The sequence below is a fragment of the Mesoplodon densirostris genome, chromosome 10 (genome assembly GCF_025265405.1).
Source record: "Mesoplodon densirostris isolate mMesDen1 chromosome 10, mMesDen1 primary haplotype, whole genome shotgun sequence".
NCBI classification, from domain to species: Eukaryota; Metazoa; Chordata; class Mammalia; order Artiodactyla; family Ziphiidae; genus Mesoplodon; species Mesoplodon densirostris.
This window is the reverse complement of record NC_082670.1, coordinates 110,504,615-110,576,133: the sequence shown is the minus strand read 5'-3', so window position 1 is coordinate 110,576,133 and position 71,519 is coordinate 110,504,615. Positions and strand designations below refer to the sequence as shown.

At 51.8% G+C, this 71,519-nt stretch overlaps 1 protein-coding gene across 1 annotated transcript; it reads right to left on the bottom strand.

Annotated features, from left to right (window-relative positions):
• Positions 1-36,317: 36,317 nt before the first annotated feature.
• Positions 36,318-56,613, bottom strand: CFAP100 (cilia and flagella associated protein 100). Its single transcript, XM_060111518.1, has 15 exons — positions 56,583-56,613; positions 55,238-55,338; positions 53,013-53,199; positions 51,369-51,436; positions 51,133-51,296; positions 50,825-50,905; positions 50,256-50,437; positions 49,996-50,028; positions 49,793-49,919; positions 47,779-47,827; positions 47,550-47,701; positions 39,604-39,739; positions 38,276-38,481; positions 37,246-37,339; positions 36,318-36,530 (listed from the first exon to the last, which is right to left on the bottom strand). The coding sequence occupies exons 1-15, from the start codon at positions 56,611-56,613 to the stop codon at positions 36,417-36,419; spliced, it is 1,725 nt and encodes a 574-aa protein (XP_059967501.1). The 3' UTR covers positions 36,318-36,416.
• Positions 56,614-71,519: the final 14,906 nt, after the last annotated feature.

Here is a 71,519-nt window from a genome sequence, read left to right as displayed (position 1 = left end):
GGGCTAGGGCTGGGGCTGCGGCTAGGGCTGCGTCTAGGGATGGGGCAGGGACTGGGGCTAGGATTGGGCTGGGGCTAGGGCTGCGGCTAGTGCTGGGGCTGGGGCTTGGGCTGGGACTGGGGCTACGGCTAGGGCTGGGGCTTGGCCTCGGGCTTGGCCTGGGGCTAGGGCTAGGGTTAGGGCTAGGGCTTGGGCTGGGGCTGGGGCTAGGTTTAGGGCTAGGGGCTTAGTTAGGAATAGGGTCAAGGCCTTACTTAAGGACTGTGACAGGGCAAGGCCTAAGAGGAGCATAAGGGCCTCTGTAGGATCAGCATCAGGGGATGGGGTTCGGCCTGGGGCTGGGTCTGGGGCTGGGGCTAGGGCTGGGGCTCCGGCTGGGCCTGGGGGTGGGCCTAGGGGTGGGACTGGGGCTAGGGCTAGGGCTGCGGCTAGGGCTGGGGCTCGGGCTGGGGCTGGGGCTGGGACTGGGGCAGAAGAAAACAGAATAAACAGAGACGAAAGGATAGGGCCGGGACCTGCACCAGTGGGAGGGAGCCGTGAAGGAGAAACCGTTTCCACACACTAGGAGCCCCTTCGCGGGCGGAGACTGCAGGTGGCGGAGGGGGAAACCTTCGGAGCCACGGAGGAGAGCGCAGCCACAGGGGTACGGAGGGCAAAGCAGAGAGATTCCCACACAGAGGACCGGTGCCGACCGCCACTCACCAGCCCGAGAGGCTTGTCTCCTCACCGACCGGGGCGGGCGGGGCTGGGAGCTGAGGCTCGGGCTTCAGTCAGAGCGCGCTGGCGGCGTGAACACAGCCTGAAGGGGGTTAGTGCGCCACGGCCGGCCGGGAGGGAGTCCGGGGAAAAGTCTGGAGCTGCCGAAGAGGCAAGAGACTTTTCCTTCCCTCTTTGTTTCCTGGTGCGTGAGGAGAGGGGATTCAGAGCGCTGCTGAAAGGAGGAGCTCCAGAGACGGGCGCGAGGCGCGCCTGAAAGCGCGGACCCCAGAGGCGGGCGTGGGACGCTGGGGCGGCTGCTGCCGCCACCAAGAAGCCCGTGTGCGAGCGCAGGTCACTCTCCACACCTCCCCTCCCGGGAGCCTGTGCTGCCCGCCACCGCCACGGTCCCCGGCTCCACAGACCACATCCCCGGGAGAACGCACGGGCGCGCCTCGTGCTGGCGCAACGTCACGCCGGCCTCCGCCGACGCACGCTCGCCCCGCCTCCGTGCCCCTCCCTCCCCCGCGGCCTGAGGGAGCCAGAGCGCCCGAATCAGCGGCTCCTTTAACCCCGTCCTGTCTGAGCGAAGAACAGACGTCCTCCGGCGACCTACATGCAGAGGCGGGGCCGAGTCCAAAGCTGAGCCCCGGGAGCTGTGCGAACAAAGAAGACAAAGGGGAATCTCTCCCAGCAGCCTCAGGAGCAGCGGATTAAAGCTCCGCAATCAACTTGATGTACCCTGCGTCTGTGGAATACCTGAATAGACAACGAATCATCCCAAATTGAGGAGGTGGACTTTGAGAGCAAGATTTATGATTTTTTTCCCCTTTTCCTCTTTTTGTGAGTGTGTACGTGTATGCTTCTGTGTGAGATTTTGTCTGTATACCTTTGCTTTCACCATTTGTCCTAGGGTTCTATCCGTCCGTTTTTTGGGGGGTTTGTTTTTCTTACTTAAAAAATTTTTTTCTTAATAATTCTTTATTTTAATAACTTTATTTGACCTTACTTTATTTTCTTTTATCCTCTTTCTTTCTTTCTTTCTACTTTTCCTCCCTTTTATTCTGAGCCGTGTGGATGAAAGGCTCTTGGTGCTGCAGCCAGGAGTCAGTGCTGTGCCTCTGAGGTGGGAGAGCCAACTTCAGGACGCGGGTCCAAAAGAGACCTCCGAGCTCCACGTAATATCCAACGGCGAAAACCTCCCAGAGATCTCCATCTCAACACCAACACCCAGCTTATCTCAATGACCAGCAAGCTACAGTGCTGGACTCCCTGTGCCAAACAACTAGCAAGACAGGAACACAACCCCACCCATTAGCAGAGAGGCTGCCTAAAATCATAATAAGTCCAAGACACCCCAAAACACACCACCAGACGTGGACCTGCCCACCAGAAAGACAAGATCCAGCCTCATCCACCGGAACACAGGCACCCTCCACCAGGAAGCCTACACAACCCACTGAACCAACTTTAGCCACTGGGGACAGACACCAAAAACGACGGGAACTACGAACCTGCAGCCTGCAAAAAGGAGACCCCCAAACACAGTAAGAGAAGCAAAATGAGAAGACAGAAAAACACACAGCAGATGAAGGAGCAAGATGAAAACCCACCAGACCTAACAAATGAAGAGGAAATAGGCAGTCTCCCTGAAAAAGAATTCAGAATAATGATAGTAAAGATGATCCAAAATCTTGGAAATAGAATAGAGAAAATGCAAGAAACATTTAACAAGGACCTAGAAGAACTAAAGATGAAACAAGCAACGATGAACACCACAATGAATGAAATTAAAAATACTCTAGAAGGGATCAATAGCTGAATAACTGAGGCAGAAGAACGGATAAGTGACCTGGAAGATAAAATAGTGGAAATAACTACTGCAGAGCAGAATAGAGAAAAAAGAATGAAAAGAACCGAGGACAGTCTCAGAGACCTCTGGGACAACATTAAACGCACCAACATTTGAATTATAGGTGTTCCAGAAGAAGAAGAGAAAAAGAAAGGGACTGAGAAAATATCTGAAGAGATTATAGTTGAAAACTTCCCTAATATGGGAAAGGAAATAGTTCATCAAGTCCAGGAAGCACAGAGAGTACCATACAGGATAAATCCAAGGAGAAAGATGCCAAGACACATATTAATCAAACTGTCAAAAATTAAATGCAAAGAAAACATATTAAAAGCAGCCAGGGAAAAACAACACATAACACACAAGGGAATCCCCATAAGGTTAACAGCTGATCTTTCAGCAGAAACTCTGCAAGCCAGAAGGGACTGGCAGGACATATTTAAAGTGATGAAGGAGAACAACCTACAGCCAAGATTACTCTACCCAGCAAGGATCTCATTCAGATTGGATGGAGAAATTAAAACCTTCACAGACAAGCAAAAGCTGAGAGAGTTCAGCACCACCAAACCAGCTTTACAACAAATGCTAAAGGATCTTCTCTAGGCAAGAAACACAAGAGAAGGAAAAGACCTATAATAACAGACCCACGCACATATGGTCATCTTATCTTTGATAAAGTGGCAGGAATGTACAGTGGAGAAAGGACAGCCTCTTCAATAAGTGGTGCTGGGAAAACTGGACAGGTACGTGTAAAAGTAGGAGATTAGATCACTCCCTAACACCATACACAAAAATAAGCTCAAAATGGACTAAAGACCTAAATGTAAGGCCAGACACTATCAAACTCTTAGGGGAAAAACATAGGCAGAACACTCTATGACATAAATCACATCAAGATCCTTTCTGACCCACCGCCTAGAGAAATGGAAATAAAAACAAAAACAAACAAATGGGACCTAATGAAACTTCAAAGCTTTTGCACAGCAAAGGAAACCATAAACAAGATGAAAAGACAACCCTCAGAATGGGAGGAAATATTTGCAAATGAAGCAACTGTCAAAGGATTAATCTCCAAAATTTACAAGCAGCTCATGCAGCTCAATAACAAAAAAACAAACAACCCAATCCAATAATGGGCAGAAGACCTAGACATTTCACCAAAGAAGATATACAGACTGCCAACAAACACATGAAAGAATGCTCAACATCATTAATCATTAGAGAAATGCAAATCAAAACTAGAATGAGATATCACCTCACGCCAGTCAGAATGGCCATCATCAAAAAATCTAGAAGCAATAAATGTTGGAGAGGATGTGGAGAAAAATGAACACTCTTGCACTGCTGGTGGGAATGTGAATTGGTACAGCCACTGTGGCGAGCAGTATGGAGGTTCCTTAAATAACTACAAATAGAACTACCATATGACCCAGCAATCCAACTACTGGGCATATACCCTGAGAAAACCATAATTCAAAAAGAGTCATGTACCAAAATGTTCACTGCAGCTCTATTTACAATAGCCCGGAGATGGAATCAACCTAAGTGTCCATCATCGGATGAATGGATAAAGAAGATGTGGCACATATATACAATGGAATATTACTCAGCCACAGAAAGAAACGAAATTGAGCTATTTGTAATGAGGTGGATGGAGCTAGAGTCTGTCATACAGAGTGAAGTCAGTCAGAAAGAGAAAGACAAATACTGTATGCTGACACATATATATGGAATTTAAGGGAAAAAATGTCATGAAGAACCTAGGGGTAAGACAGGAATAAAGACACAGACCTACTAGAGAATGGACTTGAGGATATGGGGAGGGGGAAGGGTAAGCTGTGACAAAGTGAGAGAGTGGCTTGGACATATATACACTACCAAGCGTAAAATAGATAGCTAGTGGGAAGCAGCCGCGTAGCACAGGGAGATCAGCTTGGTGCTTTGTGACCACCTAGAGGGGTGGGATAGGGAGGGTGGGAGGGAGGGAGACGCAAGAGGGAAGAGATATGGGGACATATGTATATGTATAACTGATTCACTTTGTTATAACGCAGAAACTAACACACCATTGTAAAGCAATTAGACTCCAATAAAGATGTTAAAAAAAATGATTCTTTGGCAAAATCCTGCACCTTGTTGCTACTTGTTCATTCCTCATTGCTTTCAATTCCTAGAAAGCATCTTTGCAAGGCAACACGGACATTCACACCTGGATGACGCTGTTTCTACAGAAGGCCCTGACACTGCCCCTAAATAACAGCCTGACACTGGTCCCAAGTATGGACCTGGTCCTGTCCATAACTAAGGCCCTGAAGATGTCCCTCATGAAGTCTCTGACACTGCCCTTAATAAGCCCCTGACACTGTCCCTAGCTCATGGCCTAAGCTACAACTTACAAAGTCCCTAACACTATCCCCAGGACGCTGACACCCTCCCTGAGGCTTTGATGCTGTCCTTTAGTGCCTAAGCGGTGACAAAATAACACCCTGATTCTATTACTAAGGCCCTGAATATATCCCCAAGAAAGTCTCTGAAGTGTCCCTAACTAACGGCCTGAACTGTCTCTTACGAAGGCCCTCAAGTGATCTCTGAGGGCCTCACAACACTGTCCCTAACTAAGGCCCCGTTGCTGGCCCTAATGAACGTCCTGATGCTGAAGCTAACTGAGGCCCTGATGCCCATTCTACCTGAGGCCCTACAACTGTAACTAATGACCTGACTCTTTTCCTAACTAACACCCTCATTTTGTCCCTCATTAATGCCCTGACACTGGTCGACACCACAGCCCTGATGCTGGCCCAATCTAAGGCCTGGACGATGTCCCTAATAGTCTTAGATGTCCCTCACCGTTGTCCTGACCCTGTCCCTCACCGAGGCCCTGACCCTCTTCCTAACTTAGGCCCTGATGCTGTCCCCTATAGTCTCAGCTGTCACTAAATAATGCCCCGATCCTGTCCACAACTAAGGCCCTGAATATGTCCCTAAGTGCATCTCTGAAGACGTCCTTAACAGCCTGAACTCTCTTCAGGTTATCTCTGAGGCTCTGACTCTGGCCCTTCCTAAGGCCTCACCCCGGCGTTGTCCCAGGCTGCTGGGCAGTTCTCTCTTGTCCGCATCTCTGGCCAGCGGCCTGCCATTGGCCACTCTAAGGTTCTGCGATGCAGTGGTCCCACGTGGGATGTGCCTGTGTAGGCTCACCTGTGGGAGGAGAGTCATGGCCACTCCGCCCTCCAGGGGACGGCGGCTCAGGGTAGGAATCTCTCAGCCAGTGTCTGGAGAACGGGTTCTGTGTCCTTGTTTGTTGTAAATCCCTTGGAGTTACCTCTAACATGTTTTAAATGGATATCCCCCTCAGGATAATTTGATAATAATTTGATCATATCAAGAATCAAATTACTGATAAATAATATAAATTACTTACCACATAAAAATTCAGGAATGACATTGTTAGAATGAGCAGGAAAACACTGGATGCCCCCCACCCCCAATGATCTATTACTTGCAGGATTTAAAATTCTAATGAGAAAACACTCACTCTCCTCACCCTCTTGGGTGTCAGCACAAGGCGGGAATCAGCTGCATCCTTTATTTATCCCTCTGATTTTCCAGAACCTTTCCTTCAAGGAGAAATCTCTGGGCTCTGCGGGAGCTGTGAGTGGTGACCATCAGGTAAATCTGAGACTGGAAAGCAAGAGGAAAAGAGATAGAGGAGGAGATGAGAATCGGTGATGGGGAGAAGCAGGGGCATCCCCGTTCAATCGCAGGCCGAGGGTCTGGGTTAATCTCCAACGAAGCTAAGGGCCACCAGGATCTGGCCCCACTGGCCTTGTCACCTGGTGTGGGGACTGGGGACAGCCAAACCACCATGGCCACTCTCAGAGAAATAAAGAAGGTGGGAGGGCACCCCGAGAGCCAGATTGAAAATGGTCCTGCTGTGAGATAGTAAGATGCCCTTTTCAGAAAAGTGAAGACTGTTCTCTTGGCTCTCAAAGACTTGCAAATACTCTGTGTCCTTCTGGAGGCATGCTGAAGGCTTCAGCCTTTGAGGGCAGTAATGGGAGTGCATCGGGGCTCAACACCATCCAGCACTCACTCACTCCTTGAGGGTGCCGAGGATGACCAGTGACCACCCCTCGGGTGCCGTGGGGCCTGAAATTCCCTGATCACCGAGGACGGGAGGGGCCGCACAGACACTCCACTGGACCACCGGGGGCTTGGCCGGTGGGCTACATACAGTCCTTCATCAGATACATGGTTTGCAAACATCCTGTGCCATTTTGGATGGTGGATTATGTTATTCCTTGCTCCTTTTACACACAACTCCTTTTCATTTTGAGGAAGTCTAATTCATCTATTTTGTCTTTTGTTGCTCGTGCTCTCGGTAGATCTAAGATATCATGACCAAATCCAAGGTCGTGAAGATTTACTCTCATGTTTTCTTCTACGAGTTTTATAATTTTGGCTCTTGCACCTAGGCCTTTGGTCCATTTTGTGTTGATTTTGTATATGGGGTGGGGGGAGGTAAGGGTCCAACTTTACTCTTCTGCATGTGGGTATCCAGTTGTTCCAGTACCTGTGCTAACTGTTTGGGAGAAAATACCTGCAAATGATGCGACCAACAAGGTCTTAATTCTAAAATATACAAACGGCTCATACAGCTCAAAAAAGAAAAAAAAATCAAAAAATAAGCAGAAGGTCTAAACAGACATTGCTCCAAAGACATACAGATAGCCAATAGGCACATAAAATGATGCTCCACATCGCTAATTATTAGAGAACGCAAATCAAAACTACAGTGAGGGGCCTCCCTGGTGGCGCAAGTGGTTGAGAGTCCGCCTGCCGATGCAGGGGATACGGGTTCGTGCCCCGGTCTGGGAGGATCCCATATGCCGCGGAGCGGCTGGGCCCGTGAGCCATGGCCGCTGGGCCTGCGCGTCCGGAGCCTGTGCTCCGCGACGGGGGAGGCCACAGCAGTGAGAGGCCCGCATACCGCAAAAAAAAAAAAAACTACAGTGAGTTATCACCTCACAGCGGTCAGAATGGCCATCATTTAAATGTCCAGAAAGAAATGCTGGAAGGGGTGTGGAGAAAAGGGAACCCTACTACACTACTGGTGGGAATGTAAATTGATGCAGCCACTATGGAAAACAGTATGGCGGTTCCTCAAAAACTAAAACTAGAATTACCATATGACCCAGCAATCCCACTCCTGGGCACATATCCAGACAGAACTATAATTCGAAAAGATACATGCACCCCAGCATTCACAGCAGCACTATTCACAATAGCCAAGACGTGGAAGCAACCTGAATGTCCCTCAGCAGATGAATGGATATAGAAGATGTGGTACATATATACAACAGAATATTACTCAGCCATAAAACAGAATGAAATAATGCCATTTGCAGCTACATGGATGGACCTAGAGATTATCATACAAAGTGAAGTAAGTCAGACGGAGAACAACAAATACCATATGATATCACTTATATGTGGATTATAAAATGAGACCCAAATGAACCTATCTACAGAACAAAAACAGACTCACAAATATAGAAAACAGACTTGTGGTTGTCAAGGGGAAGACAGGGGAGAGGGATGGATTGGGAGTTTGGTATTAGTAGATGCAAATTATTATATATAGGATGGATACATAAGGTCTTCCTGTACAGCACAGGGAACTGTATTCAATACCCTGTAATGAACCATAATGGAAAAGAATATGCAAAATATGTACATATGTACGTACGTATGTATGAATCACTTTGCTGTGCAGCAGAAATTAACACAACATTGTAGGTTAACTATACTTCAGTATCAATTAGTTTGAAGGCACTTTTATAAATTAGGTCTTAGTTCTCTTGTCCTTTCATCCTGGGACAAATGTATAACAGAAACTAACCTGGATTACTCCCAGATGAACTCATATCACACAGACCTTTAACTGTTGAACAAACCGTGAATACCAGTTACACCAGGGGATGTCCTGATCCAATATGAAGCTTGTAAACCTTGTAACAAGCCTGCAGAATCCACTAAATTTGGAAATTCAAACTGAAATGAAGCCACCTATCCCATGACTTCTCCACAACTAGTTATACAACATCAATTGGAAACCATATACAACCAAATGAATGTAGACAGAAACAACTATAGCCTTCCTTTTTTTCCCTTTCAGATGAAGACGGTATTTAAGGTGATGTCTTGGGCCGTTTCAGGGTGTTACTCAATTTCCTGGGTATCTGCCATGCACACAGGAGGTACACATGTTAGTTAACTTGTTTGTGCAACTAAATGAAGGTAGTTAATACCACAAAACTGTATACATAAAGTGAATTAAATGCTAAAGTCGTGTTTTGTATTTTTAATGACAATGGAAAAAAAAGTGTAGCGCTGATATTTGTTACAAAAATGAACGTTAAAAACATTCTTAGTGAAAAAAGCCATACAGAACAGGCCCGCTAGATCCCATACTCATCTTGTCTGCTTCAAATCCATCAAGGTTGTCCAAATGAGGGAGAAACTCAGTCATGGTTCCAGAAAAAGAAAACTGGATCAGGATGGAAAAAGACATTTTCATACCGTTCAGACAGTAGGTGAAGGTTGAAGTGGGGCTGAGTATTAAATTATAATGTGGACATCAGGATTTCTTCATTTAGGGGTTATGTGCTGGCGCCTTGGGCAAAACACACTGAGCATTTTGTGTCAAGTGGCAAATGTGAGTACTTTTTGACATTATTGCAACCTTTCTGTACATTTTAAATTACTGGAAAGTAAATTACTTTTCTAGACAACCATGTCAGTATCATGCCAGAAAATCAGAGAAGACAGACATCAAATTTTTCTTATAGAGGCCAAGACTTACCCAGACCACGTTCAACCAAAGTTGTGATACTTATTTCCCGTGTAGGAGTCCGCACGGTATTAAGAGGCACCGTGGGAAGAGTGTATTAGTAGCTACCATGTCGTGGGTCCTGTGGATCACCTGGGGGGCAGTAGAAACGGTGAGATTTTAGTCTTGCAATTGTTCACATTACTTCAAAAACTATGTTAAAAAATAAATTCAGTAAAGTTGCAAAATATGCACTCAATATACACAAATCAGTTTCGTTTCTATACACTAATAATGAACCACCAGCAAGAAACATTAAGAAAACAATCCCATTTACAATTCCATCCAAAAGAACGAACTATTTAGCAATAAATTTAACCAAGGACACGAAAGACCTATACTCAGAAAACTATAAAGCACTGGTAAAGAAACTGAAGACACAATAGGAAACAATATTCCATGCTCATGCGTCAGAAAAATTACTATTATTAAAATGTTTGGGAGAGGGGGAAGATGGCGGAAGAGTACGACACGCAGATCACCTTCCTCTCCACAGATACATCCGAAATACAGCTACACGGGGAACCACCCCTACAGAACACCCACTGAACGCTGGCAGAAGACCTCAGACCTCCCAAAAGGCAAGAAACTCCCCACGGGGCTTCCCTGGTGGCGCAGTGGTTGAGAGTCCGCCTGCCGATGCAGGGGACACGGGTTCGTGCCCCGGGCCGGGAAGATCCCACATGCCGCGGAGCGGCCAGGCCCGTGAGCCATGGCCGCTGAGCCTGCGCGTCCGGAGCCTGTGCTCCGCCACGGGAGAGGCCACAACAGTGAGAGGCCCGTGTACCGAAAAAAAAAAAAAGAAAGAAAGAAAGAAAGAAACTCCCCACGTACCTGGGTAGGGCAAAAGAAAACAGAATAAACAGAGACGAAAGGATAGGGCCGGGACCTGCACCAGTGGGAGGGAGCCGTGAAGGAGAAACCGTTTCCACACACTAGGAGCCCCTTCGCGGGCGGAGACTGCAGGTGGCGGAGGGGGAAACCTTCGGAGCCACGGAGGAGAGCGCAGCCACAGGGGTACGGAGGGCAAAGCAGAGAGATTCCCACACAGAGGACCGGTGCCGACCGCCACTCACCAGCCCGAGAGGCTTGTCTCCTCACCGACCGGGGCGGGCGGGGCTGGGAGCTGAGGCTCGGGCTTCAGTCAGAGCGCGCTGGCGGCGTGAACACAGCCTGAAGGGGGTTAGTGCGCCACGGCCGGCCGGGAGGGAGTCCGGGGAAAAGTCTGGAGCTGCCGAAGAGGCAAGAGACTTTTCCTTCCCTCTTTGTTTCCTGGTGCGTGAGGAGAGGGGATTCAGAGCGCTGCTGAAAGGAGGAGCTCCAGAGACGGGCGCGAGGCGCGCCTGAAAGCGCGGACCCCAGAGGCGGGCGTGGGACGCTGGGGCGGCTGCTGCCGCCACCAAGAAGCCCGTGTGCGAGCGCAGGTCACTCTCCACACCTCCCCTCCCGGGAGCCTGTGCTGCCCGCCACCGCCACGGTCCCCGGCTCCACAGACCACATCCCCGGGAGAACGCACGGGCGCGCCTCGTGCTGGCGCAACGTCACGCCGGCCTCCGCCGACGCACGCTCGCCCCGCCTCCGTGCCCCTCCCTCCCCCGCGGCCTGAGGGAGCCAGAGCGCCCGAATCAGCGGCTCCTTTAACCCCGTCCTGTCTGAGCGAAGAACAGACGTCCTCCGGCGACCTACATGCAGAGGCGGGGCCGAGTCCAAAGCTGAGCCCCGGGAGCTGTGCGAACAAAGAAGACAAAGGGGAATCTCTCCCAGCAGCCTCAGGAGCAGCGGATTAAAGCTCCGCAATCAACTTGATGTACCCTGCGTCTGTGGAATACCTGAATAGACAACGAATCATCCCAAATTGAGGAGGTGGACTTTGAGAGCAAGATTTATGATTTTTTTCCCCTTTTCCTCTTTTTGTGAGTGTGTACGTGTATGCTTCTGTGTGAGATTTTGTCTGTATACCTTTGCTTTCACCATTTGTCCTAGGGTTCTATCCGTCCGTTTTTTGGGGGGTTTGTTTTTCTTACTTAAAAAATTTTTTTCTTAATAATTCTTTATTTTAATAACTTTATTTGACCTTACTTTATTTTCTTTTATCCTCTTTCTTTCTTTCTTTCTACTTTTCCTCCCTTTTATTCTGAGCCGTGTGGATGAAAGGCTCTTGGTGCTGCAGCCAGGAGTCAGTGCTGTGCCTCTGAGGTGGGAGAGCCAACTTCAGGACGCGGGTCCAAAAGAGACCTCCGAGCTCCACGTAATATCCAACGGCGAAAACCTCCCAGAGATCTCCATCTCAACACCAACACCCAGCTTATCTCAATGACCAGCAAGCTACAGTGCTGGACTCCCTGTGCCAAACAACTAGCAAGACAGGAACACAACCCCACCCATTAGCAGAGAGGCTGCCTAAAATCATAATAAGTCCAAGACACCCCAAAACACACCACCAGACGTGGACCTGCCCACCAGAAAGACAAGATCCAGCCTCATCCACCGGAACACAGGCACCCTCCACCAGGAAGCCTACACAACCCACTGAACCAACTTTAGCCACTGGGGACAGACACCAAAAACGACGGGAACTACGAACCTGCAGCCTGCAAAAAGGAGACCCCCAAACACAGTAAGAGAAGCAAAATGAGAAGACAGAAAAACACACAGCAGATGAAGGAGCAAGATGAAAACCCACCAGACCTAACAAATGAAGAGGAAATAGGCAGTCTCCCTGAAAAAGAATTCAGAATAATGATAGTAAAGATGATCCAAAATCTTGGAAATAGAATAGAGAAAATGCAAGAAACATTTAACAAGGACCTAGAAGAACTAAAGATGAAACAAGCAACGATGAACACCACAATGAATGAAATTAAAAATACTCTAGAAGGGATCAATAGCTGAATAACTGAGGCAGAAGAACGGATAAGTGACCTGGAAGATAAAATAGTGGAAATAACTACTGCAGAGCAGAATAGAGAAAAAAGAATGAAAAGAACCGAGGACAGTCTCAGAGACCTCTGGGACAACATTAAACGCACCAACATTTGAATTATAGGTGTTCCAGAAGAAGAAGAGAAAAAGAAAGGGACTGAGAAAATATCTGAAGAGATTATAGTTGAAAACTTCCCTAATATGGGAAAGGAAATAGTTCATCAAGTCCAGGAAGCACAGAGAGTACCATACAGGATAAATCCAAGGAGAAAGATGCCAAGACACATATTAATCAAACTGTCAAAAATTAAATGCAAAGAAAACATATTAAAAGCAGCCAGGGAAAAACAACACATAACACACAAGGGAATCCCCATAAGGTTAACAGCTGATCTTTCAGCAGAAACTCTGCAAGCCAGAAGGGACTGGCAGGACATATTTAAAGTGATGAAGGAGAACAACCTACAGCCAAGATTACTCTACCCAGCAAGGATCTCATTCAGATTGGATGGAGAAATTAAAACCTTCACAGACAAGCAAAAGCTGAGAGAGTTCAGCACCACCAAACCAGCTTTACAACAAATGCTAAAGGATCTTCTCTAGGCAAGAAACACAAGAGAAGGAAAAGACCTATAATAACAGACCCACGCACATATGGTCACCTTATCTTTGATAAAGTGGCAGGAATGTACAGTGGAGAAAGGACAGCCTCTTCAATAAGTGGTGCTGGGAAAACTGGACAGGTACGTGTAAAAGTAGGAGATTAGATCACTCCCTAACACCATACACAAAAATAAGCTCAAAATGGACTAAAGACCTAAATGTAAGGCCAGACACTATCAAACTCTTAGGGGAAAAACATAGGCAGAACACTCTATGACATAAATCACATCAAGATCTGACCCACCTCCTAGAGAAATGGAAATAAAAACAAAAACAAACAAATGGGACCTAATGAAACTTCAAAGCTTTTGCACAGCAAAGGAAACCATAAACAAGATGAAAAGACAACCCTCAGAATGGGAGGAAATATTTGCAAATGAAGCAACTGTCAAAGGATTAATCTCCAAAATTTACAAGTAGCTCATGCAGCTCAATAACAAAAAAAACAAACAACCCAATCCAAAAATGGGCAGAAGACCTAGACATTTCACCAAAGAAGATATACAGACTGCCAACAAACACATGAAAAAATGCTCAACATCATTAATGATTAGAGAAATGCAAATCAAAACTAGAATGAGATATCACCTCACACCAGTCAGAATGGCCATCATCAAAAAATCTAGAAACAATAAATGTTGGAGAGGATGTGGAGAAAAATGAACACTCTTGCACTGCTGGTGGGAATGTGAATTGGCACAGCCACTGTGGCGAGCAGTATGGAGGTTCCTTAAATAACTACAAATAGAACTACCATATGACCCAGCAATCCAACTACTGGGCATATACCCTGAGAAAACCATAATTCAAAAAGAGTCATGTACCAAAATGTTCACTGCAGCTCTATTTACAATAGCCCGGAGGTGGAATCAACCTAAGTGTCCATCATCAGATGAATGGATAAAGAAGCTGTGGCTCATATATACAATGGAATATTACTCAGCCACAAAAAGAAACGAAATTGAGCTATTCGTAATGAGGTGGATGGAGCTAGAGTCTGTCATACAGAGTGAAGTAAGTCAGAAAGGGAAAGACAAATACCATATGCTGACACATATATATGGAATTTAAGGGAAAAAATGTCATGAAGAACCTCGGGGTAAGACAGGAATAAAGACACAGACCTACTAGAGAATGGACTTGAGGATATGGGGAGGGGGAAGGGTAAGCTGTGACAAAGTGAGAGAGTGGCTTGGACATATATACACTACCAAACGTAAGGTAGATAGCTAGTGGGAAGCAGCCGCGTAGCACAGGGAGATCAGCTTGGTGCTTTGTGACCACCTAGAGGGGTGGGATAGGGAGGGTGGGAGGGAGGGAGACGCAAGAGGGAAGAGATATGGGAACATATGTATATGTTTTACCGATTCACTTTGTTATAAAGCAGAAACTAACACACCATTGTAAAGCAATTATACTCCAATAAAGTTGTAAAAAAATGTTTATTCTACCTAAAGCCATCAACAACCAGTGCCTGGAAAACTAGACACCGGACTCCAAAGAACGACAGTGGTCACCATCTACACTGCATATAAAGCTAACTAAAAGCACACAGTATTCCACATTAAACTCTTTCTCTCCTGAGTCCCCTGAAGATGCACCCCACCCAGCCAGCAGTCAGTTGCACAGGAAGATTCTCCACACTTGCTCATTTTTTCCTCTTGCGGAGTCTCCTCACCAGTGGCTCCTGAGAAAACCTAGCTCCTGTCAGTGTGGACAATGCCTCATGTTCCAGAAACCTAAGCCCTGACAGGAGACAAAGCTCCCGTCTGCTTGTCACAGAGCAAAGTCTGTGGGCAGGGTGCACCTGTGCCCCCAGGGTCAGACAGGTGGGTTTGGCGCCCCCTGTGGGACGTGAGAAAAGTGCCGGGAGTGCCGCACTCACAAACCCAGAGGCCTCGTCCGGAAGGCAGTTCTGCTGTATATACTAAGTTTGGAAATCCAAACTGAAATGGAGCCAAGTGTCTCACTGTATCTTCTCCAGAATTGGTTAAGGAGCAATTAATTACAAACCATATGTAATGAAATGAATGTAGACACAAACATTACAACTTAAACCAAAATTCACTCAAAATTGCCCATAGACAAATTTAAATTACCAAACTATAAAAATCCTAGACAAAAAAAAGATAATCTACATGACTTTGGGTCTGGTGACCTTATTCAGAAAACAGGAAGACAAACCACAAACTGCAAGAGACTATTTCCAAAACACATATCTGTTAAAGGATTTGTACTCAAATTATGCCAACAGCGCCATTAAAATTTAGTAAAGATTGAAACACACACCTAGCCCAGGAAGATAAACAGGCAGTAAATAAGCATACAAGAATATACTCAAGATGCTGGTGGAATGCATGTACAACCAACTTTGGAAGACAGTTTGGCAGTTTTTTCCAAATCTAAAAAGTCTCACCTTAGGATCCAAGAAGTGTACCTCTTGTATTTAGACAACTGCTTTGAAAAACTGTGTTCAAACCAAAACTAGCATCAAGTAATGCACAGCAGCTCTATTCATAATGGCTAAAAACTTAAGATATCAGGATGTCCTTCTGTAGATGAATTCATAAGCAAATTAGGGCACATACATGTCAAGGGGAGCAGAATACACCACCCCAAAATATGCCCATTTGACAAAAGGATTATTTTGGACTGATTAAGAAACAGCAGACCCAGGAGAATCTTTCAAAACCAAGTAGATGGCTTCCCTGGTGGCACAGTGGTTGAGAGTGTGCCTGCCGATGCAGGGGACACGGGTTCGTGCACTAGTGTGGGAAGATCCCACATGCCGCGGAGTGGTTGGGCCCATGAGCCATGGCCGCTGAGCCTGCACGTCCAGAGCCTGTGCTCCGCAACGGGAGAGGCCACAACAGTGAGAGGCCCATGTACCGCAAAAAAAATAAATAAATAAATAAAGTAGAAAATGCCCTTTTAGGAGGTAAATTTCCATTTATTAAGGATATCTCCATTTGTAAGGGTATGTCCCTCTTTGGACCAGGAATTGAAAGATGACTAAATATCAAGAAAAGTTTGTTGGGACTTCCCTGCTGGTCCAGTGGTTAAGACTCCACACTCCCAATGCAGGGGACCAGGGTTCAATCCCTGGTCAGGGAACTAGATCCCACATGCTGCAATTAAGGGCCTGCATGCCGCCACTAAAGATTACACAGGCTGCAACTAAGACCCAGTGCAGCCAAATAAATAAATGTTTAAAAGAAAAACAACAAAGCTTGTCAATGAAATAGGCCTGGATGTAAATCTGTGTAACAACCATACCCTTGTTTACTGGGCTTTGACTAATAACATCCCTTAAATGACTTCCTCCATTCCCTAACATCTTTCTTTTGTTCTCAGCAGAAGATAGCATTTAAGGTAATGGCTTGGGCCATTTCAGGGAGTGACTCAGTTTTCCTGGGTATCTTTCAAGTATACAGGAGGTACGCATGGTATATATTAAACTTCTGATTGTTTTCTCCAGTTCGTCTCTTTTTCATTACAGGGGAGATCTCAATAAAGAACATAGAAGTGTAGAGGGAAATTTATTTTTCCTCTCATATACATGCAGTGCAATAGTATTCAGAGATATAAAGGAATGGATCATCAACCCATGCAAATATATATAGATAGATATAGATGCAACTAACACGTACATTGCTAAGTGAAAGAATCCAGTCTGAAGTGCTACACACTGTATGACCTCATTTATATGACATTCTAGAAAAGGTAAAACTGACACTGGTAAACAGTTTAAGGAATATGTGGTAGAAATAGTCCATATGATACTTTAGTGGTGAATACCTGTCACTATGCATTTGTCTACACCCACAGATTTTTACAACACAACAAGTAATTTACAATCTATTCAAACTTAGCTACTTAGGATATGGGAGTGTCAAAGCCTGGAATACAGAATGTAACAAAGAATCTAACTGTTTCAGAAATGTATGGAAAAACTCACTGTTGGTAGTGGGACAAATGGGCTGACCTAAGTTAACTTTGGAAATGTACAGAATCTGTAGGCCAAAGACAAAATGTGCCATACATACACAGTGGACTCTAAGTTCTTTCCCATGAGGGGTAGTAGCTAACAGTACTGAAACTACTATATCAGTAATCGAATGGAACAAGCACTGAATTTAATAAATGACAAATGGTGGAAGCCAGGTTTCTTACCACTGGAGTGGGATGTTACAGTCAAACAAAGGGAAAAGGTTACGATATCCATGTCATAACAGATCCGGTTGGAGACATCGGTATAAACTATCTTTAGCCTACACATAGTTCCACATGGATATCTTTATAATTATGTGTATATGCATAGGCTGGGATACATGCATGTATTTCTATGTACTGTCAGCTGAGCATATTTAGCTCCCACATGTAAGTTTTTAATACCATTCTCTAATAAAAGGAACAAGGGCTCTTTGAAGAAAGGGCTGATGCTAGGACTGAGACAGTAAATATATGAAGCAGCGTAATCTTAAAATATCAGAAAGTAAAGAAGTACCCAAAATTTTAAAAACCCACAAAAGGAAAATTATGTAAAATGAAAACAGGAGCAAATGGAAAAAGCTCTCAACAGCCAAAGCAAGAATGAACTAAGCAGTCTAATAATGTAGTGCTGGATTATAAACAAAAGTTTACAGTAATCATTCACGTGTCCAAACTGGTAAAAATAAATTACATAGTTTTCGATGAATGGTGTTAAATAGAAATCTCCTATGCACAAAGCTTCTAAACAATTCATATAGACACTCAGCTGTAACACCTCTCTCCTCAAGTGTGGCTTCTGCATTATGACTTCCTCCTAAATAAGACACACAGGATGGACATGGGAAAAAAATTAACCTGTGGGAAAACTTGACAAACACTACTTCAGCTAGGTGACCAAAGTTAAGAATATAAGTGAGAAGTTTCCTTAAGAGCCTGTCCTCTTGATATATAGTGAAGAGGAAGCACTTCACCTCTGTGATCTGCTTTTTCAAAGCCAAGTCTAACCACGACAAAAACACCAAGCAAATCCCAGTGCCCGGCAGTCTATACAATACCTGACCAGTCCTCCTCCACACTGTCAAGGTCATGGAAACAAGGAGAGTCTGAGCAACTGTCAGAGCCCAGAAGAGACTAAACAGACATGATGACCCCATGTCCTTTGAGACCCTGGAACAAGGAAAGGTATAACAAAGGGAAAGTGAATAGGGACTTCAGTTAAGAGTAAAGTATCAGTATTTGTTCATTATTTGTCATGATTCTGTAGAAAATTAGACAGGAAAAAGTAAACATCAAATAAGAGAAACCTACTGTAACAAACTGGAAACCTAGAGGAAAAGGGGGATTTCTTTGTAAAAACACATTACCAAAATGGTCCCTAAATTAAGGAAAACACAAAAAGGCCAATTAATCACTGAGGAACCTCTTCCTCTACTGGTTATCCTATCACTCTTCCAGGGTTTCCCTCTCCTGGGACAGGGAAGGAGCAGGGACAGAGATGTCTGGCAGCTCCCCTAGTATATGACCCCACCCAGTGTCTTCACCTCCCCCAGCCACGCCTACCCAGTGAGGACACCTGAGGAAGGATCAGGAATTATTGACTCAGATGTATCAACCAGGACTTTTTCTTTTCCCAGCGACTGGACACACTTACGGAAGTAAAATAAATTAGTATTTATTGTAAGGGTAGAAATACATTAATACTTGCAAGTGACAAGTTGAAGAATGGGTTTGGACCTGGCAGGTCCAGCGGCTCACACTGTCTCAGTGTGATCTTGCTTCTCTCCAAATCCTTGTCCTGCTCAGTGCCTTTGGGGGACCCCGTTCACAGGCACAGGCTCTCTCCCTGCCCTTGGGCCAACAGCAGTTCTAGGCTGACAACCACTCACCATCCATTTTCCGAGAAAGAGTTTCTCCTTTTCTTGGATTCCAAAAAGTCATGGTTTTAAACGCCTTTGATCTGGCTTGGGTTGCATTCTCATCCTTGACCCAACACCAGAAGATGGAAAATGGGACTGGCTAGATGGAACGGGGTGGAACATGGGGTCATCCTTCTGCGGGGTGGAACATGGGGTCATCCTTCTGCAACTGTTTGGACTGGAAGCAGGTGAGATGTAATTCCCAAAGGAAAACTGAGGCACTTGGGCCTGAGAACAGATGTTCGCTGGGAGAAAGCAACAGATTCTAAGTCAATGACAGTTCACTGCACAGCACAGAATCTGACACAAAAGGAAGAAAGGGGTTCACTTAGGGTCAGGGGCTGCAGCTATGTATCCAGTGCTCTTACTGTCCCTCCCAAGACTGCAAGAAGTTCTTTCACTTGCTGAAAAGTCAGGATCATTGGTGGTGGTAAACTCAAGTCTCTTTCCTTGGGCATCAGGTCCTCACATCTCAGAGGCTGGCCCAGAACAGCCCATGTGCCCTCAGAAGACCCACAGACCTCATTCCTGCCCCTGAGATGTGGGAGCCCGTGAGTTATGCCATCTCCCTGGCCATATTAACTACCCATCCCTGAAAAACAATACTGCTCCTTTTCCAGTTTCTTCTCTCTCCTTTTCTAAGGGAAGAAACCAAATGCTAGGGTGGTAAGGAAACTCTTGTGCGATGAAGTAACAGGAGGCTCAAGAATTATTCCATGCCATGGAACCCATAATTGGCAGGCTTCCAGAGGCCACATGGATGCATATGGCTCTCCAAGACAATGGCAGTGTCAGTGTAAACCTCCCACTGGGCGGTCCAGGTGCTTCCATATCTTTGATTCTTAATGAATATGCATGTCAAAAGTTTCTAACGACTGAAAGGACAAAGGATTGCAGGGCCATGGTCTGCTGTATGGGTGTTGTGTCAGGGACACACTCCAATGTTTAGAGGATTATTACTTCTCTTGGCAGCCTATGAGGCTGTGAGCGGGAGGCCTTTTTCTCAGCCACATGCATGTTAGTAGTTGAAACTTCTCAAAGAAATGTCTACACTGCCCAGGTAGCTCTTGAATTGCCCAGCATCATGGTCAGCTCCGTAACTGTACATGAGGGCCTGACAATGCCCAGGCTGGACTGAGCTAGAGGACCACAGATGCCTGCCTGGATAGTCAGAGGTCAAAGGCTGTCCTGCCTGAGATTTGATCATCTATTCATGCCCACTCAGATGGGACAAAGGATGCCTCCAGGGCCAGGAGGGCCCCACCAGCCCTTAAGAAGGCGGCATCTGGGGGCTGGCAGGTCACTGCCCCCAGTCCTGTATAAATCCACACGTGTCCGCTGAGTGCCCTCCTGTCTTGGCTGTGCTGGAACCTGGGGCTGCCCAGGCAGAGTAGGGCCAGCATCACCCTTCCCAGGTAGGAGGGCAGAAGGAAACCATGCATGACTTCTGACACCCTCCCCAATCCTTGACAGAGGTTGAGTTGGATAAGAAACAGTCCAAGACAAGAACAGACATTTCATTCTTCTCTCAGGGCCCAGGACTGGGGGAAGGGATGTCAGAAAACCAGTTATTGACCTCAGCTCCCTGACTCCTGTTTGACCCTGGGCAAGTCCTATCCATTCTGGAGGCTTCAGAGAGAAAGAGAGGGGAGGGCAATGAGGGCCAACTGTGCTTAAACCTAACTCTAACCTTTACTCTAAGAATCCTAACCTCTAACCGTAACCCCCTAACAACCCTAGCCCCAGACCCCTAGACCCTTGCCCCGACCCCTAAACTCTAACCCCCGACCCTTTAGCCACAGCCCTCTACCAAGATGCTCCAACAATGACCCCTAACCCTAAACTGTGACCCCTGAACCCTCACACTGACTCAAACCTAGGCCTAAAGCCTGGCCTAGTGGGTACCGAGGGATGACTGTATGAACTCTCAAATAAACCAAGGAATTAAATCTTCCTGACCATGAATTTAGCAATGGTTTCTTAGATTTGACAGTAAAGCATAAGAAATGAAAGAAAAAAATAGATAAATTGGATTTCCTCAAAATTACAAACCTTTGTGCATCAAAAGAGGCTATCCAGAAAGTAAAAAGACAGCCCACAGAATGGAAGACAATATTGGCACATTCTATATCTGATAAGACTCTTTACCTAGAATATACCCAGGACTTTTCCAACTCATCAACAAAAAGACAATAAAATTTTTGAAACAGACAAATGGCTGCACGGACTGCTCTCCAGGCAAGACATACAAACAGTCAACAAGGACATGGAAAGATGTCAAACGTCAGTAGTCATGATGAAAATGCAAATGAAAGCCACAGTGTGATGCCCCTTCACACACACTAGAATAAAAATAAACTTTAAAATCAATTTTAAAATATATAAATAAAAATAACAAATGTTGGCAACAATGTAGAGAAATTGGAACCCTTAAAAGTTACTTGTGGAGATGTACAATGGTGCAGTCTATGTGTACAAACCTTTACCATTTACTCAAAAATATAAAATATAATTACCATGTGGATCAACAACTCCACTCCTAGACATATACCAAAAAAATGGAAAACAGGCGTTCAAACAAAAACTTGTACAACAATTATTCATAGCAGCACTGTTCACAATAGCCCAGGGTAGAAAAGATTTAAATGTCCATCAGCAGGTAAACGGATAAGCAAAATAAGGTAGATCCATAAGCTACATTATTCTGTCATATAAAGGAATAAAGTAAAATTATACAGCCGCTGTGGAAAACTGTATGGTGGCTCCTAAAAAACATGGAAAATGTGTGATCCCTTGATTCCACTCCAGGGTGTACACCCAGAATATTAGAAAGCAAGGACTGGAACAGACAGTTGTACCCCATATTCATAGCAACGTTATTCACAATAGCCAAAAGGTGGAAGCAACACAACACATCCTTCAACAGATGAATGGATAAGTACAGTGTAGTATATACACAATGGAATATGATTCAACCTTTAAAACTAAGGTAATTCTCACACATGCTACAATGTGGATGAACCTTGAAGTCATTATGCTAAGTGAAACCAGCCAGACACAAAAAGGACAAACGTTCTATGATTCCACTAGTATGAGGTATCCAGATAAGTCAAACTCAAAGACAAAGTAGAATAAGGTTGCCAGGGGTTGAGATGAGTTTATGTTTAATGGTTATGGTTTCACATGGGGAAAATAAAGCGCTGGAGATGGATGGTGAGGATATTTTTACAACAATGTGAATGCAGTTAATGCCACAGAACTGTGTACTTACAAATGGTTTAAATGGGGCTTTCCTCATGGCACAGTGGTTAAGAATCCACCTGCCAATGCAGGGGACACGGGTTCAAGCGCTGGTCCTGGAAGATCCCACATGCCGCAGAGCAACTAAGCCCGTGAGCCACAGCTACTGAGCCCTCGTGCCACAACTACTGAAACCTGTACGCCTAGAGCCCGTGCTCCGTAACAAGAGAAGCCACCTCAATGAGAAGCCTGCACACGGCAACGAAGAGTAGCCCCGCTTGCCGCAACTAGAGAAAGCCTGCATGCAGCAACAAAGACCTGACACAGCCAAAAAATAGAAAATAAAATAAAATAATTTTTTAAAGCTGTTAAAAAATGGTTTAAATGGTAAATGTTATGTGTTTTTAATCACAATGGAAAAAATGAATAAAATAATGATCAATGTTACAATGTTACATTAGACAAGCCCACCTCAGCTCCAGACCCCAGACATCTAAGCACTGACCTTCAGATGCAGGCACAGAGCTTCACAGTCCTGAGGCCAGGCCGGGTTTCTACCCAGGTTCCCATAGTCCTAGTGTACACAGAACATAGTCAGGTCTAAATCTTCTTCTTATAGACAACACATGGTCAGCTCTGAACATAATCAGTAGAAAGGACATGCAGAGGTCTAAATCTACCGTGTAGACAGAACTTGACCATGTTTAAACTAGCTTAGGGCTGATCTCATAGGAGGTACAGATCACACACATGGGTCTCTCATCTTTGGACACCCACATCAGGAAACTGAACAAAATCTTTGTCATTAAACATTTCAACAGGCAAAACCAAAATGTTACCAATATCTCTGGCCACCTGATGGTCAGGATCCACGGGTGAGCCACGAACTTCTGAGAGTGCAGCCCAGTCTGCTGCCAGGACAGACAAGAAGTGGCCTGATTCCAGCCTCCCAGGCTTCCAGAAGGAGGCGGCCGCACTGGAAGCCCAGGCAGGACAGTCCTGCATGGTCCGGGCCGGGAGATCCTGTCTGTCCATTCCACTGGCCGATTCCGGGCGGGGCGCTCAGGGCCGCTGAGAACCCTGCACTCAGGTCCTGCTTCCCTGCAGCGTGTGCGTGTGTGTGTGCGTGTGTGTGTTTGTGTGTGTAGAGGGGGCGGTGGCTGACGGCTCCCATGGCTCCGGTCCTGGGCACCGCGCTGTCTTCGAGGGGAGGCACGGGGAGAGGTAGGGGCACAGAAGCCGTTGGAGAGGAGAACCCACCGCGGAACTCCTTGCACACTGGCTCGCCCCACCTGGTGACCCGCCTGCCCATCGTGGGCCACATGTCACCCCGCAGCCCCCACCCCCGAGGGCAGGGCACCTGCTCTTTCAATAGCACAGGGTCTCACATGAAGGAGACCCGGTGGGGACTGTCACGCCCCCACTCCTGATGCTGAGTTTGGGAGAATGAACCCCCTTGACTGGGCGATGGGACCCTGTGAAGAAAGAGGTGGTGGCCTCATCCAAGTCGGGGCCTGGCTGAGAGATGGGAACACAGGAGCCAAGTGCAGAGCCTGGAGGCCAGGCCAACAGGAGGGGCATCCCCAGCCTTGGCCGGGCTCTCCAACTGTGACATTGTAGCTTTAGGGGACCTGGGGCAGGTGACTGAATGCAATGGGGGTCTAAACTGGACCCTGAATGGGGCTTAAGGAAGGTGTGAAGGATGTTACTGAGACAGTGACAGTCATTGGAAGACAGACTCTGTGTCAGGACATCCTGCTCCATCCATTTAAATCCCTGAGATCTGTGACCTTTACGTGGCTACGCAGGATTGTTAGAGCAGCTGCGTGTGGATATATCTGCAAGTGGTTCCAGCAAACACACAGTTGTGCGCACAGGCGGGCACAGCACACACACAAACATATGCAGGTGCACAGCACAAATATATTCACACAGTAGCATATGAACACACACGCACGCATATGCCCATGCACACACTAACGTGAGCAAGTGCACACTAACTAACGTGTGCAAGTGCACATACCTATGCACATGCACAGCATAGGTATGCAGACAGGCACATGCACACGCATGTACATAGCACACACACAGGGAATAAAGTGAATCCATAAAGTGAGTCCGTAAAGCATTAAGTCCTGAACACAAGTGAAGCTGACATGTATTTTTCCCTTTTCTTAGCTTTGACGTTTTTCACAATAAAAAGCTTAAGGAAAAAGTTAATGGCAAATGACTTTTGATTCATAGGACTTTCTGACGTTATTCCACAAATATTATGACAGGAGAAATGAATGTAGATAGTACATGTGTCCACTAATGGATGAATGGAGAAGAAAAACATGGTCCATCAATACAAGGGAATGTTATTCAGCCTAAAAGGGAAGGCAATTCTGACACAGGCTGCAGCAGGGATGAACCTTGAGGGCATTAATGCTCAGTGATGTAAGCTAGACACAAACAAACAAACAGTGCTTGATCCATTCATACAAGGCCCCTAGAGCAGTCGGAAACATAGAGACAGAAAGTAGGATGGTGAGTGCCAGGGGCTGAGGGAGGGACAATGGCGACTGAGTGTTTAATGGGGACTGTTTCAATTTTGCAGGATGAAAAAATTCTGGAGGACGATGGCGGTCAGGTTTGCACAACAGTGCGAATTACTTCTGGACCCTGAAATGTGCACTTAAAAACGGTTAAGATAGTAAAGTTTATGTTTTGTGTATCTGACCACAATTTTTAAAACTTTTAAAATAAACAACAGGAAGTAGTCCATGAATACTTCACTAACAACCGAGGGATTAAAACCGTAAGAAAACTACTGTGCACACACCTACCAGAATGGCAGACATGAAGACACAGTATCAAATATCAGCAGGATGTGGAGCCATGGAAAGCCTGGTGCGCAGCGGAGGGTGCAACCACTTCTGAAACAATCGGGCCTCAGAGAGCGAAGTCCGTGCACACAGACCCACAGTGTTCCTCCCAGCTGAACACAAACCCCCAGCCCTGAACCAGGACACACGGACATGGACCCCGCAGCCACAGGAGCCAAACCTGAAAGCACCTGAAGACCATCACAAGCAGATGCAGAAATGAACCGTTCACGCTCCTATGAAGGAATATTCCACAGCAATGGAGTAAATTTTGTTTAAAGGTAGTAAAACTATAAAAATTATTTTTTTAAAAAAACTATATTCACAAGATGAAAGAATATCATGGACACAATGCTGAGCCATCAAGAGCAATAAAGCAGCCTGCACGGTACACCCCCTTACAGACTTTGGAACTAGGCAAAGCTGGGCTGTGTTGTTTGGGGATGCGTGCTTGGGCGTAAGCTATGAGGACAAGTCACTGACACAAAATCAGGAGGACAGCTACCTCATGGTGGGGAGGAGGCTGGGACGAGGGAGGGGCACTCCTGGGTGTCCACTCATCAGGTTCTGTTTCTTGATGTTTATGATTATTCTTTACATGTATATAACCTAACCCTTAATATGTACTTATAGCTTATCATTATTCTTTATTAAAAAGGGGGTCTCCCCAACAAAGTAGAAGGAGACCTGCTTCTCCCAGGGAAGAAAAGGAATAGTTTCTACCAGTGAAATCGCGATACCATGGCTGCTTCAACTATCAAGCCTGACAGCAACTCCCGTGAGAGGGGCACCGGGGCCACGACACTCGGAAGGAGGCTCTGGGGCCTCAGTCCTGGGTCACTGCCTCTGAGGAGCCCACGGCACCTGGTCAAAGTTCTCAGTCATTCTGTGCACGACCCTTTTGCCTTGGTGGCTCTGGCACAGCTCAGCCGGCACCGTCGCTGGGAGAGAAAGAAGAAACGTGCAGAAGAGGGAACCGGGCTTCAAGCTGACCCACCTCCTTCTACGGAGACGATGCCACACTCCCTAAGAGAGGACAGCAAGGCCACAGAATCCAGCCTCTCTGCCTGAGGCCTGGCCACACTATCGCCCCACGTTTCTGATGCCACAGGGAGAATTTTGCAAGGTGCCCTCAGACCACCTGATTGGACACATGGGGCTTTCAGACATGCAGGTCCTGTCCGAACCTGCACCTCTGGGGTCACAATCTGGAGGTGGGCCTGGAAGCCTCCAGGTTTTCGCTTTTGATAACATCTTTGTTGACATTGAATTCCTTTACCACACAGTTAGTTAACCCATTTTAAGTATTAAGCTCAGTTGTGTTTTGCATATTCACAGGGTTGTGCAGCCACCAGCACAAGGCACTTGACAACATTTCCATCATCTCCCCAGAACCCCACTCTTTAGAGGTCACCCCTCATTTCCCACAGCCCCGGCACCCCCAGTCCACTTTCTGTCTCTGTGGGAGATGTCTGGATGTTCTGGAAGTCTCATGTAAGTGGAATCCACTGATTGTCTTTTTCTGTCTGGCCTCTGTCACTGAGCATCATGTTTTCGAGGTTCGTCCACATCAGAGCCTGTGTCAGTGTTTCACTCCTTTTCCATGGCTTAGTCACCCTTACCCTCTCTGCTTTTAACTCCATAATTAACTGTGTCTCCCTGCCTGCACCGCACACGGCTGAGGAGGATTTCACCTTCCGTCATTCTTGGGGTGTAAGCTGAACTTTGAACCAACACCAAGGGGTCCTGTGCAGAGGCTGAGAGCCCAGCCCCACACGGTGCACAGCTGCCCTGTGTGACCAGAGCCCAGGAGGAAGGGTGAGATGGACCTGCCTGTTTACAGGACCAGCGTCCTACGGTCTCATGGAAAATCAACTCGCTCGTCAGCGTCTCGTGAGAGCTGCTCCCCACCGTCAGGCTGGTCAGGGGCCACGGTGCTGCCTCCAGCTCAGGCCACTCACACTAACTGTCTAGTTGGAAAGTGCCGAGGCTCCAGGGGAGGGTCCTTCCTGCTTCTTCCAGCTTCTTTGGGCTCCAGGCATCCCTGGGCTTCTGGCTGCATCCCTCCCATCTCTGCCTTCATCTTCACGTGGCTTCCCCTCTGTGTCTGTGCCTCCACTCTTCATATAAGCACGCAGTTACACAGGATTGGGACCACCCTAGGGCCCCTGTCTCACCTAGTTACACGACCAGGCCCTACTTCTAAATGAGGTCATGTCCTGAGCCCCTGGGGTCAGGACATGGATGCCTCTTTCCCTGGGGGGTAAACAATCCCGCTTCAGTCTGAGATAACAGTAATGTTGCCCAGGAAACAAGCCAGCCCCTTACCTAAGCCAGCCCCTCGAAGAGGTCTGAGCCTGCCTGGTCTCCTGGAAACTGACTGGGCAGGAGAGTGTGGCTCAGGACCCGAGTGTGAAGGACACCAGGAAGCACCTGTGTGAGGCTCCTCTTCGCAGCAGCAGCACTGGACCAGCTGATGAGGTCCGGCAGGGCCACCTGAGCTCTTTAGGGGACTCGACCCACGTGGACTGGGGGCGAAAGGCAGCAGTGAGTGGGCATGTGATGAAGTGTATGTGACGGGCCTGCAGTGAGCAGGTGAGCACATGTGTGTGTGTGACATCAGGCACACGTGATGGGTCGGCAGTGAGCACACATGTCTGAGATCAGGGGCGGTACACACTCACGTGACCAGGTTCACGTGGCATCTTAGCGGGCAGGGCACCACAGGGCTGCAGTGCTGCCACGGGCTCGAGCCACCCACCCTGCCTGGTGTGGAGCATCCCTCCCCCACCACGTGCCCCAGCAGCTCCCACGTCCGCAACTACACAGTGGTTGCACCTGCGCAGAGTCCTTCCCCTGGGCAAGTACTTCTTGAAGAGGGTCACCTCCGTGGTGACGGCGACCTTCCTCTTCTGCTGCTTCAGCGGGGGTGCCCCTGCCAGTGCCTGCTTGTACCAAGGCATCCGGGCCGCAGAGGGCTGGTCTCTGCACCTGAGACCAAAGAGAAGGACTTGAGGGGCTGCACTTTCTCCCACCAGAAGCCGCATTTCCAGGGGGACCAGCGGGGGCATGTCAGACACACAGGGCCGGGCATTCTGGTTCATCTTCCGCCAACACTGTGGGCGAAAGGACAGCCACGTGGGACCTCAGACCACGTAGGGCAAGGCGCGTGTCAAGGACCAGTGAGTGTCCGTTGTTGCAGCACGTCCATCCTCCATCGGCCGGCCCCCCTCCCCCACAGGCTGCGTCTATTAACACAGGGGACCCTGGAAGGGGGTTTTCTGTGTGGCTGGCTCACTGAAGCTGGGTGTTTGTGGGGACATGGACCAGTCTGGCAGTCCCAGAGAAAACATTGTTTTCTCCGGGGAAATGAGGTGCACACTCTGTCCCCGGTCTGTGGATGGTGTAGTCCTTGGGTGTCATGTCTCTTCTTGGGGGTCACTGGGGCTTTATCCTCACTCCATGGGGTACAGGAGGGGAGGGATGGACACGTCTTGGGCTCACGGCACCTGGGCTCCTGGGGAGGACCTCTCTGGCCCACATGTTCGCAGGCCTCAGTCACCCCTGCTCGACAGCCCCCTCCAGAGACTCGGCAAGAGGACCTGCCCTGCAGGTGGGGCGCCTGCATCAACAGAGGCGGGTCATCCACTGGACATACGACAGGAGCGAGCGGGACAGGAACGCAGCCCGACGCCCAGCTCGGGTGGGGAGGCAGCTGCGTGTCCTCCATCTTCAGCAGCCAGACGTGTGTGTAGAGACGCTCGTCCAGATACCGAGGGGCTTTTTCCTCCGATGCACCGTGTCTCATCATCTAGCAGGTGTGAGGGTCCTGGGGCGACCGTGACAACATGCCGGAAGCCGGGGGGGTCACAACAGCAGAGATTTCTCTCTCGCAGCTCTGGACGCTGGAAATACACAATGAAGGTGCGGTTGGTTCCTTCTGGAACTTCAGGGAATCTGCCCTGGCCTCTCCCGGCTTCTCTGGTCTCCAGAAATCCTTGGCACCCCTGGACTTGGGGCTGCATCGCCCCCACCTCTGCCTCCATCGTCACGTGGCTTCTCCTCTGTGTCTGTGTCCAGATTTCCCTCTTCTTATAGGGACACCAGCTGCTGAATTTAGGGCTCTCCCTAATCCAGCATGACCTCATCTTAACCACGTCTGCAGAGACCCTGTTTCAGAAACAAGGCCTGATTCTGGGGTCAGAATGGATATAAATTGGGGGCGGGGGGACACTACTGAACCCACAGTAGTAAGTGAGGTGTTAGCGGATGGAGGGAACGAGAAGTGCCCACCGAACGGACAGGGCATCGTGAGCCCGAAAACCGAGGCAGGCAGCTGCTTTGGGACCCGACTGCGTGACCTCTGCGTGACCTCTGCAGGCCCACCTCACGGGAGCATATTCCGTCAGGAGTCTCAGGCAGGACACATCCTCAGGGTTTGGGGAGGAACCTCAGGAGGGCTTGGAGGCCAATTCTGCTGGGGGAGGACGGAAGGGCTCAACTCCACCCACCGTGGGGCAAGTGAGCAGGTCAGCGGGTGCCCCATGTGGACGGGGCAGTGTTATCAGCACACCTAAGAAAATCACCTATCACGGCTCCTGTGCGTTATGTAAAAATCACGTTTCTACCACGAGGTTCTCAAGGAACTGGAGGTGCTCCAGTCTTGCTCCGCAGCCACGCCCGTGTTCCAGCAGCGACCACGGACTGGCGGCAGCGCCGTCCACTTCAGCTGGTGGCCCCGGCCTCGGGCTGAGAGGAGTCAGGCTGCAGGCCCCGGCCTCGGGCTGAGAGGAGTCAGGCCGCAGGCCCCAGCGTCCAGGGCTGAGAGGAGTCAGGCCGCAGGCCCCGGCGTCCAGGGCTGCAGTCAGTCAGTCACCAGTGCACGGCCACAGGCCCCACGAGGCTGTTCACACTTGATGATAAAGCCGGCCAGCCCTCCCAGTGGATTCTGCCCTGCGCTGCTGGGGATGCGTGCACACGTGGGCTGAGCCCTGGGTCCGCCTCTGCACCGCCCCGGTGTGGGATCGTTCACACCCTCCTTTACACTCCACGGTCCCCACGTGGTCACCCGGGAACCACGTGGGCAAGCAGGCGGGGTCTTTCAGCAGAAATGCGAGTCCCCTGTGGTGTCAAGTTGTTGATGTGATGAACGATGTTTTTTTTTTAATTGTGGTAAGATACACGTAACATAAGACTCACCATTTACCATTAAAGTAGACAACTCGGTGGCATTTATCACATTCAACTGTTGTGCGAGCACTACCTCTATCTGGCTCCAAAGCATTCTCAGCCCCCCAAAGGAGACTCCGTCCCCGTCCTCCAGCACCTGGCACCACTAGCCCACTTCCTGTCTCTGTGGATTTGCCCGTTCTGGATGTTTCCTATAGATGGAATCATACAGTTTGTGGTTGTTCTTGGCTGCATGCTTGTGTCCCTCTAAAATTCACAGGTTGAAATCCTAACCCCCAAGGTGATGGTATTAGGAGATGGTGCCTTGAGTAGGTGATGAGGTCATGAGAGTGGAGACCCCATGAATGGAATTAGTGGTGGGGGGTTAAAATAAATTTATTTACTTATTTATTTTTGGCTGCATTGGGTCTTTGCTGCTGTGCAGTGAGCAGGAGCTACTCTTTGTTGCGGAGCGCGAGCTTCTCATCGCGGTGGCGTCTCTTGTTGCGGAGCATAGGCTCTAGGCACACGGGCTCAGTAGTTGTGGCATGAGGGCTTCAGTAGTTGTGGCTCACGGGCTTAGTTGCTCCGTGGCATGTGGGATCTTCCCAGACCAGGGCTCGAACCTGTGTCCCCTGCATTGGTAGGCGGATTCTTAACCACTGCACCACCAGGGAAGTCCAGAATTAGTGTTCTTATAAAAGAGACCCCAGAGAGCCCCCTGGCCCCTTTCTCCACGTGAGGACACGGTGAGAAGACACCGTCTGCAGCCAAGAACGAGCTTCGCCAGAACCTGACCATCCTGACACCCTGATCTCAGACTTCTGTCCTCCAGAGCTGTAGGAAATACATTTCTGCGGTTGAAGCCCCCAGCCTGGTATTTTGCTATGGCAGCCCAAGCAGACTAAGAGAGTGTCCTTCTGTGCCTGGCTTCTCTCACTGAGCGTCATGTTTTCAAGGCTCATCAACACTGTAGTGAGTGTCAGTGCTTCACTCCTTTTCATGGTTGAGTAATATTCCATCGTGTGGATGGACCACATTGTGTGTATCTGTTCTCCGTTTACCTGTTGATGGCCATTTGGGTGGTTTCCATCTTTCAGCTGTTGTGAATCACGCTGCTATGAAGATGTGTGCACAGGTGTTCATGTGAACATGTTTTCCTTTCTCTTGGGTTTATATGTAGGAGTGGAATTGCCGGGTCATGTGGTGACTCCATGTTTGACACTTTGAGGAACTGCCAGGCTGTTTTCCAAAATGGTGGCACCATTTCACATTCCCACCAGCGGTGTTTGAAGGTTCCAATTTCTCCCCTTGTTATCGTCTGTCTTTTCAATTCTAGCACCTTAGTGGGAATGAAATGCTATGTCATGGGGGTTCTTTCAGCCCATCAGACCTTCACCCCTTTTATATCAAGTACTTTGTAACACTCCCCTCACCTGAAATCAGATGCAGAGATAACAATCTCTCTACACATATAATTTAAGTATAATTATGTATATTGTGTGTGTATGCAGCTATAGTTACAACAGAGAGGAGAATTCAAGATAAATACGTTTAAATAAAATAATACATAATTTAATAGGTGAGTGTTTGGCTTCAACTACACTAAGTAATCAGATGCTTGCTTAAATTTTTCTTCAGTTTAGATTTAAGAAAAGGCAGATAACATTCAACTCAACTTTTATATTTAATATTTTTAAATAAGGACAAATAGGAATCTCTCTACATAATTTGAATTACTGTGCTGACAGCAATCCTGGTGTATTTACTGGCAATTCAGAAACTCTGAGCCCCTTTACCAGGAGATTTGATTTTCCAAAATGTCAGAGAATTCTTGGTAAAGTTCTGAATAACTATGAGAACAAGTTTAGCTAGAATCACTTCATTATTTTATTCCTGCAAAATTTAGCGTATCTTAAAGACACACAGAAATAACTTGTGTGTGAAGCAGAACAGAGTCAGATTCTCGGCTCAGAAAATCACGGGCAGGTCCTTCTGAGTAATATTCCATCGTGTGGATGGACCACATGGGGGGCACAAGAGGGGCACAGGGCAGCCCTTCCTGCAAGAGGCCTGGAAGCTCAGGGCACCCCTACAATGTGCCCGAGAACCCCAACCTTTGTGTCGACCACAAAAGCACAATTCCACGTGTGCCGGGGAGAACCCAGCTGACACCAGAGGCTCCCAAACAGGGACATGTGCCCCCATGTCCAGGGCACAGGAGAGTGCACGGTTTGGAAGGGGTCACTTTGCAGCTGCCCCTGAAACTGGCTGGCCTGGAGCCCCTGTGTGCAGAGCAGCTCACACACAGAGGAACCCTGGTGCAGTCCCCTCTTTCTGGGACATTAGATCCTTAAGGCCCCATACATGCAAGACAACTTAACTTGGCTACAGAGTACTGAGTATAGTTCCCTGTGCTTCTAGTTCACCCAAAGCTCGGTCTCCAAAATTCAATTCAGCATTGGTGCATGGATAACGGGTTTCCGGATCACAAGGGAAGCTGTACAGTATCCATGTAAGAATGGATCATGTTGGAGGTATTATTATAAACTCACCTTTCGTTTACTATGGATACAGACAGTTCCACACAGAAATCTTTATAATTAGGTGTGTATACTGTTGGAGAAGGGGACCTTTTTCCCTCTATCCCTCCTGAGTTCCTGTGGTTGGACTAATAATAAAATTGACACAAGACAGATCAACAGGAGAAAAAGAAACAAATTTAATTCCTGCACACACAGGTCTCATAGAAATGGGACCCAAGAAGTAGTCAAAGCAGGCAATATATATATATATATATATATATATATATATATATATATATATATATATATATATATATATATCATTCCTGCAAGAAGATGGAAGGATGTCAAATGAAACAGAACCCAAAGGAAAAGAATCGATAGCCAAAGCAGGAATAAACAGAGCAACCAAAACCTGTAGTGCTGGATTATAACCAAGAGCTTAAAATACCTACCCAGGTGTCCACACTGGTAAAAACAAGTGATTGCATAGGTTTCTTTTTTAAAATCAGATTGAATAAAAATCTCCTATGCAGAAGAATCCAAGTATTTGATGCAGACACTCAGCCATCCATCAAGGAGGTGAAGATAACTCCCTTCTACAGAAGTGTGGGTTGCCCAAACTAAGTTCATCCAAGAGAAGACACACGGTATGGACACGGGGAAAAAAGTAACTTCACTGTGGGAAAAGCTGACAAATAATAACTTAGCCAGCAGTCCAAGTACGATTAACAGTGATAAGTTGCCTTGACGCCTCTTCCCTTAATAAAAAGTGATGAGGAAGCACCTGACCTCTGTGATCCGCCTCCTCAAAACACATAACCCCAGTCTAATCACAAGAAAAACACCAACCTGATCAGTCTTCCTCCACACTGTCAAGGTCATAGAAACAAGGTGAGTCTGAGAAACTGTCAAAGCCCAGAAGAGACTAAACAGACATTACGACTACATGTCATGTGGTGCCCTGGATGAGATACTGGAACAGAAAAGGTAGAATAAAGGTAAACTGAATAAAATATGGATTTCTGTTAATAATAAAGTATCAGTATTTGTTCACTAAATGTGACAATTCTGTAGAATAAGAGAAACATATTGCATCCAACTAAAGATCTAGAGGAAATTGATTTCTTAGTGAAAACACACATTAACAAAATGGACCCTAAAATAACAATATATAAGCAGTCCTATTTGTGACCCAGAGACCTCTTCCCTCCTACTGATTCTCCTCTCAATGTTCTGGGGTTTCCCTTTCCTGGACAGGGAAGGAACAGGGACAGAGCCGTTTGGCAGCTCCTCTAAGATCTGACCCGACCCCGTGTCTTCATGTTCCCCACCCATCCCCACCCAACGACGACACCCTGCCAGAGGGAGTCTCAGGACTTATTCAACAGCCACTATTTCCACCCACACTCTGTGCAATCCAGCCTTCGCGCCTTATGACTCACTCAATACCATTCAGATATACCTACTTGCACCCTCACTGTGTGCATTTAAAAACCGCTATTTACAGATGATGTGTGCAAATCACCAACTTCTCAGATACACTCATTTTGCAAAATCCAATTTTTACTCTTTAGAAAGAAAACTTTTTAATTCAACATTCAATCCAGGCACACTCAATGTCTGCAATAAATACTCTATGTATATTCATTCTGCTCCATCCAACAGACAATTCTTGCCCGATCACTCTGGGCTAATCAACCACGTCTCACATACAGATGGACCTGGGGTGATCTCATAAATCACTCCAGAATGAAAATGCGGCTGATACCCCACCGCACCCAGAGGGAAACTGGATTGACCACAGACCTCACATCAAAGTAGAACTGGGCTTACCCCACATATCACCTGAAGGTGGAGCTGGAGCTGATGCAACACCTCTCCCCAGGGTAGAACGGGGGGTTCATCCCACACCTCAAGTCAAGGTGGAACGGCAGTTGATTCCACACCTCACCTCAGGTAGAACTGAGGTTTAACTCATCTCACCCCAAGTAGAACTCTGGTTGATCTCACATCTCACCTCAGGTGGAACTGGGGTTGATTTCACACCTCAACTCAGGATGGTGCTGGGGTTGCTGCAAAACCTGACCTCCACGTGAGCTGGAGTTAATCCCACACCTCACCACATGGCAGAGCTGCACTGATCCATCTCCCCTCAGGGTGGAATCTGGTTTAATTCAACACCTCACCTCAGGGAGAATTGGGTTGTTCCCACACCTCACTCAGTGGGAAGCTAGGGCTGATTGCACATCACAGATCAGTGTGGAACTGGGGTTGAGTCCACATGTCAAATTGGGTGCAGCTGGGGTTGATCCTACATCTCATATCAGCGGAGAAATGGGGTGGATCCCATATCTCACCTCACAGGGAGAGGGGACTGACCCCACCCCTCACCTCAGGTTGGAACTGAAGATGATCCTGCACGTCAGCTCAGGTAGAACAGGGTTTAGTCTCACAACTCACATCAGGTGGAACTGGGGTCAATCCCACCTCTCACCTAGATACACCTGGGGGTGTTCTCACACCTCAACTCCATGGGGTCTAGGGTTGACCCTGCATCTCACCTCAGGTAGAACAGGGGTTCATCCCACACCTCCGTCCAGGGTGGAGCTCGTGTGGATCCCACACCTCAACTCAGGGTCAACCCGGGCTGTCTCCACACCTCACCAGGGTGAAAAGCTGTGGCCGATCCCACACTTCACCTCAGGATGGAGCTGCAGGTGGTCCCCCACCTCACCCTAGGGTGGAACTTGAGTCGATCCCATGCCTTACCTCAGGTGGAACTGGGGCTGATGCCCCACTTGACCTCTGAACAGAGCTGGAGTTGAGGGCACCCCTCACCACACACTGGTGCTGTGGCCAATCCCACAGCTCACCTCAGTGTGGAAGTAGGGTTGACCCCACACCTCACCTGAGGTTGGAGCTAGAGATGATCCTCCACGTCACCTCAGGTAGGACAGGGTTTAATGTCACCATACTCATCTCATGTAGAACTCGGGTTCTTCTCACACCTCACCTCCATGGGGACTAGGGTTGACCGCACACCACACCTCAGGTAGAACAGGGGTTCATCCCACACCTCCATCCAGGGTGGAGCTCGTGTGGATCCCACACCTCAACTCAGGTAGAAGTGGAATTGTTTCCATGCCTCCCCTCAGGTTGGAGCTAAGGTTTCTCTCACTTTTCTCAACAGGGTAGAGATAGGGTTGACCCCAAATCTCACCTCAAGGTGGAACTGGGGTTGATCTCACATCTCATCTCAGCTAGTTCTGGGGTTGATCCCACCCCTCCCCCCACCGTGGAGCTGGGTTTTATCCGACACCTCACCTCAGGGTGGAACCGGGTTGGATCCTACACCTCGTCTCAGGATGGAGCTGGGGTTGTTCCCAAGCCTCACCTTAGGAAGGAACTCTCCGTCTCAGCAGCTCATTGAATTGACACGCAAAATGGGCTCCTCTCTCATTATTTGCTGATTTAAATGACGAATGATGGGAGACTGACATTTTGCTATAGCGTCTGCCTCCTGAAACAGGCCTTGAGGTACCAGAGCGACATAGCTTTTATTTCACGTGAGACTGAAGGGACAGCGTGGGAGCGAGGGGCACGGCGCCAGCGCTGGCGTGTCCTGGGGTGTCAGCCCCGCCGCCTCTGCTTCTCCTTAGGCAGCAGGTGGCCCGTGGGCTACGTGAAGAAGAACAGCTGTTCCACCTTGTCCTTGTCCACCACCTCGTGCGTGGGCTCCTCCTTGCTCTTCAGGTCGGGCGGCCGCGAGCGGCACACCAGCCTCCTGCCCGTCTGTGGGGACAGGCACGCCGTGAGCCTGCGCCCTGCCCCGAGCGCGCCAGGAGCCCAGGGCCCATGCCAGCCTCTCTGGTCACTCGTGGCCACTCGTGGTCAGCGGGCGGGCCGGGGCCACTGTGAGCGCTAGTGGGGAGGAAGTCTAACCAGCCTGGACCGGGCCTGCCCCCCGGGATGAGCCGGGGGTGGGGAGAGAAGGAGGGAAACCTGGAAACTCAGGGGAAACGCCAGGCTGAAGGGCCCGTGTCTCCTGCCGCGAGGATTACAGGAGACCCCGCAGTGTCCTCATTTGTCCTTGGGGCCGTGTTGAGGCTCAGGCCTGCTTTAGGGACCACGCATCCTGACACCGGGGCCGGAGGCCAGAGGCCACTCCAGCCCATTTGCTGTGGTGGAGGACGCAGCTGTGGCCTGCGGTCTGGCTGGAACGTAGGTGGGACCCCGGGATGGGGGCTGAGCTGTGGGCACCAGCACTCTGGGCGGAGGGCCCACAGCCGGGCAGGGCTGGGAGGGCACCCGGAGGAAGCAGGTCCTGAGGGGCAGGTGGGGCAGGGGGCCTGGAACGGGAAAACTTGCTCCACCCTGACCCCACTCTGCTGGCCCATCTCCCCCCGAGGACCTCAGCAAGAGCATCTGCAAAAGGGGGCGAGCCGGGGGGGCTGCAGGCCATCACCCCTCCTGGGCCCCGGCACCTCCCCAGGGCCGCCTTGCCCACCTTCTTCTTGACCTCGGCCAGGGCCCGCGCCTGGGCCCGCTGCACACGCTCCTCCTGCAGCTGCTTCTGCAGCTTTAGCGTCTCTTCCCGGAGTCTGGGGGGCAGGAAGAGAGGGGTTCATGACTAGAGGCCCAGGGAAGGCTACCGAGTCACCAGCTCCCTCCCACACGGCCCTCAGGCCACAGCCCTCCCTCTTCTGAGAAAACTGTCCACTCCTCCCCACCTCCCTGCCAGGGGGCAGGGCCTGGCTTCTGACCCTTGCTCCTTGCGGGTCACGGCTCTGGGTTCATCCCCCCGGGACACCCGACTTCCTAGGTCCTCATCCCTGGTCACTGATGCACTCCCCGATCGCCACCATGGAAGGCCCAGGCCCCAGCAAGCTCTAGAGTCCCGTGTCATCCTCTATACTGTGGCCGTCAAACCTTTGTCCAGTGCCTGCTCCAGCAGGGCCCAGGGACACACAGGAAGAGCCCTTCTGCATGTGGCAGAGATATGGCTGCTTGCAGGTGACTGTGTCTCGGGGCTCTACTAGGATCGAATGAACCAGGTGGCCAGGGACTGGCCTGCACCCCACTGGGCCTGTGGGGAGCTCCACGGGCCTCCCTTCGGAGCCGGGCATCCCCTGCTGACCTCGGCTCCCCTCAGCTGCTCCCGAGCCGGCCCCTTCCCCCTCCACCGCCCCCCACCCCGGGCGCTGGCAGTGCCGCTCCCCTCCCGCTTCAGTCCAGCCAGCACAGTCTGTCACCGTCTCTTGTCCCTGGAGGCGAGGCCGGCTGGCCGCACCCTCACTTTGGCTCCCAGGCCCCCTGACGCCACCACACGCCCCACTCCCAAACAGGGACCTTCTCCATCGGGCTGAGCGTGCCGCCCCGTCTGGCGCCCCTCCCTCGGCTGCAGCACCGGGTCCTGCCCCGGGTTCGGGGGCTCCGCAGGCAGGGCCGCAGCCGACCTCTGTGCTCAGGGCCAGCCCAGAGCCGGGGCAGGCGTGTGAGGCTCCCTCACGCCCCGGGCACGGCCGGCGGGGCCTCACCTCACACGGCGCTCCTTCTCCTTGGCTTTCTCCACCTGCTCGATTCTCGCCTGGGGCACCTGCTCCAGGGTGTCGAGCAGCTCGTTCAGCTGGTGCTCGATAGCAGCCAGCATCTGCACGGCGCCCGGGATGGACTCCTGCTGGCTGCCAACACAGTGCCGGTACACGTCCAGCACCTTGCGGTTCAGACTCTCCAGCAGCTTGTCCTGCGAGGCGGGAGGCCCCCTCCAGTGTGGCCACGCGGGCCTGCGCCGGCCCCGTGCCACAGCCTGCCAGACCTCTCACTGCGGTTTGCTTGACCTCCCAGGGCCCTGCCCGACAGGCAGTGGGGCTCGGGAAGTGGGGGGGGCCACAACTGGATGCCCGGACTTCTCTTGGCCAGAGTGCCTGATCCCTTGGCCCTCTTGTGGTCAGCCAGATCCCGAGTCCTGGCACCTACTGGGGCTCATGCCTGGGCCTCAGGGTGCCCACTGGGGCCCAGCCCCCTACTCCAGGAGCCCTCCTTGTTCTGCCCCCGCGCTGACCGCAGCTCCCCCCAGGACCACGTTCTGTGACCCACTTTCTGTGTAGCCCTGCGCAGGTGGACTCCCCTCTCTCAGCCTGTCCTGGCATTCAGAAAACTCAACACCCCTGTCCCACTGGGTGGTTACAAGAGGAACAGCAGGCACAGGCCAGCACAGGGCACAGCCAGCGCCCACTAGTCTGCAGGAGGCGCGGACACCTGGCCTGCTCTTGGGGCATCCCATGTACCTGGCCCGGTACCTGGCGCACAGTAGGCATTCAACAGGAATTTGAATGAACTAGGAAGCCAGGTCCACACCCTGGGCCCCGGGCATGCTGTCAGGAGGGGTGTGCCCAGTCCCGGTCCCAGGACACATCCCTGGCCTCTGTGCCCTCAGAATTCTCTCACCCTCCCAGCCTGCCTGGGGATGTGCCTGCCTTCCTCCTGGCAGGGTCACTTCCAGACACACTGTGTGTGTTTAAGAAGCTGATGTAGTCATTGAAGGAAACAAGGGATAGAGGAGGTGTGTCAGGGAGCTGCCTGTCCACGGGGTGTGAACACATGGCTGGCTCCGGTTTGAGGCCAACGGCCTTGTCCAGGGGTGCCTCTGGGTCAGGCCCAGAGCCTGGACGGTGGCAAGGGGCCATGGCAGCCCCAGAGCACCACGTCCCGGGGGCTTCGCTCTCCCACCATCCGAGCTCTGGGCACTGGGCCCCGTCCCAGCAGGTGCCCGTGAATGCCCCCACCCTCCCACCCTGGCCTGTGGCCACATGCCCTCTGCCCACCACCACCCACGGGCAGCCACCTGTCCATCCAGAGGCCCTACCTCCTGATCACCCTTGTACTGGCCAAAATGGAAGATGTGGACTTTGAGCTCCAGCTCCGCGGCTCTCTCCTCCTCCCTGGTGATGGATGTCATCAGCGTGTTGATCCACTGCTTCAGCTGGCTGACCTCCCGCTCCCTGGATGGGGGACCAGCACCTGTCTGAGCCTGCTGGCCTCTGCCACATGCTGAGGGCTGGGTGAGGCCCAGGGTCAGAGGCGCTGGTGAGATGCAGGAGGAAAATGTCAGATCTTTAACAATTCACACACACAAAAAAACGAAAACAAAAACCAGCCTTACTGAGGTATATAATTCACCATAAAATTCTTTTCAAGTGTACAATTCAGTTGTTTTTAGTAGAGCTGCAAAGGTGCACAACCATCACCATAATCTAATTTTAGAACATTTTCAGCAGCTCGAGAGAAACCCAGGCGGTCACTCCCACCCTTCCGTCTCCCCTACTTTGTCTCCTGGATATCTCATTAACATGGAGCCACACGACATTTGTCCATTTGTGTCTGGCTCTTTCATTCAGCATAATGTTTTCAGGTCTGTCCATATTGTAGCACGTATCAGAGCTTCATTCCTTTCTGTGACCCTGTGGTCCATTCATGACTGCAAGAGTGAATCATGTGCAGAAAGCACACTTTGCTGATGGGTTCACTCACCACTGGATGTCTGGGTAGTTTCCACCTTTTGGCTCTTGGGAATAATGCTGCTATGGACATGGACAGGACAGGGCTTTGTGAGGACATGTTTTCAATTCTCTTAGGAATAGGATAGCAACAATCAACTTTTACATGAAATAATATATTGAAAATTTTTTAAATCTTTCACAATCATGGCAGACACTGACCATTGTATGTTGGGGTTTCTGGAGCAGGAATCCTGGCTCTTAGGGTTGTCATGGGGCCATCCTACATGGGCGGCTGCATGCAAGTCCTGGCCAGAGTGAGCAGGACATTGGCCCCTCAGCCAGCAGTGCCGGGCGGCCTAGAGGTGTCCCTCACCCCTACGGTGATTTTGTGCCTCTGCCCATTGGTTGATGGAACCTACTGACATTTTCTCGTTTATAGGCCAAGTGCCATGGGCTGCTGCTCCTTTGCCCACTGGGGGCCACCGGTCTGTCACATGCACTGCCACAGGGTTACGGGCTTCAGCCTGCTGGTGCCCCCAAAGGCTGCAGCCCCATGGCTGTGGGGCTGAGGCCAGAAGCCTGAGCATGAGGGATCTTGACCTGGTCTGGCCAGCTCTCCTGGGCTCTCAGAGGCGGATGGCCTGAGAGGCCACATGCAGCTCACACATAACCTCCCCCCGGGCCCTTGTGGGGTGCACGCAGGTTGCCCAGGACAATAACAGAGGCTGGAACCCCTCCAACCCTGAGTGCCCACCACAAGGGCGGGTACGTTTGGGGTCAGTGATACATCTCCTAAGGGTACATGATTGCACTCGGTTCTAGCCTGTTTTGTAAAGCTTCCTCTACATCCAGTGCCTGGACCCACGAGTGACCCTGCAGCCGGCACCTCTGTTACATGGACCAGGTTGGGGGCTGGGGGGTAATTTTGTTGCTCTATTTCTTCTCCAGGTAATTGGGATAAAATGGTACCTTTTCCCCACTAAGTTCTCTTTAAATGTAAATTGTTGGGTCACAGGCTTTTCTCTTCCACCAGATCCCACTGGTAAAGGAGAAAAGACTCAGGAAATGCAGGGCATGAGGGACACACTGCTCAGTGTCGGTCCTTTCAGACCAGCGTGCACATCACCAGCACATCTGTTAGAAACGCAGGGTCCAGGCCGCACCAGGACCTGCCCAGCTAGACACTTCACTTAACAAGATCCCCGGGAACCCTCCTACAGTGTGGGAGGGAATGCAAGCTGCTGCAGCCACTGTGGAGAACAGTGTGGAGGATCCTCAGAAAGCTAAAAATAGAGCCACCATGTGATCCAGCAAACCCACTCCTGGGCATATATCCAGACAGAAGTCTAATCCAAAGAGATACATGCACCCCATGTTCATAGCAGCACTACTCACAATAGCCAAGACATGGAAACAACCTAAGTGTCCACTGACAGACGAATGGATAAAGAAAATGTGTTGCATATATACAATAGAATACTACTTGGCCATAAAAAAGAATGTAACAGGACTTCCCTGGCGGTCCAGTGGTTAAGACTCCGAGCTTCCAATGCAGGGGGCATGGGTTCAATCCCTGGTCAGGGAACTAAGATCCCACGTGGCACAGGGTGCGGCCAAAAAGTAAAAAAAAAAAAAAAAAAAAGAATAAAATCATGCCATTTGCAGCAACATGGATGCAACTAGTGATTATCCTACAAAGTGAAGTAACTCAGAAAGAGAAAGACAAATATATGACATCATTTATATGTGCAATCTAAAATATGACACAAATGATCCTATCTACGAAACAGAAACAGACTCACAGACCGAGATAAAAGACTAGTGGCTGTCAAGGGGGAGGAGGCCGAGGGAGGGATGGGGTGGGAGTTCGGGGTTAGCAGGTCTAAGCTATTATATATAGAATGGATAAACAACAAGGTCCTGCTGTAGAGCACAGGGAACTATGTTCAGTATTCTGGGTAAACCATCATGGAAAGAAATATTTTTTAAAAACATATATATATATATATGTTTGTGTGGCAGAATCACTTTGCTGTGAAGCAGAAATTAACACAACATTGTAAATCAACTATACTTCAATTTAAAAAAATACTAAAATTAAAAAAAAAAAAAAGCAAGATCCCTCAGGGAATCCAATGCACAGCATCTGAGGAGCATTTTGCCACCGGAAAAGTGATCACACAGGGAGGGAACCTATGGGTTGAAAGGGACTTAAAGATACAACCGATTGCAGAGTATTGATCTTATCTGGATTCTAATTCAAATTAATGATTGAAAAACTCCATTTATGGATTTTGAATATTCAATATTTAGGATTTCTTTTTTTAATGCTATGATGGTATTGTGGTGAATTTAAAGAGCCCTCATCTTTTTAGAAATATCTACTGAAATAGTTAAAGATTAAATGATACACTGCTTGGAATTTCCTTCAAAATAATATGGGAGGGACTTCCCTGGTGGTGCAGTGGTTAAGAATCTGCCTGCCAATGCAGGGGACATGGGTTTGAGCCCTGGTCTGGGAAGATCCCACATGCCGCGGAGCAACTAAGCCCATGCACCACAACTACTGTGCCTGCGCTCTAGAGCCTGCAAGCCACAACTACTGAGCCCGCATGCCACAACTACTGAAGCCCACGCACCTAGAGCCCATGCTCCGCAACAAGAGAAGCCACCCCAATGAGAAGCCCATGCACCACAACAAAGAGTAACCCCTGCTCACTGCAACTAGAGAAAGCCTGCACGCAGTAACGAAGACCTAATATAGCCAAAAATAAACATATAAATAAATAAATTTATAAAAATAATATGGGACATAGGGAAGTGGGTGGAGTCTAGATGAAGGGAGATTGGCTACAAGTTGATTACTGGTGAAGCTGCTGATGGGATCCTGGAGACATTATACCATCCTCTCTACTTTTGAAGATTTTTTTTTTGATGTGGACCATTTTTAAAGTCTTTATTGAATTCGTTAAAATATTGCTTCTGTTTTACATTTTGGTTTTTTGGCTCTGAGGCATGTGGGATCTTAATTCCCTGACCAGGGATCGAACCCGCACCTCCTGCACTGGAAGGTGAAGTCTCAACCACTGGACCTCCAGGGAAGTCCCACCTCTCTACTTTTGTATATGTTTATGTGTTTGAAATTTTCTTAGAGCCACTGGGCTGAACTGGAGAAGTTATAATAGGTTTTTTAGACAGTAACAAGAAAGAGAATCCCTTCATAAATACCTGGGGACATATACTCAGAAAGTTTACTGAACTGGTATTAAAGAGACAGAGACAGAGAGAGAGAGAGAGAGAGAGAGAGAAAAGCAAGTACAACCACATGTGAATAAAGGTCATTCAAAGACCACGCAAAAGAGGAGGAGTTACCATTGTCCTGCAGAAATAGCGGCAAAAAGAAAAAAAATAACATACTTTGAAGTAGGGGAAGATGGTAGGGTAGGAAGCCCCAGGAGTCTACCTCCCCATCCAGACCACTGTTGCACTAGCAAAACTGTGATGGAGCTTTTCTGTAACTCTGGAGTCTGCTGAGGCTTGCAGTTTCTCGGGGAAGACTCTGATGTAAAACTGTGTTCATTTCTGTCCATTTCAGCACTGAGCACAGTAACAGCTACCTATCCCCCACCTCCATCCCTGTGGCAGCATCCATGCAGGTGTTCCTGGACCATCTTGCACACAGCTCGCAGGAACCAGGGTGGGCAAAAAAGACCCTGCCCTCCAAATATGAGGATCTGTGCTTTGATCACTGATTGCTGCTTCTGATCCCCTCTGGTTGACGTGACTTCCAGGGCACTGAAAGGACTGGAGCTCTCCCCGCACCCACTTCATTTTTTGCTCCTTTCCCCTTTCGAGAGCCAGACATTAAAGGACAAAGACGTTAAAAAGCAACTGAATATATGGGAGGAAAATTAGAAAGGGCCACACAAGACAAGGGAAAGTCTCAGAAAAGACCTGAGACCTTAAGTTTACACCTCAGGCTGATTCTCAGCACAAAGATAGCGTACAACAATCAAGAAAAACAAAACCGGCTTCCCTGGTGGTGCAGTGGTTGAGAGTACGCCTGCCGATGCAGGGGACATGGGTTCGTGTCCCAGTCCAGGAGGATCCCACATGCCGTGGAGCGGCTGGGCCCGTGAGCCATGGCTGCTGACCCTGCACGTCCGGAGCCTGTGCTCCGCAACGGGAGAGGCCACAACAGTGAGAGGCCCACGTACCAAAAAAAAAAAAACAAACCAATAAACAATGGCAACAATAAACAGAAAACTCTGGGGAAGAGACAGAATGTGATTTCCAGAGTTAACACATTATTAGACTCAAATATTCAGGGTTTACCAAAAATTAACAAGGCACACATAGAAATGAGAAAGTATGGCCCATTTACAGGAAAAACAAGCAAACTGTTCCTTAAAAAAACTTGATGGCAGGTATACTGCCAAGACTTTTAAAAAACTGTGTTAAAAGATGCTCAAAGAACTCAAAGAAGATGTGGAGAAAGTCAAGAAAATGATGTGTGAACAAAATGGAAATATCCACAAAGAAGTAGAAAACAAGAAATCAGAAAAGAAAACCTGGAGCTAAAAAACACAATAATTGAAATAAGTAATTCTCTAGAGGGATTCAAAGGCAAATTTGAGGAGGGAGAAAAAACACTCAGTGATCTTGAAAAGAGGACAATGGAAACTATGGAGGCCGAGGAACAGAAAGGAAAAGACTGAAGAAAAGCAAACAAAGCCTAAGGAACCTGCAGGACAACATCAAGAGGACCAATATACGCATCGTGGGGGTCACAGAAAGAGAAGAGAGAGAAAGAGGCAGAGAATGTATCTGAAGAAATAATGGCTGAAAAGTTTCCAAACTGGATGAATAGAAACATCCAAGAAACTCAAGGAACTCCAAGTATGAGGAAGTCAAAGAGACCTACAGTGAGACACATTATAACAAACTATCACAGGATAATCAAAAGCCAAAGAATCTTGAAAGCAGCAAGAGAGAAGCAAATCACCACATACAAAGGATCTTCAATGAGATTTTCAGCACACTTCTCATTAGAAACTGTGGAGGCCAGAAGACAGAAGGCCAATATATTCAAAGTATTCAAAGGAAAAAAAAAAAAGTCAACCAGGAATCCTACATCTGACAAAAGGGTCCTTTAAAAGTGGAGAAAATCAAGACATTCCCAGATGAACAAAAGCTGTGGGACTTGGTGACCACTAGAGCTGTCCTGCAAGAAATGCCCAGAGGAGTCCTGCCAGGTGAAATGAAAGGTTACTGATAGTAACTTGAAGCCACATGGAGAAATAAAAATCTCAATAAAGGTAAATACATGAACAAGTACAAAAGCCAGTATTACGGTAACAGAGGCTTGTAACTGTACTTTCTGTTATTTATATGATTTATAAGACTAATACATTTCAAGAAGAAAAAATCAGTAGTGTAAAAACTAATATTACTGAAACTTGTTAGTTTGTAACTCCAAATCTTGTTTTCTACATAATTTAAGAGACTAATGCATTTAAAGAATTATTAGTTTATGTTTTGGGGCACACAATGTATGAAGACATCAGCAACCAAAAGGGGTAGGGACTGAGCTGTAAAGGAGTAGTTTTTGTATGTTATTCAAGTTAAGCTGATATGGATTCAAATTTGAGTGTTATTTATAACTTTAGGTTAGTAAGTGTAATCCCCATGGCACAAAGAAAAGAGCTAAAAAGCATACACAAAAGGAAATGAGAAAGGAATGTAAATATTTCACTACAAAAAAACATCAGCGAAACACAAAAGATGACAGTAATGCAGGAAATGAGAGATTTAAAAAAAAGAGCTATAAAGCTTGATATAGCGTGACGACAGAAGTCAGTCCCTCCATATGAGTAATTTCTTTAAATGTAAATGGATTAAACTCTCTGATCAGAAGACAGAGATTGGTAGAATGGGTAAAAACACATGACCCAGCTAGACGCTGCCTATCAGAGACTCACGATGCAAAGATACAAGCAGGTCGAAAGTCAAAGGATGAAAAAGGTATTCCATGCAAATATAACCAAAAGATAGCAGGAGTGGCCATATTAATATCAGACAGACTTTAAATCAGAAAAGGTTACAAGAGGGAGGAGAAAGCCAAGGAGCCAGCGTGCGACTCAAGGAGGTGTTCGCCCTCAGGGTCGCACACGACTCCTCACGTGCGGTGGTGCCCTTGACAGAGAATATATGATGCCCTGTCTGCTCGTCCTGCAACCTTACACGCCCAGTCAATGTACAGGGGCGACTGGTGATCTTGGGGATGGCTCAGCTGGCTGAAGACCAGCTACCGGACGGCCCCTCCAGGATTCTGCTGTGAGGCATGTGGTGCATGTGTATGTCCTCTACCAGGTTCTTGGAGGCTGGGAGGCCGCGTGCCTCTCCCCAGATCATCTCTCTTTGTATCTCTGCCACTTCCCAGGTTCCAGGAAACAGTCTTTCCTGAGAGCTTATGTTTCTGTATTATTCTGGAGACTCTCAGTAGGAAATTCTCCAAGGCAGGATTCAGGCCAGCAAGACATGAGCACTGAAGAACACGGTTCCCCTGGGACATCACAGCCTTGGCCCGGCTCCCACCTCAGGGTTTTTACATGTGCTTTCCCTTTGCATGCAGCCCTCTTCCCCCAAGATCTCCATGTGGCTTCCCATTGCTCAGGAATTGCCTGGCTTAAAGGACACCTTCCCCTGGAAGCCTCCCCTACCCTCTGCCACCTGCTGCAACCCTCCACTTCGGCCTCCTTCTTACGTCACTCTTTCTTTTCCTCCTAGCGTGTGTTACTACCTCCAAGTCAAATCTGCGAGCCTCTCAGTCTGCTCCCACGGGCTGTCAGCTCACGAGGCAGGGCCTTCCCTTATCCCTGGAGAGCCTAGACCCCAGCCTGATCCAGAATAGGTGCTTAGTCACTGTTTGGGAATAAATGGATGATTCCTGGCTCCCAGCAGGCCTCACATGGTGCCCCAGCCTGACCCTGCCCAGACTAGTTCTGGGGGTCCTAGTGTCAGCAATAAGCCCCTGCGCGAGACGGCCCTGGAGATTTCCCCCTCTGGATACAGGCTGCTCCAGGGTAGGGAGGGGCCTGACCTGCTCCCAACGCCAGCCCCCTGCCCAAGACGACACACCCTCTCCCCAGAGTCAGGCCTTAAGTCTTCAAATGGAGTTTTCCAGAAAACCGAAGCCATGCCCAGGGTGCGGAGTGCACAGCCCAGCTCCCAGGTGCTATGGGAGGTCCCAGGAGAAAACCCAGTGACAGAGCCCTCTCACTGCCCGGGCGCCCGGCGGCGTGAGACCTACATGCGGATCTGGGTGTTTTTCTGGGTGAAGCTCAGCTCCTCCAAGGCCTCCTCCATCTCCTGGGTGTTCTGGACCAGTGAGAGGTTCTGCTCTTCCAGCTCCTCGAAGACATCCAGGAGCTGCTGGGGCTCCGTGAAGTACAGCTGCAGCTCCTGCAACCAGAGCCACATGGAGCTGCTGGACGGCGCGGGCCCGGCTCCTGCGGCCCCCGCCCAGAGCCAACACTGACCTCCCCATCGCTGTCTGGGTCCTCCTGCACGGGGAGGGTCGAACTGGCCCTGCGGAGACACGGGGTCGGGGAGGCCTGAGGGCGTGACCCCCGCTGTCGCCCGCCCCTCGCCCCCTCCTCTGTCCCTCAAGTTGCCGAGGGGATGGCGCCGGGCTCCTCTCGGCCCCCAGCTGTCACACGGCAGCCAGGGGGAGAGTGTCAGCACCCAACTAGCTCCTCCCACTCCGGTCAGACTACAGCTCGCATCCTCGGGGGCCTGTGGGCCCCGGTCCCGAGGCGGCTCTGCTTCTGCCCCTCCGGCTCCTTCCCGCACTCCGGGCGCTTGGCAGCTGCGCACCTGCGGCTCCACGTTCACCGTGTGCCTTTTCTGCCCACCTCCTCCGTCAGATTCGGCCGTGGCACATGTCCTTGCTGCTCCCACCCACATCTGTTGTGACACGCGTGCCACGGGGCAGGGACCGTGCTGGGCGGGCCCGGGGCCACAGGAAAGGCTGCTTGGGCCACGACACTGCAGGGGGCCCTGGACCGACCTCAAACCTGCTTCCGTCGCCCCTCCCGGCTTGCTCCAGCCTGCACCCTACACAGACACGCAGGTTCTGCTGGCCCCAGAGCTGGCGAGGGCGGCTTGCAGCCGGGGCGAGCTGGGCCGAGGCCTGAGAGATGACAGCGCAGGGCCCACGCCGACAGCTAACACACTCCCAGGCCTGGGCCCCACCCCGTATGCACATTGATGCCCATTTGGCAAATGAGAAACATGCTGCTCAGAAAGCCACTCACCGGCCGAGGTCGCCGCTAGGACACTCCTGGCCCAGAAGGTGCCCTGCTAAGAACCCTCCTTCCAGGAGGACAGAGCCTAGGGCTGGGCCGGACTTGAGCCCCCACTTGCCCTCCCGGCCGAGTGCCTCGTGTAGCCCACAACCTGCCCACATGTGCTCAGTGGCCCCGGTCACATGGCTAGTAGAGGGCGGGCCCAGACCTCTGTTCTCAGGCTCTGTCCCGACAGGAGCCTGCTGCTAGGAGCTCCAGGGCTGAGGGCAACCTGGGGCGAGGAAGCACACACATGTAACCTCTCCAGCTGGAAACAGCACCCCCGACAGGGGTTCCAGGGACCAGAGTTAAGCTGTTGCGCGCGTCTGGCTTGTGCAGTTGGTGATATGTCCATAACACTACAGTATTAGAGAAGAAAGTAACAGAAGACCTAAGTGCGATCACGGCAGTGCTTTGCTGAGACTTCCTGGCCTCTGCAGCCCTGGCCCCGAGGGCACGTGCTGGCAGCAGAGCCAGGGCTCCAGTCCCCTCCCCGCCGTGTGGGCAGCCCTGCAGGAGGGGCCGGGGTTTGGGGTGGCTGGGCTGCAGGAGCGAGGGGACACGGAGAAGGGAGTGGGGCAGGACGTCTGTCCCGTTGTCACCTGTCACAGCTGGAGAACAGCGGGCGTGGAGGGGGGTGGAGGGGCACTGCAGGAAGAGACCCAGGAGAGCCCAGGGGGGCTTGGGGGTCCCAGAGGTGGGTGTCGGAGGGACCACGGGGTAAGTCACCGGGTCTGGATCTGTTTGATTTCTGTTTGTCCCTTACCGTATTTTTTAAACGACTTAAAAGTAACTGTCACAATTAAAATTGGGGACTTCTATATGAAAAGCCAGACTTCCTGATTCTCTTGAAAGGCTCGGGGGCTCTGCCAGCCGGCAGCCAGCACTCCTGCCAGAGGGCATGGGCACGTGCGTCCTGTCCCAGGCGCCCACCTGGCTGCTCCATCTGTGTACCTTTGACATCCCCACCAGCGCCCAACTGGGCCACCCCAGCTCAAGTTCACCAAATCAGACAAAAAGAACACTTTGCTTGGGAAACATCTTGTTTTTCAGGCTTAAGTCTGACTCCAGACTGTCCAGGCTAGAAACAGCCCCTCCACACCCTCTCCCCACCAGCCGGGGTGCCTCTGGCCAGAGCCACTGGGGGATGCTCCGCAGCAGGCCAGTCACCTCCGTCGCCTCCCCCGCCCCCGCCAAGCCCACTCACCTTCTGGGGTCCAGCCTGCCAGGCACACTGGGCTGGGTGCCCGCCTGGCGGTTGACAGTGCGGGACGGGACCTGCCTTAGCTGCGTCACCTGCAGGAGCTTGGTGGGCTTCTTTGGGCCCTGTTTCTCTGGAGGAAGCAGAGGAGGGCTGTCCATCTGCCCCAGGCCAGAGCAGGGCCCCTCCAGCCTGGGGCAGCCACATACCTCTGAGGCCCTTCTGGCCCTTGATCTCTGGTCCTACAGGAAGCAACGGAGGAGTCTCAGATGGCTCAGGGGCACAGAGTTCCCCAGGACCCTCCCCGAGGTCCCCCTCAGCGGCAGGAGGAAGGGTTGCTTTGAGAGCCGGCAATTCTCCCAGGAGCGTGTGGGCGGAGCCCGGGGGGCTCTGCAAGCAGGGGAAGCGGCCTGGAGCCAGCTGGACACAGGCTCTAGGGGCACCCGGCACGCCCTCTCTCTCCTGCTACCTTTGTCCCCGAGTGTAGAGAACAGCACGTTCTCCTCGAAGGCCCCGACCGCCTCCTTGGTCCTTGTGAGAGCCAAGCGCTTTCTCTCCTGTTCCTCCAGCCACTCCTTGGGCGACAGCTTGTACAGGAAATCCTTGTAGGCCTTGTAATTCTGCAGAGTGTCTTCCAATTTGGAGATTTCACTAGAGCCGGGAGGGGACGGGCGAAGTCAGGCTCCGTCCCTGGGCCCCTCGGAGGGGAGGGCAGGCCCAGAGCTCCCAGGCCTCCTGGAGGACAGGCGCCGGAACACTGTGTGCGGGGAAGGAGGCCGCCCTGCTGGGACCAGCACGGCTCATGCCCCCTGAGTTGCAGCCGCTCTCACGGTGGAGCGAGCCCTGCCCCAGTGATGTGGCCTCAGGAAGGCCACCGACTCTCTCCTGGCCTCGGTCGCCTCATCTGAAAAAGCCCCACAGGGCTTGGGGTCCCTGAGAGAGCCGAGGTTCAGAGGTGTGTGTTGTACGGGGCTCCTCTGGCTCCCGGAGGTGTGCTGGCGGGGACAGCGCAGGGCCCGGCATGCGCCCTGACCTCACCTCTGGAGGCTCATGATCTGGTTGTTCAGATCACGGATCTCACGGATCTTCTCCCTCTTCGCTTTGGACTCCTCCTCAGCCCTGGGGGTGGGGAGGGGAGGGAGCCAATCACAGGGTGTTCAAGAGGGCTGGCCACTCTGCCTTCAGGCAAGGCGGGAGGCGGGGGAGCTGCAAGGAGGGGCCTGGCTGGCTGAGTGGTGGGTGTGAGCAGGCCGGGATCAGGGCTGGCTGGGTGGTGAGTGTGTGCAGGCCCGGGGTCAGGCCGGGTGGGTGGTGAGTGTGCACAGGCTGGGGTCCGGGCAGCTCACAGTCTCAGGGCCTGCACAGAGCTGAGGTTGTTTTCCCTGAGGAACTCTTCAAATAGAGCAGCGTCCTTCTCCAGAAACTTCTCTGCCCGCTCCAGCTTGGCCTCCTCCTTGGCCGCCAGCCTCTCCAGCCGCTGGATCTCGTTCCGCTTCATATCCAGGGCGTACTGAGGGCACCGAAGCGGGCGTCACGCTCCTCACAGGGCCAGCCCGCTGGGCCCGCGGGGCAGCCGGCCTACCTGGATGAGGAACGTTTGCCGCTTCTGGTCGATGTAGCTGTTTATGTCATCAGGTCCCATCTTCCTTCCTGCAACAAGAGGCATGAGGCATCTGGGGCGGGCAGGCAGTGGGAGAGAGACCCAAGCCTGAAGCCTGGGATGGGCAGAGCCAGGCAGTGCGGGGCCAGCCTGCCGGTCTGGTGCTATGCTGGCTGTGAGGCCCAGATGACTACAGGAATCGCGGGAGAGCCAGCTGTGGCTGCAGCAAAAGGAAAGCAGGCTCTGCTGATATAGTACAGCCTCCACGGCTAGAGACGGACCAGGTGGGAAGTCCTTCTGTATGTCTGACTTGAGCCTCTCTTGCTGTAGCACCCTTCTCACCTGGAATGAAGCTCTGGACACACCCACCCTGGTAGTTTTACCTGGCTGGACTTAATAATGAAAGGTCTATTGGCCAGGACAGTGAGAGAATGGGGGCGGTGAGAGAAAAATGGGGCAGCGTGCTCTCTCCTTGGGGTGCCCTAAGCCTCCAGGGCACAATGTGGGCAGCAGGTAAGTCTACCCTGACAGGGTTTCAGCCAGGCGGAAGTCACGTGGGCATCGGGACCACCTTCCAGAGTACAAGCAGGGAGGCATCGCAGTTGGGCTCAAGGCCCATGCAGGCCTCCTTCCCTGCCTTTCTGGAGAGGAAGGCCTGGAGGCTCCCCAGCTGGGGATGGAACCGTGGGGCTCTCGGCCTTTTCCCTCAAATCCTCTCCTTTCCCGAAGAAGCCGGTGTGGTACACGAGTTCCGTTTTCAGTCTAGATGTCTGGCCTGGCCTCCCTGGGCTCCTTACTGGAAGTCAGACCTGCTGGGTCCAGCTTTCCCCACCCAGATGCCACCTGCTGCTCCCAGGTCTTAGAAATGGACAGTGAGGGAGAGACAAAACACATGCAGTGCTGCTTCCCAGGGCAGAGCTCCACACACAAAACGTCCAAGCAAGCTCAGGGCTTCCTACCCGAAACAACAAGCCTCGGGCGTCAGGGGTAGAGGCTGGGGGTCTCTCCACGCTCAAATTCACATTCAGAGCCCCTGTAGCCCATGGGGTCCAGGACTCTCTGATCTCAATTGCTTCTTTCTAGTTTAGTGGTTTATACTTCACTGGTAGAGTGTTAGTGCATTTTTAGTACTTCAGATTTCCTACAGGGTCATAAAAATAGTAACAGGTCACACACACACATAGCTCCCTCTCACTACGGGCAGTGTCTGAAGACGTTGAATCCGACCACCCATGAGGCTGGTACTGTTACCAGCCAAGAGTGGAAGCTGCGTACAAAGCTGACTTGTCCAGGACAGAGAAGCCATTTGGTGCTGAAGCTCAGGTGCTCGCCACCAAGGGAAGTGCTTACATTTTATACCTTGTCCAGCCTGCACTCACTGTGCAGGCCAGCATTCAGAATGAGTGCAATGTTGGGATTCAAAGGCTTCTAGAGCAGCAATCCATGTAGAATTGATCCTTGTACCCCGGGAGGCAAAGGCCAGGCTCAGAGAAGACCCCGGCCCCCCCCACACACACTGCACCACAGCCCCGCATCTCCAGAGCCCTTTAAACGCACTGCTCAGACCGCAAGGGCGAAGACGGGATTCTGGGGCGTCAGGGCTGGGGGGCGGGGGGAGGGGCGCACCTCGGGTCATGGAGAGCTTCCAGGCCGTTTGCTCGTGGAAGATGCGAAGCTGCTCTGCGCGCGCCCCCTGGTCCGCCACCTCGTCCTCCAGCTGCAGCTCGCGCCGCAGGCTGCCGAGCTTGGCCGCCACGTTGGACGAGTAGGTCATCTTCTCGTGCACCCGCAGCTTCTTCTTCTGCTCCCGATCCTGGGGTGGGCGGTGTAGGGCAACGGGGTCGGGCGGGGTTGGGCGGGGTTGGACGGGGCCAGCCACCCACCCACCCCTCTCCCGCCCACCAGTCTGCTCCGCGTCGCCCTGTCCGGGGCGGCCGGGGCTTCGGAAGCGCGCACGCTGCGGAGGCGCGCACTTGGCCGGTGTGGCTGCGCGCATGTGCAGAGTGACTTGCGGAGAAGACCCTGGGGCTGTGAGCCTGCGGGAACTGCTCTGGGTCCTGAGCACAGCTGCCCAGGGGTTGGCAGGGGGGCGGGGCGCCAGATGAACCACAGGATGCCAGCTCAGATGCGCATTCCAGATCAGTGGTGCAGGGCCACACTCACTAGAGATGATCCTCGTTTGTCTGAAGTTCTCACTTAAACTGAGCGTCTTGTATTGTGATTTGCTAAATCTTGACAAACTGACGTTGAGGGAAACTAGATCCTCGGAGTTTCCAAAAGAAACTGGAAATCCCAAGTTTGACCTGCAAGCTCCCTACTCACTGTGGGCAGCCCGTGGTCACGTGGGGGGTCTGCACCTCCCTACCTATTCTCCACCCTGCCTGGCCTCTGGCCAGCCACCCCCAGGACTGCATCCGGCCCCAGCCTTACACTTGGGAGGGTCTCAGGATAGGGTGGGGTGAGGGACTCATCTTCCCGAGGCCTAGTGTCCAGCCCCTCCTGCTGTCCAAGCCCTGGGGATCTTGCTGGCTCAGGACCCAGACTGCCCGAGCAGATAAGCCCTCACGTGGGTCTTCATTTGGCTTCCCCTGGTCAAATTCTACTTCCTGCTGGCCCTGCCGCGTGCAACACCTATTTCACCTCTTGTCTGTGGCAGGACCCTAATTCGCACATCCATGTACAATGAAGTTGGGAAAATGTCACCCGCTAGAATTCCAGTGGCAGAAGGTCTGCAATTTAAAGATACTGGGCAGGGGCTTCCCTGGTGGCGCAGTGGTTGAGAGTCTGCCTGCCGATGAAGGGGACACGGGTTTGTTTGTGCCCCGGTCTGGGAAGATCCCGCATGCCGCGGAGCGGCTGGGCCCGTGAGCCATGGCCGCTGAGCCTGCATGTCCGGAGCCTGTGCTCCGCAATGGGAGAGGCCACAACAGTGAGAGGCCCACGTACCGCAAAAAAAAAAAAAAAAAGACACTGGGGAGCTTCTTGTGGTCAGTGTGAGGAGGTCAGGGCTGTGCTGGGCGGAGGAGTGTGAGGTGGGGTCAGGAGCTTTGGAAGGAAGGCAGAGGCTCCCTGAGGCTGGGCCAGGCTGGGAGAAGGAAGCCCAGGCCGTGCTGGCACTGGTGGAGAAAGGGGAAGCCTTGTGTGTGCGTGTTGCCCGGAGTGCCGCTCAGAGTGGCTCTGTGTCTCTGTCGCTCCGCCTTCCAGGCAGGAGGTGGGGAGCACCGATGGCTCCGCCTGGATCCAGGCACAGGGGTGGGGCTGGAGGACCTGCATGTCCCTGTGTGTCCTTGGTCCTGGTCAGGGTCACAGAGGGAGCCACTGCTCTAAGGAATCTCAGATGCTGAGCCCTGAGTCGGGGTGGACACAGTCAGCCCATGAGGGAGCCCGGGACGCAGGCCTTGCCTGTGCGTGTGAGTGTGTGTCTCAGAAACACGGCCTGGGGCGCGCGCGCGCGCGCGCGTGTGTGTGTCTGGCCTCCCAGAATTCCAGTGAGGGGGACTGTGCAAGGTTAGAGCATGCGGGGGGGTTTCCTAGGGCCTTGAAGGTCAGGGAGAGTCTCAGGAGGGGACAGTGTCTCATGCAGGGGACAGCAGACGTTAAGGCATGTTGGCTGAGGCTGTAGCCACAGAAACTCCCCCACCCTGACAACAGCCCAGGAACAGTGGTGATGAAGCTGGTAAGCTAGTGGGACAAGAGACCTGGGGCCAGGCAGTTGCGAGTTGTTTTCATCGCAAGCGGTGAGCCATTGACTATTCCAGAGTGAGAGAGTGACCTGAGCAAAGGGCAGTCTGGCTGCTTCCGTGTGAGGGAGGAGGGAGCTGCGGGCAGGCTGCTCCTCGAAAGATACTCACTGATAGAGACTTACTCCGCTCCTGGGCTCTGAGCAAGAAGAGATCCATGTCCCCAGGCACATGGAAAGGATTAGCTGGCTGGTCGGGAACGCTCGCAGACCCTGGGGAGGGAAATGCCTCACTGGAGAAACAAGCCAGCTCTGCCAGCCGGTGATCTGGGCCTCTGGGGTCCCGGCACCCTCCCAGCCCAGCAAGGGAGCTTCCATGAAAGCACAAGCGAGCAGCGAATGTTCTCTTGGATCCAGCTGTGCCTGAAGTCCACCCCTGGACCTTCCAGCTCTGTGAACTTACCTGTCTGGCCCCTGCCATCTGAAAGAGACCTTGTGAACACAGACCTTCCCGTGTCTCGGACCTGTGCTACGTTCCTGGCCCCCTATCCTCTCTCACTTAAAGTCCCAGGAACCCCCTTCTCTCCATAGGGGAGAGAAGCTCCACCTGCCCTTTGTAAGTGATGGAAGCAGCTGACCCTGCGCTTTGTCCCTGCAGGGGTCTCCCTGAGCCTCCCAGGGGAAGGCTGGGCTTGGGAGCTGGTGAGGGCAGAGTGCCTGAAGCCTGGGAAGGCAGGGCGGGAACCTGGGAGGTGAGGGCTGCCAAGGACCCCAATCCTGCTGCCGCCCTCCCAGCAGTAAGGGGGAGGTTCCCACAGCACAGCTCACCAGTGTCAGCGAAGATGGAACCCAGGGCACCAAACTAAGGGCTTAAAACTATGGTTGCTTCTTCCCCGACTACCCTTGATTTAGAAGAAACAGGGTTTATTGTTAAAAAAAAAATCTCGAAAGTAAAAGAAAATATCACATATAAAAAAGAACTCCTCCATTTTAAACAACTGCTGATAACATTTCTGGGGGTATTTTTTTCCTAATACTTTTCAATACACATTTTTGATAATTCTATATCTTCCTTAAAAAAAAAAGAAACACTTTAAAGTTACTAACTCTTTGTGGACAGCATAAGGAAATACTAAGGGCTACCGTAACTCAGTGCTTCCTGTGGCACACTCGTATGGCAAATGCGGTGCCCACGGCACTGCCCTGGACACCCTGAGTTCTCCACTGCGCCATCACTGACTGGCCCTCGGAGCGACTTTCCGAAGGGAGACTAGAGGGCTGTGAGCAGTTTCCAGGCTTCAGAGACTTAGGTTGACCTGCCTTCCTGGAGGTCGGTCCCATTTTACGCCCTCACCCCCAGAAGGAGGCTGCAGTTAAAGGAACATGAAGTTATGCCCTGCTGGTCTCAAAGCACCTCCACACAAGACATGTGTCGGTTCTCACAGGGAAACGAGCTTGCAGTGGGGAAGCCTGGCAGCCTCCCCATCAGCCCGGGTGACAGGAGTCTGCATCCTGACCCCGGACGTGCCCAGGACGCTTCATCTGCATCCCTCATGAGGAGGGGTCAGAGAAGCCTAAATACGGGCACGCTACAAAATCTTTTACTCTTTTTTCAGCTTTTCTGTAAGAATTAGCTCCTATCAGAAAAGAGTTTTAAGGCTGAGAAGAATAGAGACAAATTATCTGCTCCTGGCCCCAGCCCATGGGAGGAGGTCAGCAGGGGCTGTGTCAGCTCCACCCTGCCTTCTGGCAATGCAGCCGGCCTCTGTGGAAAAGGTTAACTGCGGTAGTTAGCAAGGACTAATGTCCGTAATGACCCAGTGAGGTGGGAAACACTGCGACCCCTGTGAGGAAACAGAGGCACCGAGAGGTCAGAAGCCCCCCAAGGCCACGCAGCCGTAAGCAGCTACTCCGAGACCAGCTTCCGAAGCAGAAACTGTATCTGCGTTCTGGGAAGAAGGGAATGTTTAGCGCTAACGTGAAGGGAATCAATGGGTGATGTGAAGACGAGCCCCGAACCCAGAACGGTGATCATTCCAGGCAGACTGTTCCAGAAACTCAGTCGGTTTAACATCTACACATCAAGCAATGTACTACAGCCCATTAACAGAATGAGGAAGAAAATTCTATGGTCATTTCAATAGATGCAGTAAAAGTGTTCTTTAAGATTCAAAACTTACTTTGAATAAAAGTCTTAGCAACCTAGGAATAGAAGCAGACATCCCTGATCTGGTCAAAAGAAGAATGGTGAGCTGACTCATGGCCCCCAAAGACGTCCGTGCCCTAGTCCGCAGCCTGGGACTGTGTTCCCTTATATAGAAAGGGGATTTCGCAGATGTGATCACGGACCTTGAGACGGGAAGATGGTCCTGGATTATCCACATGGGCCCAATATAATCACAAGGGGCCCTATAAGACGGAGGTCTGGAACAGCAGCAGGCAGAGCGGCAGCAGAAGCAGAGCTGGGGAGATGCCACGGAGACGGGAAGAGGCTCTCGGGGGTGGAGGAGCGCAGGTGCCTCTAGAAGCTGGAAAAGGCGGGAAACAGATTCTCCCCTGGAGCCCCAGAAGGAGCCAGCTCTGGGGGCACCTTGATTCCAGCCCTGTAAGATTCATTTTGGACTTCTGATTTCTAGAACCCGAATAAACTTGTGTGTTTTAAACCACGGAGTCTGTGGTAATTTGTTACAGCAGCAATGGGAAACTGATCCGTGTATCCACAAGAAACCGCTAGGTAAAATATTTCCCCCCAACATGGGAAACAAGGCATGGATGCCTATCTTAGCAGGGTTGTAATGAGGGTCCTCACGATGCCATAGGCAAGAAAAAGAATAAAAGATGTAAGGATTGGAAAGAAAGGGAAAATCATGTCACTCAAGGTGATGGAGTAGAAAATCCAAAAACACCTGCAAACAAGATGGATCCAATTAGATCAACTAGAGACGGTTTGTAGATCTTCCTGTGAAACGAAAATAAAATGCAGAGAAGATACAATAAACCTGTATTTTCATGACCTTGGGGGTCAGCAAAGAGTTTTAAAACAGGACTTGAAAAGTACTAACCATAAGGAAGTGATCGGTAAACTGAACTACAAAAGTAGAAACTTTTGTTTATTAAAAGGCACCACCAAGACAGAGAAGGCAACCCACACAGCGGAGGAAGGTATTTGCAGTACTTAGAACTGGCTAACGATGTGTAATCAGAATATGTAAAGAGCTCCTAGGAATCATTAAAATAAGGAGACAGACAACCCAGTAGAAAAGTGGGCCGAAAGCAGGAGGAACAGGTGCTTCACAGCACAGGGTCATCAATGCCCCATAAACATAAGTAATCCCCCTCGCTGGTCACAGGGAACATGAGATACTAATGCACACCCAAAGGACCAGGTAATACAAAAAGGAAGTATGTGTGCCTGGTGTTGGAGAGGTGTGGAGCAACTGGAACCCTCACACCTGTTGGTGGGCTGTGAACTGCTACAGTCGCTCTGGAAGATTGTTCAGCGGCAGCTACGAAAGTTTAACACCCAGCCAGCAATTCCACTCCACCCTATACACCCAGGGGAAACAGCCCCAGAATGGCACAATGTTCACAGCGGGGGGCCCTCAAGATGGCGGAGGAGTCGCACGACGTGGAGTTCACCTCTCCCCAGAAACGCATGAAGAATACATCTACGGGGCTTCCCTGGGGGCGCAGTGGTTGAGAGTCCGCCTGCCGATGCAGGGGACACGGGTTCATGCCCCGGTCTGGGAAGATCCCACATGCCGCGGAGCGGCTGGGCCCGTGAGCCATGGCCGCTGAGCCTGCACGTCCGGAGCCTGTGCTCCGCAATGGGAGAGGCCACAGCAATGAGAAGCCTGTGCACCGCAACGAAGAGTAGCCCCTGCTCTCCACGACTAGGGAAAGCCTGCACACAGCAACAAAGACCAAACCCAGCCAAAAATAAATAAAATAAATAAATTTATGTTAAAAAAAAAGAATACATCTACAAATGGAACAATTCTCACAGAGCACCTGCTCAACACTAGCAGAGGAGCTTGGACACCAAAAAGGACAAGAAAGATCCCCCCATAACAAGGTAGGATGAAAGAAAGAAGAAGGGAAAAGGAAGAGGAGAGGAAGCGGATGGGGCCCGCACCCCTGGCACGGAGCTGAAGGAGAGGAGAGGCTCCCACGTGCAGGGAAGCCCCCTCACCAGCAGGGAGATCAGCTGGGACAGACGGGGAGCTTCGGGGCTCAGAGAAGAGCCCAGCAACTGGTCTGCTGCAGGCAGCACAGAGTGAGACCTACACAGATGGTCTGTGCCACAGCCCTGCGAGCCCCAGCCTGAGAGGGTGTCCTTTCTCTACAAGAAAATACTTGAAGAGATTATAGTCAAAAACTTCCCTAACATGGGAGAGGAAATAGTCACCCAAGTCCAGGAAGCATAGAGAGTCCCATACAGGATAAACCCAAGGAGGAACACGCCAAGACACATATTAATCAAACTAACAAAAATTAAATACCAAGAAAAGTATTAAAAGCAACAAGGGAAAAGCAACAAATAACATACAAGAGAATCCCCATAAGGTTATCAGCTGATTTTTCATCATAAACTCTGCAGGCCAGAAGGGAGTGGCAGGATATATTTAAAGTGATGAAGGAGAAAAACCTACAACCAAGATTACTCTACCCAGCAAGGATCTCATTCAGATTCAACAGAGAAATCAAAAGCTTCACAGACAAGCAAAAGCTAAGAGAATTCAGCACACCAAACCAGCTTTACAACAAATGCTAAAGGAACTTCTCTAGGCAGGAGGGAAAAAAAAAAGAGGCCACAAGTAGAAACAATAAAAGAACAAATGGGAAAGCTCACTGGTAAAGGCAAACATACAGTAAAAGCAGGAAATCATCCATACAGAGTATGATATCAAAACCAGCAACCATGAGAAGAGGAGAGTACAGATGCAGGAAATGGGAATTGCATTTGAAATGAAGAGACCAGCAACTTAAAACAAACTTGTATACAATACACTGCTCATGGGAAATGCAAACCAAAAAACTACAATAGATCCACACAAAAAAAAGAAAAGCAGGGGCTTCCCTGGTGGCACAGTGGTTAAGAAGCCGCCTGCCAATGCACGGAACATGTGTTTGATCCCTGGTCTGGGAAGATCCCACATGCCGTGGAGCAACTAAGCCCGTGTGCCACAACTGCTGAGCCGGCACTCTAGAGCCCGCGCACCACAACTACTGAGCACGTGCCGCAACTACTGAAGCCTGCACGCCTAGAGTCCATGCTCCACAAGAGAAGCCACCGCAATGAGAAGCCCACGCACTACAGTGAAGAGTAGCCCCTGCTCGCCGCAACTAGAGAAACCCCCGCGTGCAGCAACGAAGAACCAAATGAACACAAATGAACCTCTCTATGAAACAGAAACAGACTCACAGACATAGAGAACAGACTTGTGGTTGCCAAGGGGGAGGGAGTATGGGGGAGGGATGGACTGGGAGTTTGGGGTTAGTAAATGCAAACTATTACATATAGAATGGATAAACAACAAGGTCCTACTGTATAGCACAGAAAACTATATTCCATATCCAGGGATAAGCCATAGTGGAAAAGAATATAAAAAAGAATGTATATATGTGTATAACTGGGTCCTTTGCTGTACAGCAGAAATTAACACAACATTGTAAATCAACCATACTTCAATAAAAATAAATTTTAAAAAAAAGTAAAATATTCTGGCAAAGGCGAAAAAGAGAAAAAGGATAGATGAAGCAAATGTGGCAAAATCTTGTCTGCTTCCAATCTGGCAATGAGCACACAAGTCCATTGGACTTCAGTCTCTACTTCTGGGCAGGTTTGGATTTTGATAACTATAACCAAGAGGAAATGGGGTTGGGGCAGGGTGGACTGGGAAGCTTGTTCCCAGGGCGGGAGCTCGGCCTGGGAAGGGCAGGCTCAGGGAAAATGCTCACGTCTGCACGTCTCTGCAGAAGATCAGACTGGCCTGTAAGGCCAGGCTGGGGGTGGGGACAGCGAAGGAACCAGGAGGGAGTCCAGGAAGCCAAGATGTGGAGGATACAGCAGGGGCTCAGAGGATGAGGCACATGCAGCCAGCTGCCTCCCCTTCCTACTCCTAACAGGTGGCAATCATGTGCCTCATTGAAAAGCTACACTTCTCAGACTCCCTTGCAGATACTGATGGACCCATAACCAATGGAGTGTAGGCAGAAACTGCTGGGTGGTGGGGCTGCTGCGGAAGAGGTCTTCCCAAGATGTGAGTTAGCAGGTGGGCAATTTTGCCCTTCCCTTTGCTCCTTCTCCCTGTCTGGAATCAGATGTGATGGCTGGAGCTGCCACAGCCATTTTGTGACCATGTGACAACCTTGTGGTTGAAAGGCCTGAAAATAAAGATGGTGGATCAGAAAGACTTGGGATCTGGTCACCTGGAAGATTCTGTAGAACTGCCGTTGGTGGAGCTCCATGGAGCCCTGGTCTGCCTCCCACGTTTCTCATTACAGGAGGAAAAATAAACCCTACTTTGTGGTTTATGTTCCTATTATTTCATATTTCAGTAACCCAATTCCGAATGGAAACAGAAGCATTTCTCTCTGTCCTTCACACTAAAAACTAAGTCTGAAGGCATCTGGGTGCTGAGGGAGAGAGTCTGCCTCCCACCAACTGGGACTTCAACTCCCAGCTGCAGAATTACCTTTGGTTTTTTTCACGTTTCTTTTATTCTTTAATGACTGAAGAAGAACTATTGTCCATGGATTCCGGGCTCTTCTCTGGGGAGACGCAAAAGCGAGGGCCACAGCAAATGACTCACTGGCTTGGTACAGCTGTGAACACAGCGTGAGGCTGGGCAAACCCCAGATACTAGGGCTCCAGATACTAGGAAAGCCTCAGTTGCCACATTGGAGAGGATTATGCTGACTTGGCCAGGAGGCTGTGAGAATCGTGCAAGAGAATGGCCACAAAAATTCCCAGCACACGTGCCTGGCGCACAGAGACGTCTTGTGCGTCCCCTTTGGCACCCCTCCCTTGGCTCCTAAGGGCAGAGCGGGACCATTTTCCGTGGAGGCCACGGGCTCTAAGCCTTTGATGCCCACCCAGCCAGCCCTTTGGCTGCGAGCCTCCCAGGGCTTCTGACAGCTGCAGCGGAAGACACGGAGACCCCCTGCCCGCTGCTCCCTTGTCCGCTGGCACCACAGCATCAGCGGAGGGCAGGCAGCAAAGGGACCGCTGGAGCCAAGGGGATGAGGAGCGGGAGAGGGACCCGCCGGTCTGTCGGGATGACGCTCCCACATCAGCACTGAGTCCCCCAAAGCTCCTCTGCTGCCAGGCAACCCCGGAAGGTCCTGCAGGCGCCTGCAGCTCAGCAAAAGCGGTGCCCCAAGCTTCCCCAAGACGTGCCCCCGCGCCCCCTCCTCCTCCCCTCACCAGCCTCCGCTGCCCCCCGAGGCCCAGCCCGCTGTGGGCGCTCCGTGCTCGTCCTCAACCTGCCTTTGCTGCCACCGGGGCCGCGCCCACACGCCCGTCCTTCCCACGTCCTGCCTCCGCCCGGCTTCTTCCCGGGGTCCGGCAGCCCTCTCTCCCCCGTGACGATGGCAGCTCACACCGCCCGGCGCCTCCCCGGGCTCAGCCCCAGACCGGTCGCCACGTCCAGTCCCCACAGAGCTCGGGAGACCCGTGCTGCTCCTCAGGAACCGAGGAGACGAGACGCGAGAGTTGGGGGTCCCCCAAGGCCGAGCGGGGACGTCACAGGCCCGACGTCTGCCGGCCCCGACGCCCTGGGCAGCGCTGCCCTCTGGAAACGCCCGTGGCCCCGGTGCCACGAGAGAAAGGCGTGGACCTGCGCTTCCCGATGGGGCTGTGAATGGGGTCAGGCCCTCCCCATCCTTGGGCTGGGGCTCCACAGGGATCAGGGCGAGACCCTCGAGATAGGCAGGTGCTGCCTGGCGGCCCCCAGCCCTACTCTCCCCTCTGGCGGAACCAGAGAACGAGGGCTGCATTCCAGGCGTCCTCCCGCCACCCCCAGCGCCGCCCTCAGCTCTGCTTTCTGGGTGCTGTTCCGAGCGGCCAGCCTGGGTCCTGTGCCTGGCCCTCTGACCCGCCACCCACCTTCTAGTTTATCCCAGAGACACGTGGGAATCACGCACAGGTGTCGACTGCCGCGCCGGAGGGAAAAGCGAACAGTGGAAATGGAATTAGCCCTCAGTAGAAAGAGGTGTGGTGCATGCGGGTGTGTCATTCCATGGGCACAGAGCGTGGATGTGGACGGTTAAATGGATGTGCACGTGGAGGGTGGCTGCCCAGATCGAGCCCCGGGGGGTGCTCGCTGAGCCGCTCTGCCTTGTCCCCTGCCCCCCGCACTTCAGCCACCCAGCCTCCCTGGGCCCCTCACACAGGACAAATGGTTCCTGCCCCAGGGCCTTTGCACAGAGGGGCTCCCTGACTCCCCCCACACCCGACAGTGTGAATTTGCTTCCCTCCCAGCTCCTGTCTTCCTCTCTGAAAGCACCCGAGTCACCTGCTGCTTCCTTCTGCCTTCCACCCCTGAATCCCAACCTCACGAGGCTGGTTCGGCCCAGAGCCGTCCTGGTACCCAGGGGAAGCAGTTGAGGAACCGGCACAAACGAAACAGAACGTGGAGGGGTGTGAGTGTTCCCTCACAGCCCTCGGGTACAGGAGAGTCACAAGCCTTTAGTTCCTGGGAGGCCCACCCTTCCCCTGCAGGCAGCTCTACCCCGGCCACCAGCTGCCCTGCCAGCCTGGGCTCAGTGGGGCGTGGGGGCAGCCAAAGCAGCCACGCCCACAGCCCAAGAGGAAGGGAGCGGGGAGCCCCTGCTGATGACGTGGCGCTGCTTGTTGTGGGCTTGCTGGCCACCTGTACCTCTTCTGTGGAGAAATGTCTATAAAGTTCTTTGCCCACTTTTTAACTGGGTTGTTTGTTTTTAGTCGTTGTTGAGTTTTAGGACTCTCTGTGTATTTTGGATATTAACCTCTCATCAAAGCTTTCCTTAAGTGTCTGGCTCCCAAAGCCGGGGAAGGGGCCCCGTTTCTAAATCCCCCGACAGACACGGCAGGGAAGTGATGGCAGCTCGTGGGGTTGAAATAATGACCGGCCTCTGCGTGGCCCCTCAGCAAACACACAGCCGCAATCTGGGATGACAAGGTCCTTGCTGCCCACCCTGGCACCCACAAGCCACAGCGGGGACTCAGGCCACCCTCCCCACTGCTCCGGGACTGGAGACTGGGGACAGGTAGCCCCTTCACCAAATACCAAAGTTCACCAGAACCTCCCAGCCTCTTCATTTAGTTCCCTCCTGGAAGCTGCAGAGCTCCCGTCTGGGGTTCTGACAGTTCCTGCCTGCTCAATACTCGTTTGCGTGGAGAGAGTGACTCCCAGGTCTTCCTGCTGGGTCACCTCCCACGACGTCACGCCATTCACAGATATTTTGTTCTTTTAGATGCCAGTGTGGATGGATGTGCCCGTTACTTTCCATGCTCGATGGGGCACTGCTGCTGTATGGAAACACTAATTTTTGAGGGTTGATCTTGTGCCCTGCAATGTTGCTAAATTCATCTATTAGCACAAATAGCTTTCTTGGGGAGTCTTGGGGATTCTCTACATACAGGATCATTTCATCTGTGAACAGAGAGTTTCCCCTCTTCCGCCCCCATCTGAAGGCCTTTTACATCCCTTCCTTGTCTAAACGCCCTGGTGAACCTCAGCACGGTTTTGAAAGGCAGTGATGAAAGCTCCTGGTCTCTGGGGAAAGCTTGCAGCCTAACAGAATTTTACTGAAGGCTTTTTAGGTGCCAGGTTCTGGAGACGCAGCAGCAGAAGAGGTACAGAGCAGCCCCTGCCCTCATGGAGAGATACACAAGGTGAGTAAGGAAAGGCCAGGCAGGTCGGGATGTGTGCTAAGGAGGGCATAAGGCAGGGCAAAGCAAGGAGGAGGGTGGGGAAGGTGCGGCCGCCCCACGCCTGACCTGCACGCGGGGCTCACTGAGGGGCCTCGCGCTGAATAACCTCCTGGAGGGAGTGAGGGGGGACGGAGCCCCGGGGGAGGGCCTTCTGGGCAGGGGACCGTGCCGGTCTGTCCCAGCAGCACAGGCGGCCAGGGGCGCGAACGGGACGAGCACAGAGAGGAGAGGTGCCTATCACCGTCCCCCCAAACTCTCCGAAAGCAGGCAACGCCTCCGTGTCCTCGACCTCTGCACCCCAGCCCGGCACAGGGCAGCTGTGCTCACGCCCAGCCCGATCTTGCAGCTTCCCAGATGAAGGTTGGGTCACTTAAAACCAGGGCTCCTAAACCGCCAAAGTCAACGACTGAACCCGGCCCCCACGCCCAGGGTCAGCAGCGGCGGGGGAAGACACGTGCACGCGCGCCGGTGGAGCCTGCAGGCCCGACAGCCAGGCCTCGGCAGGGAGGACCCCTCCCAGCTGCCCCCTCCCCCCACCCCCACGGAAAATACACTCGGCCACTCAAGGGACAGACCACAGGCCCCGCCCCCGCGAGAGCCCCAGGGATGTGGGGACCAGCTGCAGGCCAGGGCTCCCGGAAGGGGCTCTGCACTGGGGTCCTGCAGCCCTGCCCCCGCCAGCCGCGACTGGGGAGCCTGGGGCCCACTCTGGCATTGCCAGCCGCTCTGCCAGGCCAAGGTCCCACAGGCATCCTCTGCTCTCTGTGCCAGGGTCACACCTTGCCCAGGGTCTCGAGGGAGCCGTGGCCAGTGGCCCCCTGCCCAAGGGGGACGGAACGGCACCCCAGCCACAGAGTCGTAAAACCCAGACACTGGGCCGTGTCCTGCTCAAACCCTCGCCGTCATCCCCATGGAGCCCAGCAGTCCCCCTACGCCCACAAGGCCCTACACGCTGGTCCACACTGGCCGCTGTCCCTTCCGCCAGCCCTCATGCTCATTCCCACGTCAGGGCCTCCGCTGGCCTCACCCACTGCCTAGGACACCCTTCCACACGTTCATCTTTCAGGACACCGACCCACAGATGTCGAATGTCACTTCCTCCCAGAGGCCTCCCCACCCCCTCGGCCGCTGCAGATATAGAACGATCGCCTGATTCCCAGCGTCTGCGTCCCTCGCCCCAACCTAAGTCCCAGGACGGGCAACCCCATTAGCGCTACTCACCTGAGTCCCCAGGGCCTAGGACCCATGCCCACACACAGCTGGCACTTACTAAGCACGTGTGAATGAGGAACAAACCCAGAGCCCATTCCTGCCATGTTCCATCCCAGCTAAGTTCTTGCCCACACCCCCGGCCACCCCTTGTCCTGCAGCCTGCAGCATCTTGTCCAACTCCGGCCCCACGCATGCAGACGCAGCCCAGCCCCTGGAGGACGGGCGGTGGGTGTGCTAACAGCAACGGTGCAGACACGGCACAAGCAACATGGATGCACCTACTGTTGGCAGAGCTACACATGTGCCCAGCCCTCCTGTCCCATGGCAGCCCTCGGGAAGACAGGCTGTTCCTCCTGCACAGATGGGGCAGCTGAGGCTGACAGAGGCGACCCGAGCAAACGGGTGTGTCTGATACCTGTGCCCCTGCCCACGGCCTCTGGCTGCGGCTGGGGTCCAGACGCCCCATCTGCACCTGCCCCAGACTCAGAGCTCAGTGTCCCCAAGCCCCTCCCCCGCAGAGGGCTCAGACTGTTCCTGGCCCCCACTGTGGTCGCCAGCTCCTGTGGCCAAACCCAGGATGCCAGGCTCAGGCAGTCTTCTGGCTTGAGCCCCAGTCGAAACACCCTCACCCCGGTCGACTTCCCTCACCCGCCTTGCTTAGCACCCCTGCCCAGCCCGGCCTGCCGAGGCCCTGGGTCTGTCGGCTTGGCCATGCCGGCCTGGCCTGGTTTCTTCCCTAATGCACAGACCCTCAACCCAGACCAGGCCACCCAGTTCAGGGACGCCTCCCGTTTGCTTGTCACCTCCACGGGTACGATCACAGAACCTTGAGGGTCACAGGGTGCCCGCCATCTAACCAGCCCCTGGTACCATAGAGTCAATCAGCACAGTTTATAAAGCTTTCAACTGTCTTGTGAGAGCGCCCCTGTGTTGCACCGTTTTGGGTGTGTGCATTTAGAGTTGATTTGTTACCTGTACACATTGTAAAGCTATCTTTTTTTTTCTTTCTTTTTTTGGTAACCCCATTTCAGCGTTCGTTTTTCAATTCACTAGGGAGCAGAGAAAGTGAGAGAGGCCGAGCACACGGTGTACAAGCGCGACCGCTGCTGACAGCAGCCCACCAAGAGCGAACTGGTTAAAGAATTATGCTACCTGCACGCGTGGGGTCGCTATTTGCTGCAAGCACTAAAGGTGCAAGGGAGCTCGACGTTGTGATAAGGAACAGTCTCCACAACGTCTGGATTAACGGGAAGCAAGGCCCAGGGAGCATCGCTGCTGTGTGGCCGTTTGTGTGAGAAAGGACAGGCCGTCTCTGTGTGCATTTGCTTGTACGTGCACAAGGCGAGAGCGTGGCGGGTGGCACGCGTGTAGGGAGACAGAGACATGGCAGCCGCCACGTTGGGAGGCAGGTAGGGCTTTTCACAAGGGGGGCTATCGACACACTTTTGAATCCAAACCACAGCAAGATTAAACCAAAAGCTGAAGAAACGCACAGCGCGCAGACAATGGACGTGTTGCCCCTCCCGGCCCCTCAGCCCCAGCGGCCTCTCACGTGCCACTCAGCTGGAGCACCTGGCCGCGCACGTGTGCCTCCAGAGGGGGAGGGGCTTCACACAGGGGCCGGTCTGCGGAAAGCTGAGAGCCCCACCTCCACGGTGGCACCTTCCTCAAGCCTGTTTTGGGGTGCATTGTGTCCCCCCCAAAATGAATGCTTTTGAATACCTGAAATCCTAACTCCCAGGACCTCAGAATGTGAGCCTGTTCAGAATCAGGGTGGCTGCAGATGTAACTAAGACGAGGTCATGCTGGGCTACTGTGCTTGCCTAATACCATATGACTCCTGTCCTCAAGAAAAAGGGGAAATTTGGAACACACACGTAGAACGCCAAGTGAAGATGAAGGTACACACCGAGCTGATGCTTCTACAAGCCCAAGAACCCCAAAGATCGCCAGCAAACCCCCAGAAGCTGGGAGAGAGCATAGGACAGAGTCCCCCCCTCACGGCCGCAGAAAGGAACCAGCCCTGCCCACGACACCTTGATTGTGGACTTCTGGGTCCCAGAACTGTGAAAAGACACACTTCTGTTATTTAAGCGCCCGGCCTGGGGTGGGGCTTTGTTACAGTGGCCCTAGGAAATAAAACATGCAGTTTCTAGGGAACCTGGCAAACCTGTGATTTCTGGTTCACGGCCTCATTTAGAATCACTGTGGCCCTTGATTACATCTAGACCTCACTGTCCAGGTCCCCAAGGCTGCCTTTGACGCTGAGAGAGCCCACCCCAGCCCAGAACTTACTGTTGAAACTTAGGCCCTCGGAGACCATAGGAGGCAGGACCTTGGACATCCGGGGCAAGGAGGAAGCGCTCACCGAGAAGCTTGCCATTGGCTAAAGCAGATTCCAACCTGGGGAGAGAGACCGCGGCCTGAGCCAGCTGGGCCCGCCCCCAGCCCCCGCCCCAGGCGCGGGGTGGCTGAGAACAGCTGCGCTCGCTGAGGGCGCGCTACGAGGCCCACACCTGCTGCTCCTTGCGTTCCGTCCGACCTCGCTCCCCTCCTGGGCTCGGTTCCAGCCGCCCTACCTAGTCTTTTTCTGTTCCCAGATCAGGCCTCCCCCACACCCAGACCTGAGCTCAAGCGTCACCCCTCCGGAGAAGCATCTTCTCAACACCCCCTCCACTCCCATTTGACCAATTACCAATACTCGATTTATCACGTTGACAGTCGGTGGATTGCCTGCCTATCTGCCCCTAGAACGTAAGCTCCATGAGGACGGGGTGAGGCACTGATTCGTGGCTTCTCAAGCGTCTGGCCCCGCCATGGCGCTTCTTAACTATGTACTGAACGACTTTGCATTTTGCAGAGGCGGAGGCAAAGCAGCAAGCTGTGCGGAGTCACACAGCCAGGACGGGTCCAGGCTGGGACTCCAGCCCAAGATTCCTCGACTCCAAAACTTGCACCCTTCCAGCCGCATTCCGGCCGCAGCCTCCACGAAAGGAACCGTGTACTCGGGCAGGACGGGGCCCCCCCACACCCCCGTCTGGGCCGTCGGGCCTACGGCAAGGGTGCCCGGGCCGAGAGGCAAGGGGTATGTGATAAGGCCAGTAAAGTACGGGCAAGGAAGGGGGCAGAGCGTCGCAACGGGGGCTTGGAAGGGCGCCCGAGGTGTCCGCCCCCGACCCCGCACGGCCCCGCCCCGCACACACTCCGCCCCGACCCCGAGCGCCCCCAGCCCGGGTCCAGCGCACACTCACGGGCTCCGCACGACCGCTCTCGCTCCGAAGCCTCTGCGCACTGGACTCGGCTCCCCAGCCCGGGCCTTCGGTTTACGTCGCCATGGCAACCATTCTCCCGGCAGGCGGGGCTGTGACGTCACAAAGGCTGCGGGGGCCCTGCTGCCCACGAGCCGCAGCCGGGCTGCGCAGCTCAGCGGAAGCGCCCGGCCCAGGCGTCTTTCTTTTCTCGGTCTTCACCATTCCGCCCCCCTTCTGCTCATTTTCCTTCATTCTCTGATACATTTTTTCACTGGGCACCAGGTTACTCGTGGTACAAAAATATACCTGGTCCTTCGGGCGGAGTGGACCTCACTTTCCAGAGGGGCGGCTCTTAAAAGTGTGGTACCGGGCGGCAGCATGACACATACTGGGAACTCGTTAGTAAAGCAGATGTTCTGCCTGGTGGAAGCAGAAGCTATGGGGGCTGCGGGGCCCGGAGATCTGGGCTGTAACAAGCCCTCCAGGAGGTGATTGCGGTGCTCACTCAGGTTGGAGAACCACCGCTCCAGAGGGTGCATGAGACATAAAATAAAGGCAGAGTGACAAATCTGTCAGTAAAAAGAGGGAGGGATCCCGGTTAAATCGCCCATATTCACCACCTGTTGTGGCCACGGGCACCCTGGTCTGTCCTCTGCCTTCCCCGCTGAGGGCCCCCTTCCCCCCCCCAAAACAGCAGGAGGCCCCTCCTTGAGATTTGACCGTGGCCACCATTTCTGCCCACGCATCTCGGGGATTTATAGATGGAAGAGGGCATGTAGGGCCCTCTGGGGTCCTCTGGACAGTCTGCAGGCAGGCCAGTACTGTAGTGCCCCAGCAGCTCCTGGGTCTGCCCAAGGCAGGATTAGTGGGTGGGGAGACCAGTTCCACGAGTGGGAGAGGGAAAACCCGCGGGTGGAAGGAGCGAGAATCCCTGAATCACCCCTGGAGGGGTGGAACCCAACAGGAACCACAGTGTTCTTCGTACAAGGCAGGCAGGAAGTTCTATCGTGTTAAGCCACACATGGGATTTGTGTGTGTGTGTGCACACGCGTGTATGTATGGGGGAGTATATGTTACAGCAGCTGATGTCGGGTGCCCTGAGCAGACAGGTGTCTCCCCCACCCCCAGGACTCTCACAATCCTACTGATCCAGCCGCTGCCTGACTCTGCAGCCCGGCCTCCCTCCGAGCTGTCAGAGCCACGGAAGAGAGAGCTGGGCACTGAGTTTGGGGTCTAGAAGCCACAACAGACTCTGTTAACCAGCAACTGAGATAGGAGAACACAGGGTTCTGAGAGGGTTCATCTCAAGCAACACCTGTTCTAAGGAGACTTTAGGAATCTGGAAAACAGGCAACACGGAAGGAGAAAATCCAATCCCTTGTTAACAACACGTGAGCTTACTTTTCTCCTTGAAGAAGGTGTGGCAGTCAGAACTCTTGGGAACAGAAACAGAAATCAACAGTAGCCAGTTAAAGGGGAAAAGGGCAGGGGGGCTCCCCGAATCTGCAGGGGGTGGGAGCCAGGCTGAGAGATGGTGTGACCAGGAGAGAGCCCAAAGCCGGCTGCAGGTGTGTCCTGGGGGAGACCCCTTGGCTGTGCTGGGGGTCCTGATGTGTGATTCTGATCCTCAGAACCTGGGTCACCTGCCCACACTTCATGTCTCATAGGCAGGAGCCTAAGGGTCCCACCTCCACCCTGACTGCAAGAGAGGCGGGAGAGAGAGCTTCTAAGGTGGGAAGTGGGGACTCCTAAGATGGGGGCCCCCAGCCCAGGAGGGGTGTCAGAGGTACAGGTGGTCCAGCCTGAGGACAGGAGCTGGTGTGTTTCCATGGCGCCAGGTCTCAGGTCACTCCTGCAAAACCGACTTTGTGCCTGTGCTTCTCTTCACCCCTTTCTTTGGAATGACCTTTATTCTTCTGTCAAACTCCTACTGTTACCAAACCATGCTTGCGGCTCAAGAGTCCAATACTGACAGGGCTTCCCTGGTGGCGCAGTGGTTGAGAGTCCGCCTGCCGATGCAGGGGACAGGGGTTCGTGCCACGGTCCGGGAGGATCCCACGTGCCGCGGAGCG

Coding starts and splice junctions, on each gene's coding strand:
- CFAP100 (XM_060111518.1), bottom strand. CDS start 56,613: ATGCAGATGAAGCGTCCTGGGCACGTCCGGG. Junction 53,200..55,237: donor AGCGGAGTAAGTCTCTATCA/GTGAGTATCTTT, acceptor CGCCCACCCCAG/GATCGGGAGCAGAAGAAGAA. Junction 50,906..51,132: donor TCTGTGCAGGCCCTGAGACT/GTGAGCTGCCCG, acceptor CCCCACCCCCAG/GGCTGAGGAGGAGTCCAAAG.